Source organism: Polistes dominula, unplaced genomic scaffold, assembly GCF_049000335.1.
Source record: "Polistes dominula isolate Pdom_NZ unplaced genomic scaffold, Pdom_raw_medaka contig_386, whole genome shotgun sequence".
Taxonomy (NCBI): Eukaryota; Metazoa; Arthropoda; class Insecta; order Hymenoptera; family Vespidae; genus Polistes; species Polistes dominula.
Genome location: NW_028300979.1, coordinates 261630 through 333718, shown reverse-complemented (window position 1 = coordinate 333718; position 72089 = coordinate 261630). Strand labels below are relative to the sequence as shown.

At 37.2% G+C, this 72089-nt stretch overlaps 1 protein-coding gene and 1 long non-coding RNA gene across 2 annotated transcripts; both read right to left on the bottom strand.

The window, feature by feature from the left end:
- Nucleotides 1-36765: 36765 nt before the first annotated feature.
- LOC149032310 (uncharacterized) lies at nucleotides 36766-38128 on the bottom strand. Its single transcript, XR_016176853.1, has 3 exons — nucleotides 37957-38128; nucleotides 37460-37606; nucleotides 36766-36982 (listed from the first exon to the last, which is right to left on the bottom strand). It is a non-coding gene; the product is annotated as an uncharacterized LOC149032310 (long non-coding RNA).
- A 2579-nt stretch (nucleotides 38129-40707) lies between these two features.
- Nucleotides 40708-42771, bottom strand: LOC149032309 (cleavage stimulation factor subunit 2-like). Its single transcript, XM_089173372.1, is given in 6 exon segments — nucleotides 40708-40728; nucleotides 40820-40917; nucleotides 40997-41698; nucleotides 41701-41927; nucleotides 42068-42146; nucleotides 42546-42771. Coding segments are annotated over 4 exon segments (732 nt in total). The 5' UTR covers nucleotides 42607-42771; the 3' UTR covers nucleotides 40708-40728; nucleotides 40820-40917; nucleotides 40997-41333.
- Between the last annotated feature and the right edge of the window lie 29318 nt (nucleotides 42772-72089).

The following is a 72089-nucleotide window of genomic DNA, read 5'->3' as shown; positions in this document are numbered from 1 at the left end:
TAGATTTATACTTTTCAGTTTCGTATATGTTAACTCGTCGAAAGACAGAAAGGGTATGAAATACTGCACTGTTTATTTTTGAAAGTGTCTAATGTTTGGCTGTTTTTTTTGTTTTCGCCTATTTTTGTTTGGTTTTCGACTCGATAATTTACTAGAAATCCATGTAGAATTTCACAAATGACTAAAGGGTAAATGTATTGTATTCTTTTTTACTTTCTCTCTCACACTCTTTCTATTGTACATCCTTATATATATAGTATTAAGAATATAGATAGTATTATGTATAGATACCATGAAAAAAGGTGGAAATTAAAAAAAAATATTTTTAAACCTTTCACTTCGGCTGTCCAGTCCGCCGAAGTGTCGTCACCGTACGGAAGCTCTCGCCAGAAATGTGCACAGGGCGCGTGGTTTTTGTATATACGTTTTTTAAGTCTTAAATAATTACTATGCTTAATAAAATAATTGTTGCTCTAATACAGCACGTATTCATCACATTTTTAATATGAAAACACTTATACAAAATTATATTAGTAATAAAATAATCTGATAGATATTTTGGATGTAGTTTTGATGTAACACCAAAGAGTAGGTGTAATATATGATTAATCCAATATGTCAATAAAATCTGTTAAAAAAGGAATAAGAAAGTAATCCACAATTTCATCTAACCTTAATGTAATATTCAAATATGCGCGCCCAAAGAACAATAGTTACTAATAGGTAAGACAAAAGAGGGATAGGAAGTATATCAGGAAATAGTTACTAGACAGTGGAAGAAGATCACTTAAGAAGCGCGGACGTATTATAAGAAAGGTTTTATTATAAAATATAAGTGTTATACAATCTTTAATATTAAAATAAAGTAAGACTGAAGTTTTGCATTTAATATAATATAATATAAAACCTTGCCGAACCCGCTGCAATTTTCCTTAATTCAAAAGGGAAAAATTAACAAAATCAATTCGAAATGTTTTGCTGATAACAAAGAATTTGTCATTGACCACAGATGGTACTTGTATACACATCATATGCATGCTGGATGTATCCGACGCTCGTTCGCACAAGTTATCGCGTTGATGCCGGATATATTCGGCGCACGAAACGAAAGGGTTATAGCATTAGTGATATTTAGTGAGAAGCCAAGAAAAATCAATGATTATATTTTTACAGATATCTTTCAAACTTTTTCATATTTCGTTTTAAAAATACTTATATATAAAAATTTTGCTTATAGCTATCGTTTGATCTAACTTGTGCATATAACTGTTTTAATATAAGTAGAGTGCATTGAAGTATTAAAATAATTGTCAATTATATAATAGAAATGTCTATTATATTCTAGAAGCAACGAGTATGTTATGGCCGAAATTCCTCAACTAAGAGTCCTCTGGCAATTTGTTTATGCTATGAAGTGGAGAATGAAGGGTTAGGTTAAGGTGTAAAATAAAACACGTGATTGAGCCAACCAAAGAAACAATGCCTTTTTTATTGGCTCGTCAGGGAAAAAGCCTTGCGGCATAAAAACCCTGGATGTATACTTGATTATACAATAAGAAGGTACCACGTGGTGTTACCACGAGGGAAAATACCGTCGATGTGAAATATATATATATTGGAAAGATCTCACCTCTCGCACTCCGCGATATAGCGATCACAACCTTAAGGGTTGTGATGTTGAATGGGCTCACTTTCACGAGTCTTGAAGATGAGGATATTCTCTTCGTTGTCCTTTGTGAATTCTTAAAGCCTCTATAATCCCTCAAGATGTGTAGTCGTAGGCGTCCGGTGAAGAATAGAAAGAATGCCCCTTTGTACTGTCCCAGCAGGACGTACGTACTAAGGCTATGAGAAGTGGGGATGCGAGAGGTGGGGGTAGCTAGAGCAACGCTTCGATAGTTACTAATAGTTGATCGATGCTCGCAATGAGTATCGATCTAGAATCCCAATCGATGGAAGTGGACGCGCGCGAATTTCGAATACAGCTAATCACCGTATGATCCTTTTCGGATCGTACAAGTATATGATCTATGATATGTACCATCTTTTTCGAAATCTATCGTTGAACTGAGTCATTGTCCTCTATTAAAGTTATTAAATATTGTTTTTAATACTTCCCAACAGTTGCGCAGGTATATTCCAGGAGTATTATTTGTAAGAATTAGAATTTAAGATTATAACGTTCTGATTTTAACATTATTATCGTTTTAATGTAATTGTTATGACCAAAAGATTCTTCAACGAAAATTCCTCTGATCATTAATTGTATGCTATGAAGTGGAGAATAAAGGATTAGGTTAAGGTGTAAAATAAAACACGTGATTGAGCCAAACAAAGAAACAATGCCTTTTTTTATTGGCTCGTCAGGGAAAAGCCTTTCGGCATAAAAACCCTGGATGTGATTTAATTATAAAAATGAGAATCCACTATGTGGTATTACCACGCGGGAAAATACCGTCAATATAAAATGTATATAATGGAAAGATCTCACCTCTCGCTCGCTTCGCTTACGTTCCTTAACTAACTTAGCTTAACTCCTTTGATTTCGATATGTATTCACAGGCTTCCTATAATGGACTGTAAGAATGTCCTTTTGTACTGTCCCAGCAGGGCGTACGGACTGGGGTGAGAAGTGGGGAGGCGAGAGGTGGGGGTGACTAGAGGGGCGCTTCGGTAGTTACTAGTAGTTGATCGATGTTCGTAATGAGTATCGATCTAGACCTTTAATCGATGGAGGCGGATGCGCGCGAATTTTGAATACTGCTACTTACCGTACGATCCTTTCGGATCGTACAACAGATCTTTAATTTTTCTTTGGTAGGAGCCATGCAACTCATGACCGTAGATTTAGTTTCGTCGCTTGACCTAATATTTTTTCCAGTGCTTGGATAAATAGCTACTACGTGCCGCTTATTGTCAGTAGAGTTAATATTTTCTTTTGCGACAGCAGGAATTTTCAATCTGTCAGCATAACTAATCGTGGTTTTTTACTTTTTGAGTTATTTTTTAACTGACTAATACTGGTTGTAGCCACATAGATTGCCTCCTCTAATTTTTTAAGCTTATCGTCGATGGAGCCTGTATCTGACCGGTTTTGTTTGAGAGTATCGTTTTCCTCTTTAAGGAAAGTTATCATCCTGAACATTTCGGAGAACTTAATTTTAACTTCCTCAAGATCTTCATTCTTCATCTCCTCTACCTTCATATTTCTCAGATCTCTTTTAAACCGCTTGTAGCTTTTTATCTCCTTCTCTATGTCACTTTAAAGGTGACATCTTTTCTGAGGACCCTGTTACTATACAGTTTTTCTTTTCTTTTTTAACGCATTTCCTCATGAATCTCCTCGTCACTTCTGTCCTTTCTCTTTTTCTACTTTGTCTTCGCTCGGAGTATTGAAATCACATATATCCATTTCTTCCACGGATTTATTTTTTAGCACTGGAAAATCCAAGTCACTAACTGGCCTACTCATTTTCGATGGCACAAGACGCCCAGCGATTGGTGCGTCCAAGGCTTCGTCAAAGTAGTTTAATGCTGCGGCGCAAGGCGGCGCACCACTCGCGCGGGAAAAAACTTCGGCACTACCGCCCGAACACTTTTCCAATATGACTGCTTTCTAGTCTAAGAACACGAAAGAAAGTTTTCGTTTAATGTTTCTTTTATACAGCCTTCACCAATATAAATTTATATATTAGTTTGTTCCAAATTTTCTTCACTTTTCACTAATCACAAATTTATAATTAGAAAAAGCAATATTGCACAAGTTTCCACTGGTAAAACACGGAGCGATTTGGAGACGTCCTACACACTTTCATCCAGGAGGCGCTAGTAGTAGATAGGGACAGTGGGAATCTCGTTAATCCATTCATGCGTTTAACTAATTAGATGACGAGGCATTTGGCTATTTTTTTTTTGTTTAACAGGTAGGGAGAAATGTATTTATGCAGACTTGCTCCTTTAATCGTTCAAAGAAGGAGCAAGTACTTTGGGACTCTGGCTGAAACCAACTACCCACTAAAACTCACTACCCACGGCTTTATTTCGTGCTGCCGATTTAATCGTTCGAAGGGTGCACGTTGCCCAGAATTCAAATTTTCTGAACATAAGTGCTATCCAATGCCAGTCTTGGGAAGGACGCCTCCTGATCTTATACAGATGCCTGTCATCTTGTTCCACCGACTCCAATTCATGTGACTGCCCCGAAGGGCCCTAAGAGTTATAAAACTCAAGAGCCTCCGAGACAGCTCCATTGCCAATAGACAGCTAGCGGAGTTCCACGACCATATCCCGCGCCACGAGATTGTACATGTTCCGAATTTTATGTCTGTTGGTGTGGCATTGTATTTAATGCTGAGCTCAGACTTTAAATCTGAGTTATCGGCATAATAGGAACATTTTTCTCTCGTGAGCGCCGTCTAAGGACGTTGCTCCGCTAACGACCTGCGCATCGACAACGCAGACTTCGCCATTCCTGCTAGCCACTAAGTCAGGCTTTCTAAAGCCTTGACTCGTCCGCAACAATGGTTCCGCTACAACACTCCACCCAATATCTCGCAGGCTGGATTCTAACACTTTGCATATTGCATTGTGCCTTAAGATCCGCCCTCCGTGGGCATCCTTGGATAATGTGGGCCGATGTTTCGGCTGCACTGCTTCCCGCCCGACACGTAGTATCCGCGGATACCCTCCTCACACCACGAGTCGTTCTAATGCGTGTGGGTAGAGAATTGATCCGGACGTGGTTATAATTAATATAATCTCGCCCGGATAAGCCCGTACCCCAATGTACCCAAGAGCTGGACGCTGTCACTTAAGCGCTTTCGCGCACTTCGCCACCATCTACCGAAGAATGAAGAGCCCTAGCCCACCATCTGTCAACATCATCCTTGCTGCGCAGAGCTTCCCCGTTGTTCTTGGTGAGCGCACGGTAAGCCCATTGGATCCGTTTCTGAACCCAAAATTCGTTGTGCGCAGCTCTGGCAGCAGGAGATGTTTATTCGGCCAAGCCTTCGAATCTTGCGATAATCTGGCAAGGCACATTAAGTTCAAAAGATAGTACGCCAAGACTTCCATCTCGGATAGTCGTGTGGTAATAAGCCTTAGGTACATCGGGAGGCAACGGAGCTAGCTGCGGACGGCAGCCCTGATCTGTAGGTCCAAGGATCTAAGTTTACCTAGGGTAGCGCCAGCGAGAACAAGTCGATGGTAGAGTCGAGGTAGAAGGTAAAACCTTACTACCATGAGCTTTTTGTTGTGGCTTCAGAAGCACTCTACTAATCCTCTTAAGCTCCTCTGTCAATGTCCCCCCTGCTTTGCGAGGCCCAATCGGTCTAAAGTCTATCCCCAGGTAACGCCACTCCTGGGAGGGCGTTTGTTGTCTGATATAATTTCCGTCACTTAGTCGGAACTGGGGGTTTGTTAAGAATTTAAACTTTTTGAGCTTCTTAGACGAAACAATTGACAGATCGGAGCACTTCGAGTGATTAGGTGAGAGTCCTACCCCCTTTGCTTTATCTTTGAATGTCTCTACAAGCATACCCATACCTTGGACCGTCACGGATACAAGGATGGCGTCGTCTGCGTATAATATGATGTTAATGCATGTTCTGCCCAAGTCATATACAACATCAGATTGAAGCTGCGCAATGACTTTGGTCAAGGACTAGGCAAATGATAAATGTCGACAGGGAATCGCCTTGGCGAACCTCCTTGGCTACATGTTCCGCTTCAAACCTAAAGCCTCCGACCTGTAGGTGTGTTATGCTACGCGAGTAGGTAGTGTTTGTGTATTTTACCAGCCCTTAAGGCATGGCTTTCTCTTCTGAGGGTTGCAATAATCGCCTCGTGTGCAATGCTGTTAAACGCCTTCGCACAGTCTAGGGAAACTACGTGTAGCTCCCTAAGTCTGCGCTTGGCGTCATCCAGCAGCGAGGCTAATATCGCAACATCTTCCACGCACCTCATCCTTAATACAGCGTTGCTCTGATATCAATCAGGCCAGCACAGCGGAGGCGAGTCGCGAGGATCTTATGCAACTGTCTAACAGCTATGAACGCAACGCTGATCGGTCAAAACTCGCCAGCGCGTTCTACGTCCTTCCTCTTCGGGAGGGAAAATTGTCCTACTCGCTAACATGTCTGCCGGGAAGCCTCCTCTTAATAGGATGGTGTTATATAAGAGAATTCGAATCTGAATTGGTACACTTCGCTATTGTCTGGCCGTGACTTCGTCTATACAAACAGCAGAATTGAGTAAAACCACGATCGTTTCGAGTTCCACCCGTGAGACGGGCCGCCATAGATCCTGAGCAACGCTTCGTTCGATTGTATGCGCGTTTTTGTCAGTAGCTAGAGTATATGGAAGGGATTCGCGGATCATCGTCGCACCCCAGAAATCAAGCATAGCCTGAAGACTAGGGGGACGTGACTCGTTAGCACCATCCAAAACATCTCTGGCTATCCGCCCAGGATTCTTTTTGAACAGGTCATGTGTTCAGGCCTAATCTCTCCGCCTCTTCCGCCATGTTGGCATGTTCTGCGCGACGGAGGGGCGCACTGTCGGCCTACCCATGTTGCTCCGTTTACGTGGTCCTGAAGACACGCTTTCGAACCTTTTCGCAGGTACTTAAGGCTTTTTTCAATATCTTCGCCGGCTGGACATCTACGAGCTAGTACAACTAGAACATCGACAATGTAGCTGGCTTCTATATTTATGTCTTCGATTAGGTGTTGGATCTCAGATTCTATAGAGTTACCATGGTTATCCGGCGTGTTTTGTAGCGTGATTTGTAGCGGATCATCAGAAGGCCCAGGTTGGCGCTCCGACTCACCTTGACTCGGTGAAGGGTGGGTAGTTGTGCTGCTGCTTGTTAGGTTCTCCTGGGATCGTTCGAGCCGGAGTTCCTCAACAGCAGCAGCGACAAGTTGTTGGTAGTCATTGCAACGCTTTACACCCTTAATCGAGTCGGCGGGTGCGGTCGCGAAATCCTTGGGAAAGGATGAATCTCATTAATGAATCCCACCTTTCTAAGGATGCCTGTTGCCTCCACACGAGCCAGGATTCTGAGCTCCTTATGTGACCACCACTTTTTTATTCGTTCGGCGGAAACAGCGGCATTAGCCGCTTTAACATGGGCGTGCCTAGTGTGCACCCTCAAGCCACGTCTTTGTTGGAAACGCTCTTTAGGCAGTGTTGGCATTGATGCGCAGCATCGTGATTCGATCCCGCCGCAAAGCGACGAGAGTCGAACCGCTGCTTCTGCTGTATTTATTGGTGGAGCTGATGTAGCACCTTGACTGGCATTAGCACTTAGCTCTGAACTGTCTATGGCGCCAGCAATCCGAGACGGGGAGCTACCCCGCTGCTGGCTATAATTATTTCTCCTTGTATTTATACCATAGAAAAATATAAGGACATGCCGGGTGAGCAGCCCAACATGTCCTCAGAGCGAACTCCGTGCCTCTTCCTGATTTTAAACTCGCGACACCCTCAGGCAGGGAAGAGTCAGGGCCGAGGCCCGTGACGAGTTTCACAGAGGTAGCTCTTTGTTTCCTCGAAGAGAAAAATGCTTTACGCACGCCTGCAGATGTTATTGACAGGCAGCGTCGAGCTAACTGGACTACTCCAGCCTTACCGACTAAAAAACCCCATCACACATTATGCCTGAGATGGCAGGCAGCACCAAACAACGATCCGGTGAGTTGCTTGTCCACTAGCCGATCCCCGATCTTGGGAGGCATCCCCTCCGGACAGCGGTTGATCTGCTGAATATGTTATAGCAGTTCATCCCGCCAATTAATACGCGGGATGAAAGAACCTTCAGCTCGGACCTCTTTATTATGTTTGTTCGAAGGAGGTCCTCAGCACTATCGCGCCTCCATAATCCTCTGCAAGATAAGGTGACCGATGTGAAGGCCACCTTCTCCACATTATACCTTGCCTGGATCACCGTCTTTAGATCTTTGTAGTTCCCTACTTTCGAAGCGTGGGCAACTGCAAAGCAGCTCTGTTCCCCTACGATTTGAGCATCAATCACGATTGCTCCGTTACCTTTTGTAGCTATCAGGCCTGGCTTCCTGAGACCCATTGTAGATTGAAGGTGTGGTTCAAGTTCCACATTCTCATATTTTAAAACTAGAGATCTCTTAATATAGTTTACGAGAGCATTATGCCGGGACACTCTAGCCCCGTGCGTTCGATGGCATGTTTGAAGCATGTGATTAAGTGTTTCGGTCTCGTTACAGCCAGCCCGGCAAAACCTACTCTGGGTCCTACCGCGATTGCTTCTCGACATCGTAGACAGGGCATTTATTCTTAGCTTGGCAGAGTTGATGAAGTCTCGACCAGAGAGAAATCGGGACCAATCCATGACCCACTGGTGTTGCTGTGGGACATCATTCGCGCTCGCCAAAGCTTTGCCATCCACAGACGAGTGTAGAAGTAGCGCCCAACGTCGCTCAATCTTGATTTTCGAGTCCAAGATGAAAGGACCGTCTCTCAAACGTCGTTCAACTAAGCCAATTCTCAACTAATCTCACTTGCCTCGATCGGCTTCCAGAGTTCCTCTAGAATAGGACCTCTTCCCTAATATATTCTTCCGCATATTCTGCCTGGCGCTGTTTCCGGTTAGAGACGGTCACCGTAGTGACACCCCCGTGAGGTTTCGATCTTCGAAGAGTTGGCAGGATCTCCCTGATATACAGGGAGATCTCGCCCAGCAGAGAATCTACGTTCAAATTTCCAGCCTGGTAGCAAATCCATCCCAGACGTGCTGCATTATAGCCTGCACTAGGCAAATCATTAATGTTTAAAATTGCGTGGCGAGAAGCCTATCGTTCAGGTCCTCACTGCGTGGCCTGAAGGTCGGGCCTTGGCCACATACGGACATTTCGTTCCGTAGCCTAATTTCCTAAAGCGCTCTCTCTACGCTTTCCTTGTAGCGAGCATACCGTTTATGCCCCTTTATGGCTTCAATCGTTCGATTGGGGTGGACAGCATGCAAAGCCTGATTCATAAACCTCTCCCTAGCAATTATAAGGCGAGCTTCACTTCAAGCAAGTAAGGAAGACTCCTCAGCGGACCACGGAGTTTTAACGTTCAAAATATTGGAACAAAGATGTTGTTCGATCCAATCTTGTGGGCCCGCTGAGTGTGCACACCTCTCCCACGAAAGGTATGAAAGGTTCCTGCTAGCATCTGGGCACCAGACATGGGTACCCAACAGGTTGCCTTGAGGATACAGCCAGAGCACAAGCAGTTTTCGGTGAGTCAGTTGGACTAGCTGGGCCTATGGGCCCGCCAGTATCGTTCAAATTTTTCATCCGAGGCCTATTATTTTCCTTAGTGCCAACTTTACTCGGTCGAGAGGGCCGGCAACCCCTAGGACCGTTGTTCGCAGAGGCAGCTCTTAGTTTCCCCATAGGGTACTCATGGCGGGACCCACGAGAGAAGGGGTCTGCTTGCTAAACTATGATCTCTTAAGCGACTAGTCTCGGATACTAGTCAACAGATACAAGCGACTATTTTTTTTTTTTTTGTTTAACAGGTAGTGAGAAATGCATTTACGCAGACTTGCTCCTTGAATCGTTCAAAAGAAGGAGCAAGTACTGTGGGACTCCGGTCGAGACCAACTACCCACTAAAACTCACTACCCACGGCTTTATTTCGTGCTGCCGATTTCAGATGTAAGGGTGCACGTTGCCCTAAGTGTTCAAAAATAATCACACGCAAACTACCCAATGCCAGTCCTTGGGAGTTGCAAGCTCCTAGATGTTATACCAGTCATCCTGTTCCAACGGCTCCAGTTCATATGGCTGCCCCGGATTGCTCTTAGAGTAATGAAACCCAGGAGCTTCCGGGACAGACCCATTGCCAGCAGGCATTCCGCAGACTTGAACGACCATATTCCGCGCCAAGAGAGGGTACACGTTCCAAACTTAACGTCTGATGGTCGGACGTTATATTTGTTGCCGACTTCAGACCTGACGTCCTGATTGTCGGCATAGTATGAAACCTTCCTCTCATGTGCGCCGTCTAAGGCCGTTGCTCCACTGACAACTTGTGTATCAATTACACAGACTTCGCCATTCCTAGCTGCCACCAAGTCAGGCTTTCGAACTCCTTGACTTGTCCGCAATCTCGGTTCCGCCTCTGTTCTCCACCCAAGATCACGTAGGCCGGATTCTAGCACTTTGCAGATAGCATTGTGTCTCATTATCCGACCGCCGTGGGTTCGGTGGCATCCTTGGATTATGTGGGCCGATGTTTCAGCTGCATTGCAGCCCGCCCGACACGAAGTATCCGCAGATACCCTCCTCACACCACGAGATGTTCGTATGCGTGTGGGTAGAGAATTCACCCGGACGTGGTTATATTGAATATAATCACGCCCGGTGAGAGCCATGCCCCAGTGTACCCAAGAGCTGGACGCCGTTACTCTGGCGCTTTCGCGCACTTCGCGTCCATCCACCGAGGAGTGAAGAGCCCTTGCCCACCATCGGCCGACATCGTCTTTGCTGCGTAGGACCTCCCCGTCACTCATGGTGAGTGCACGGCAGGCCCATTGGATCCGTTTCTGGACCCAACCCTCGTGGTACGCAGCCCTTGCGGCAGGCGATGTCGAGTTGGCCAAGCCCTCTAGTCTACTGACTATTAGGCAAGGCACAGATCGTTCAAATGATGGCAGGCCGAGGCCTCCCTCCTTGATGGTAGTATGGAAATATGCTTTGGGCACATCTGGCGGCAAGCGAAGCCAATTGCGGACGGCGGCACGCACCTGTAGGTCCAACGCTCTAAGCTTGCCTAGAGTCGTACCAGCAAGCACGAGTCGATGGTAGAGCCGAGGCAGGAGATAGTATCTCGCTATGAAAAGCCGTTGTTGTGGCTTCAGGGGCGCTCTCGTAATCCTCCGGATCTCATCTGTCAATGTACCGCCTGCTTTGCGAGGCCCAATAGGTCTAAAGTCGACCCCTAAATAACGCCACTCTTGCGAGGGCGTTAGCTGTTTAATTTGTTCACCGTTTGCAAAACGGAATTGGGGCTGCGTGATGACTTTAGACTTCTTGAGTCTGCCAGACGGGACAATTGACAGTGCAGAACACTTGGAGTGATTAAGCGAGAGTCCAACACCCTGCGCTCTACCTTCGAACGCACTCACCAGCATATTCATTCCTTGGACCGTCGAGGCTACTAAGATGGCATCGTCTGCGTACAGCAAGGTGTTCAAGCGTGTGCCGCCCAAGTCATAACCAACATCAGATGGAAATTGAGCGATGACTTTGTCAAGAACCAGGCAGAAGATAAAAGTCGAAAGGGGGTCGCCTTGGCGAACTCCCCTGGCGACCTGCACCGGTCCAGATCGTAAGCTCCCGACCTCTAGGTAGGTTATGCTCCGCGAGTAGGTGGTACCAATGTACTTAACCAAGCCTTGCGGCAAGGCTTTCTCCCTGAGGGTCCCGATAATAGCCTCGTGTGCAACGCTGTCGAACGCCTTTGCGCAGTCCAGGGAGACTATGTGCAATTCCCTGAGCCTGCGCTTGGCGTCCTCCAGCAGCGAAGCTAATATCGAGACATCCTCCACGCACCCGTCCTCCATGCAGCGCTGCCTGACGTCAATCAGACAGGCACTGCGGAGGCGGATCGCGAGGATCTTGTGTAGCTGCCTTACTACAACTGACGCAACGCTCATTGGACGGAAATCGCCAGCGTCTTCTGCGTCTTTCCTCTTCGGGAGAAATATCGTCCTACTCGCTAACATGTCTGCCGGGAAGCCTCCTCTCGCTAAGATGACATTGTACAAGAGGGCACGTATCTGAACTGGTACACTACGCCATTGCCTGGCCGTGACTCCGTCTATACCAACAGCGGAATTGAGCGGAACATGAATTGCTTCAAGTTCCGCCCGTGAGACAGGCCGCCACAGATCCTGGGTCGTTACCATGTCACTATTGATGGGCATAGTCGTGTTACTTGGGCCCAGAGTATACGGATCGGATTCACGTGTCAGCGTCGGTCCCCAGAAGTCAAACATAGCCTGAAGACTGGGGGGACGTGACACGCTAGGCCCATCCAGCACATCTCTGGCCACTCGCCCAGGATTCTTTTTGAACAGGTCTTGTGTTCGGGCGTAATCTCTCCGCCTCTTCCGCCAATGTGGTACGTTCTGCGCGACGGGGGTGTCCGCTATCGATCGCGCACATCTAGTCCGTTGAGGAGGTGGTGGAAACACGCTTTTGAACCACGCACTTATTGCCTCGTCGATGTCATCGCCAGCCAAACATCGCCGTCCTAGGTTAACTAGGTCCGCGACATTATAGCCAGCTTCGAGGTCAATAGTGTTGATCAGATGGTCGATCTCTTGTTCGATAGTGCGTGTATTCTCTGGCGTGTTGTTGTCGTTAAGCGAGTCGCCGGGAGGCTCAGACCGGCGCTCCGACTCACCTTGACTCGGTGGAGCTCTGGTATTGCCACTACTACTGGGCAGGTTCTCCCGGCTTTTAAGGGCCTGGAGTTCCCGCACAGCAGCAGCGACGAGATCTTTGTAATCGGAACGACGCCTCACACCCTTGATAGAATCAAGGGTGCGGTCGCCGAACCCCTGGGAAAGGATGTATTCATTTATGAATTTTTCCTTTCCCAGGATGCCTTGGGCCTCCACCCGAGCCAAAAGCCTGAGCTCTTCTGGTGACCACCGCTTCTTCGTTCGATCAACGGATATCGCGGCGTTAGCCGCTTCTAGATGTGCAGATCGTGTGTGCACACCCAAGCCACGTTTTGTTGGAAATGCTCTTGGGCAATTTTGGCATTGATACACAGTTTCAATGTTCTGCACAGATATGCCTGCAGATCTTAGGTTCCTTGGAACAGGTGCTGTTTCGTGACTGGCATTAGCTTGCGTGTGAGTAGAATCCGTGGGGCCAGCAATCCGAGACGGGTTTCCCCGTTGCTGGCTATTATTTTTTCTTTTATCGATCTGTGCCCACAGAATAAAAGACTGTGCCGGGATGGCAGCCCAACACAGTCTCGGAGCAGTGCTCCGTGCCTCTCCCTGATCTTTGACTCGCCACACCCTCAGGCAGGGAAGAGGCTGGGCCGCAGCCCGTGGCGAGCCCCACAGAGGCAGCTCTTAGTTTCCCCCGAAGGGTAATTATAGCGGGACCCACGAAAAGGGGGCTGCTTGCTAACTATGCTCTCTTAAGTAAACACTAATAACTTTTTCGTGATGGTCGTGAACTCTCTCGCCTTAAGAGAGTCATAGTTACTCCCGCCGTTTACCCGCGCTTGCTTGAATTTCTTCACGTTGACATTCAGAGCACTGGGCAGAAATCACATTGCGTCAACACCCGTGAGGGCCATCGCAATGCTTTGTTTTAATTAGACAGTCGGATTCCCCTAGTCCGTGCCAGTTCTGAGCTGAGCGTTGAATGGCGGCCGAAGAGGACGACCGTAACGGATAAACCGAAGAGGGAAGCCTCGCAGCAAGGAAGATCCGCGGGAGGCCAAGGCACGGGACCGAGCTCGGATCCCAGTACCGTTGCCGGAACTGTTCACCTCGCCCAGGCCCGGCACGTCAGCCAGACCCGCTTCCCTACCAAGCCCGACACGCCCCGCTCCTCAGAGCCAATCCTTATTCCGAAGTTACGGATCCAATTTGCCGACTTCCCTTACCTACATTAGTCTATCGACTAGAGGCTCTTTACCTTGGAGACCTGCTGCGGATATGGGTACGAACCGGCGCGACACCTCCACGTGGCCCTCTCCTGGATTTTCAAGGTCCGAGGGGAAGATCCGGACACCGCCGCAACTGCGGTGCTCTTCGCGTTCCAAACCCTATCTCCCTGCTAGAGGTTTCCAGGGAACTCGAACGCTTATACAGAAAAGAAAACTCTTCCCGGATCTCCCGACGGCGTCTCCAGGTCATTTTGGGTTACCCCGACGAACTCTCTTACGAGGGCCAGAATTGCAAGCGGTTCCGCTGCCGGGTTCCGGAATAGGAACCGGATTCCCTTTCGCCCGACGGGTGTGTGTCATTACTAATATATATGTATGTTTGGGCTAGTCCAAACTATAGCGCGACACGTCAGAGGTCGTTCCTGCTCGACACTCATACCAAGCGAGATACGCGGCCGTTCGCACTCGTCAGTCGTAACTGCGTGATAACAGCAGTAACCACGTTGAGATACGTGGGAGATTCATGGTGTCTGTCGCCAAGCAATATTATCAATTTCAATTTATAGTAATTGTAAATTTAATAATTAGTTATTAATTAGGTATTAATAATTATAATCAAGTAAAGCTGTACTTGTTGTTAATTCAGAAATATTTTACTTTTTTTAATTTAAAAAAAAAAAAGTAAAATTAGTCATTATTAATTTAAATTCAATTAATTAGAAACCCTGCGTACAATCTTGTATTATAATTATTCTAATCGCTTTTTGAATATGTATATAGTGTAAATATATTTCAGTTATTACTAGCATCAACCGCAGTACAATTTATTGGTGACGTTGTTTCCAATTTTCGTAAGACAAAGGAATTTGTCTTATAAATCAGCAACAACAAAATGGCTGTCGTTCGAGCAAAATTCTGCTTTGTCTCTGAGGCATGGGACGTAAAATCCACCATTTTAAGAGTCCGCACTATTCAATTAGAAGGAGAGAACACGATTTATAAATTTCCGGAACACTTTTTAACAAAGGAGAATCATCAAAATCTTTTTAAAACTAAGATTGTTAAGGAATATGGTCAAGAATTTAATAACACGTGGAAAATTCCGGAAGGTCTGGATTTCTCTAGTTGATAAACTTAAGGGACAATACTTGGATGAAGAGGGGAACGTATGTTACGACGGTATGTATTTGGATGAGTGTCGGGCATATGTTGATCCTAGTCCTGTTCCCACCCAAAACCTTGAAACAGTTTCGCATGAAAAAAAATTCGTCGCGAGTAAAGAACATGATTTTAGATAAATTTTCGGGAAAAAACTAGAACGCGACTATATTTATGGATCTTTTTGTGAGCGAATGCACCCGTTTAGGATGTAAGGAAGCAAATTACGCGGAAACGTTGAGATTTTTTTTTGAGGGTCCTGCTCTTGACTGGTTTAAAAGTTTCCTAAAAGTAAATAAGATCACACGACCTTGGGAACATTGGAAAAATTCGTTTATAGATACCTTTGCTGTAATAGGGTAGCCAGAAATAAAGTATGGGTGTGAATTTCTTTATTTAAATGGGTCGCTTTTAGAGTACGCGCTAAAAAAGAGAGATCTGCTTTTAGACATAGATCCTAATATTTTAGAAAATACACAAATAAATTTAATTGTTTTGGGTTTACCAGCAAAAATTCAATTACAAATAAATAGGAAAGATATAAATACAGTTGATAGTTTAATGACACTTATAAATCAGTTAGAAGGTTTCATAGAAAGAGAAAAGAAAATTATCTCAAAAACGAAAATCTCTGAAGAAAGTAGATTAGAGAGAAAACCGTGCTGCCTCGGTAATAAAAAAGGGATTTCCAAACAGATATCATTCGGAAAATATGTGCAGGTCAAAACTCCCTGATAAAAAGAAAACAAGAAACGATAAAATAAAAATAATAAATAACACAAAGATCGAAGAAAGTGTAGCGTTTTCGGATGAATCAAAAAAACGGATTGCAACCCCACTTATTAGATTAAGAATAAATATCGAGGATATGCCAATCGTTGCGGTATATGACTCGGTAGCGAACGTATCAATAATAAATTATGATACAATAGTAAAATTAAAACTAAACAAAAAAATAAGTCGGGAAAATAAACTAAATACATTTGCGGGCACTACGAATACGTTAGGTTTCAAAAATTTAAAAACAAAGATCTTTAATATTACAAGTACAATATGTTTTTATATTGTAAAAAGTGACTCTTTCTATGATGCATTTTGTTAAGTTTAGATGCAATAAAAGAATTTAAACTTTGTCAGGATGAGAATTTGAAAATTTTTCCAAATGATACAAAGAAATACCACGTACAGGAAAATTTGAACACAGGGTATATATCAACGAATACGGTTTTAAACAGTGAAAGTTCTTGGGAACGTGTGTGGAATAAACACAAAGAGTTATTTACAGAAGACAAATTCGAAGTAGGCAGAGTAAAAGGTTACAAAGCGACAATAAAGCTTATTGAAAATAAATACATTGCGCGTAAACCGTACAAATGTTCTATAGCGGATAACGAAGAAATAAATTCGCAAATAAAATCGTTAGTGAGAGTAGGTCTAGTTGAACGCTCCACTAGTCCTTTCGCATCCCCGGTAACTCTTGTTTTGAAGAAGGAAGAAGGGAGAAAGTCACGGTTATGTGTAGACTACAGCGAACTAAATAAAATAATAATACCAGAATGCCATCCTTTTCCGATTATTAATGATCTATTAACTAGAGTACGGGATTGCAAAATTTTTTCGAAATTGGATATAAACTCGGCCTTCTGGTCAATCTCGATTAGAGAAAAAGATAGATTTAAAACCGCGTTTATAACCCAAAACGGGCATTGGACAATGGAAACGTTTGCCTTTTGGATTAAAATCGTCTCCAGCTATTTTTTAGAGAATTCTGAGTGACATAGTAGCGAAAAATAATCTCGAAACTCTCGCGATTAATTACATCGATGATATTTTGATTTTTTCAAAAAATTACACAGATCATACGGCATATTAATGAAGTTCTCATAGCCATTAAAAAAGCGGGTTTTAAATTAAATAAGGAAAAAATGCATATTTGCACAAAAAAATCGGTTATATATTTAGGACATGAAATTAAAGAAAATGAGGTAAAACCCTAAATGATAATTTGATCGCAATTAAAAATTTTCCTACACCGCAAAATCAATAAAATGTGAGGCAACTTTTGGGCAAAATAAATTTCTATTTAAAATATATACCACAAGCTTCGATCGAGTTAGAACCACTACATAATTTACTTAGGAAAAATGTAAAATTTGAATGGACACAAGAATGTGAAAACAGCTTCAAAAAAATAAAAAAACTATCTCAGTTCTGAGCCGATAGTGGCAATTTTTTGACCCAAAAACTTCCCATATACATTTTCACTGATGCATCTAAAAAAGGAGTAGCGGCAGTTTTTAAACAACTTTAGAAAGATAACACTATTAAACCAGTTTATTTTTTTCTCAAAAAAATTAACGAAAGTCACCAAGAAAATAAACGCGCTATTTTCTTGGAAGTCCTGGCAATAAAAGGAGTGTATTTTATATTGGCAATATAAACTAATAGGAAATAAATTCACGATATTTACAGACCACAAACCGCTGGAAAAATTTTAATGTGAAAAAGAGCAAAGATCCTGAATTATTGGCTTTATTAAACTACATTTCTAATTTTGATTTTGAAATCAAGTATAACCCGGGCAAAAACCATTCAGAAGCGAGATAGCTTTTCGCGAAACCCGGTACTAGATGAAAGCATAAGCAGTGAAACGGCTATCAAAATAGTAAATTTTTTATCAATGGAAGAATTAATAAGCGATCAAAAACAATTAAATATAAAAAAAGAAGACAAAATAGTAAAAAGAAATAACATTTGTTATAAAATTCTAAACAACAAAGAAAAAGTATGGATTTCGGAAAGTTTAGGAATTCGATTGATAAAAAAGATTCACAATGAAAGTCATATTGGAGTAAAGCAGTTAACTCTGACTTTAAATCCAAAATACTATTTTGGAAATATGCATAAACATATAAAACTTATTTGCCGAGCATGCAATACATGTATAAGAAATAAATCGAGGTTCGGAAACTTTATGCAACCCCTTTCACAATTAGGCCCAGCGTCGGAGCCCTTTCAAATAATATCCTTGGATACAATAGGAGGGTTCAGCGGAAACAAGTCACCAAAAAAATTTTTACATTTAGTCGTAGATCATTTCACGAAGTACGCTTTTGTAGTGACCTCAAAAACGCAGTCGGCAAAAGATTTCATAAATTTAATAAAAAAAGTTCAAAAAAAGGGGGGAAAATTAAATTTCTACTAACTGATCAATATGCTGGAATAAACTCAAAAGAATTTAAAAGAATTTCTAAAAGCAGAAAACATAACAAACATTTTCACCGCGGTAGATTGCTCTTTTTCAAACGGGCAAAACGAACGAACAAATCAAACATTAGTAAATGCAATTAGGTGTAAAATTTTTGAAAATAAAGATAGGCCGTGGTCAGTCATAGCGGAAAAATGTGTAGAGAACTACTATAATACGATACACAGCACAACAAAAATTTACTCCAAATTATCTGCTAAACGGAATTGATAAATCTTTTTTCCCCTTCAGAACTAAACGAAAACAATTTGGAAAAAAATCTAGATAAAAATAGAAAGATTGCATTTTTAAATGCACAAAAAATTCATGAACAAAAAAAAGTTTATTATGATAAACATAAGCGTAAAATAACATACAAAGTCGGTGATCTGGTTTATATTCAGAACGGAAATCGTTTAAATAGGAAAAAACTGGACCCGGTCAGAGTGGGCCCGTTTAAAATAAAACATAAAATTTCGGATTTATTGTATGTTATTGACTCGGGATTTAAAACACCGGAGTCAAACGTGTATCATGCGAGTAAAATGATTCCCTATTTCCAAACTCCTGACTCCTGTAACGTGTGTCAAAGGAGGGGGATGTAAGTTTGGGCTAGTCCAAACTATAGCGCGACACGTCAGAGGTCGTTCCTGCTCGACACTCATGCCAAGCGAGATACGCGGCCGTTTGCACTCGTCAGTCGTAACTGCGTGATAACAGCAGAAACCACGTTGAGATACGTGGGAGATTCATGGTGTCTATCGCCAAGCAATATTATAATTTTCAATTGTAAATTTAATAATTAATTAATATTTATATATTAATAATTATAATCAAGTAAAGCTGTACTTGTTGTTGATTCAGGTAATCCTGCGTAAAATCTTGTATTATAATTATTCTAATCGCTTTTTGTAAATGTATATAGTGTAAATATATTTCAGTTATTACTAGCATCAACCGCAGTACAATTAATTGGTGACGTTGTTTCCAAATTTCGTAAGACAAAGGAAATTGTCCTATATATATCTAATATATAAAATTCTCGTGTCACAGTTTTCGTTCCCATACTCCTCCGAAACGGCTTGACCGATTTTAATGAAATTTTTTGTGCTTATCCGGTATCTATGAGAATCCGGCCAACATCTATTTTTCATACCCCTAAATATTAGGGGTAGTCCACCCCTAAACTTTTTTTTTCATTTTTTAGAGAAAATTTTTAATTTCTATTTTTTTATGATACAACATACAAAAATACATACAATCCTCAATTTTCACCTTTCTACGATCAACCCTCATTTTTTAATAGCCATTTCAGTAATTTAATCATTTTTCCTCTCCGGTCGAAAACTGATCAATCGTCATTTAATTAGTTATTATCCCCGCCAGATGTCTACAGGTGTCACTTCTGACCCAGTAAACAGCACGGAGTAGGGATGAGAACGAAGCCGGTCTCCTTTTCTTTCTCACTCCCTACACAGTTGTCGGCCATCATTATTGTTTATGCATCAAGTGTAGTAGTAACGTTGACAATTATTATTTTGCTATCTCAGTGTAACTCTCATATTAACTTTTAATCATTCCTATTTTATCAATAATAATTAAATTATCAATTTTGAGTGTATTTTGCACGATTAGTTAATCAAGTGATTTTATAACCTCAAAAGTACTCAACACGTGACACGAGCTTCCAATAACAACGGATTTTGTGTTGTAAGTATACTTTTTTTTATTTATATCGAAAATGTTGTTGATCTTATAAAAATGTAATTTTAATTTAATATTATTAAAAAAATGTAATTGAACAATTAAGATTTTCATAGTTTCCAAAAAAATCAATCATTATGAATCTTTATTTTGAAATGTCAATGGAAATATTGGTTGTATGAAAAAATTATAAGAGACAATGTTTTCATAAAATTTAATTTTTTACTTTTGTTTGAAAAATTTTTCCATAAAACTTATATTTTTGTTATAATTTCATAAATTAAAACTAATCATTTCAAAACTGCGGCAAAAATCCTTGCCCTAATTATACTTTTTAACATTTTTCATTATTAAATAATTTCATTAATTCTATTTATGTATGTTTTTACAGTGAGCAATGCCAAGAAAACGCAAAGGGGCTGATTTGAGCCGCAGTACAAGTAAAGCTCGAAAGTTGCGAAATAGCAGATCCGAATCGAATCGAAAGAACAGAAGAACAAATCCAGCAACAAAATACTGATGCACGTGTCAGAATGGCGCAATTGCATCAAGAAGAGCTAGAAGATACACGAGCTGAACGCAATGAAGTCAGAAGATTAGAACAACGACAATCACGCCGTTTCACAGTCAATAGACGAAGAACAAATGACCAACAACGACAACAGGTACATCGAGCATTTATATCTGATTCATTCCTGCGTCTAGCATTCCAGTATGAGCCCGATATTGAATATTATGCTCATTCAAAAGTGGTAATTGGTGCTATGGACAAGGAATGTCCGCATTGTCATGCTCTGAAATTAAAAAATGAGCCAGCTGGGATGTGTTGCGCGTCAGGAAAAGTGCAACTACCTGAAATTGAAACACCACCTGAACCATTGAACGGCTTACTTATCGACACGGATCCAGATTCTAACGTGTTCCTGAAGTCAATTCGAAGATTCAATTCATGCTTTCAAATGACATCGTTCGGAGCAACAGAAATAGTTCGAAATACTAATGCAAATGGTCAACAATTCAATTCTACATTCAAAATCAGAGGCATATCATAAAATGGGCTCACTGCTGCCAATGCCAAACGAACCACATAAATTCTTACAAATCTACTTTATGGGCGGCGAGGATTCCGAAAGCGCACTTGCCAATCGCGTGAATGCACGTTGTGAGTGTGAATTCAGTTTCCGATTAGATTAGCATTTGCAATGACTATCAACAAATCCCAAGGTCAAACGATGTCTGTTTGTGGATTAGATTTGAGAACACCATGTTTTTCACACGGACAATTATACGTGGCATGCTCTCGAGTAGGTAAACCATCCAGTTTGTTTGTGTTAGCTAAAGATGGACTAACAAAAAATATTGTTCACGCTATAGCATTAAGAGATTGATATTGTTTAATAGTGTTACTGTCGTAATTGTTTAATTAATGATATATAATTTTAAGGAATAAATTATAATAACTTAAAAATAATGTTTGCCTTTTGTTATTTTTATATTCCCTCATCGCTCACAGCGCTCCATGCTTATTTCACGCATATACCACATTCTTACATACATACAATATACACATTCTAACATACATACATACTTACAATAAGTAAGCTATTTTTTGTCTACACTAGAAATTACTAGGAAATTATTTATATGGCAAAACAACGTTTGCCGGGTCACCTAGTATATGTATATATATGTAGCGGTGCGCGCTCAGCAGCGTCGCGGTCGTCCGAGACTGGCACCGCGCCGGGGGCCCGATCCCCCCGGGCCGAAGTTTGCCGAACGACGTTCAGTTCGAATCCGACTTAGAAAGCGACTAAACGAAAGAAATTAACTGACTGTAGAAAGAAACAATAAAAACTTATATTTGACCTGGCATACCTAAACAGCTTACTCTTGATTTACGATACTGATCTACGCTCTGTTGGAGACCTCACCTTATCCTCTCCAAAGTGGTGACCCCGACGTGATCTACGTGATTTACGTGATATACGTGGTTAGTGTCGTCTTTGTGTTTGCTCTTAGTGCTTTGTGTCTTAGTGTCGACCGTCGTTTACGGCCAGTTCCGTGCAGTACCCGCCACGGGTACCGGACTCAGCGAGACACCGCTGACCAACCAAGACCGCGGGACTCGCGGCCTCCAGCCTCCAGCAGAATTCCTGGAGTATAGAGAATAGAGCGTCAGGATTTCCTTTGTTCATTTCCTTTGTTCTCTTTGTCTTTCCTTGCTTTGTTTGTACCGGTTCCTCTTTCCTTTTCCACCCCTCCCTACAGCAACGTCTTTTTCAAACCAGAGACGTTACGTCCTCTTCGTCTTTGTCCGCCTGACTCTCACCGCGCTTGCGCCGCGACGCCGAACCGAACCGACGTCCCGACAGCCGCCGGAGAGGACCGAATACCCGACCGCCGCGCGCACTTGTCGACTCGGTAGTTGACGCGCTGTCTCTCTCTCTCTCTCTCTCTCGGTAACCGACTTGGCCCGAGGCGTGCCGACTACACAGCGGCCCCATGCACCGCGCGTCGCTGCATCTCACCCGCATCTCCGGCCGACGCCGAGGCCGGCGCTCCTCCGAGAGATTTGACACACGATGCAGAGACCAAGCTCGCATCAGGTGCGCCAGGCGTCTCGAGTCCGCCGTAGACACTCGCTATGGTGGGATCCGTCGAGCGTTGCGTGCTCCCCGCCTACTGGAGTATCAACCCGAGGCTCTGATTCGCGCAGGTCGAGGCCACGTTCGAGTCCAACAGGATTCTTTCAGATCGCAACCGGTACAACCTGCTGACAGCAAGCCTACCGCCGGAGGTCGCTCAGGAGGTCTCGGACATTATCCTGTGCCTGCCAATGTCCCACTGTTACATGGCGCTCAAAGAGGCGGTTCTGAAGCGGTTAGCGGCTTCAGAAGACAGGCAGCTTCGTCAAGTGCTGAACAAAGCGCGCCTAGAAGACCGGACGCCTTCGCAGCTCCAGCGCCACATGAAGCAGCTGGCGAACAACGCCATCCTGGACGAGGCCCTGAAGATAAAATGGCTGGACCTCCTTCCACCCCAGACCAGCCGGTTGTGTCGTGCGCTCCAGACGCGGACGAGTTCCCTGGAAGATCTGGCGCAGCTAGCGGACCAGCTCATGGGCCCAGACCTGGCAATCCACGCAGTCTACCCGCGTTCCGTTTCGCTCTGTTGGAGACCTCACCTCATCCTCTCCAAATATATATATAGATATTTTTTATTCTTGAATTTACCATTTTTTTCATGGTCGAGGAGCAATACAATTTTTTATTAAATTATTCGTAAAATGTAAAAATGTTACATTAACAAAATATTGTAATGTCACGAAAGTAACATGATACAAGCAAAATTTTGTTCCTATGCGTTCAGATACATTGAATATATTATTTCACATTAAAAATATCAAACTTATAAAAATGTAATTTTTAAATATTTTATATATATAAACGATTTTGGAACTTTTTACATATATTTAAAATCAATAATAACATTGGTCTCCTACAATTTCAAATATCTGAATATTTTATTTCGGGTTGATATAAAATATATGGTACCAGAATATAAAAATCTATCAACTAAGATTGACATAAACGATAAATGGTTAACATAATGATATAGAATAATTATAAACATAATAATTTCAAAACTATTAAAAACAAATAACTATGGCTACGGAAATACTTAAAAAAAATATATAAATAAATATTTATTTCGAAATGTTTGATATAAATAATAGAAAAAAAAAGAAAAAAAATGTTTGTATGCATCATGAACAAAGTTGGTAAAAATTGTTCATAAAATATTAATAATATCGTTGAAACATTTACACTTTGTAACGTGATGGATGATAGTGCCCATAATTATGAAAGTGGTCTACGTCAAAATTTAAAATAAATGAGTGGATTAGTTATTACGCACCATGTTATTTTAAACTAAATAAATTCAATGTGATTTTCACGATATTGTCAAAAATGAATAGTTAGATAATGTTTGTTTTTTCAATATTACATAGAATTCATATAACGTTCAAATAGAAATCTTTAAATATCTCGAAACAAAAGATACATGACTTAGAGCACTTTCATAATTGTGAACACATGTGTTGAAGAAAATTTGAAAACAATACTGAATATATTACATCATTATTAAATGAAAAAGAATCTAAGATTATTCTTCTGTTTATATTCATGGGCCTTATTTCTGTGTGAATTTATTTAAAATTAAATAAAATAAATATTTACAATTATCATAAAATAATATTGATTTACTATTTGTTCTTACCTATATCACTATCTGATGTTAATATGAAGTTATACATTTTAAGAAAAAAAGTAGAATAAGTACGATACATCTTAAACATTCTGTTAAGAAATAACATAACAAGTGACTAAGAGTTTACGAAATTCGACAAAGAAAGCTAAGTACCGCGCACTATCATTTATTTTTATTAAAAATAAGACTTATCGTTGCATTTGCATGCAGGCGAAGTAAAAGTAAGGTAAGCTACGTGTCCTATTTTTGCTTGGACGACATTATATTTGTAATTTATAAACCAGAGTTTTTTAGGAAGAGAATTTTGAGCAGTTAACATTATATTTGATGGCATAATGTTGAGCAATAAGATCACTGATGACATTTTTTTGGGATCAATTTCAAAATTAAACTCATAAAAAAGATGACTGTGACACCTATATTATCATCTGATATTAAAAGTAGTAATTAAAAGTGGTGACATCTTTTGATCAACGTATAAACCTATGAACGCAGCAAACTTTACCTGTCTGATTTCGATTAATTAGAAAATCATCGAGGATATTATTGCTCAACATTATGTCACCAAATAAAATTTTATGATTTTTGTAAGAACAAAATTTTTTTTTAATAAAATTCAAAAGTTTATATTTTTGAAAAAGCAGAAAACACATATTCAAAAATTTTAGGATCTCTTAAGAATAATACAAGTTAGTGTAGAAAATAATTTGAGCTAAAAATTTTCTGTTGTTAATCAGTTTTAAAAACTTTAAAAATTTTAAAATTTCATAAACTCAAGATTTTTCAAAATTTTTTGTCGAAAATTTTTTTTCTTTATAGCCACAAGTATCCTCCTTAAAACAAGCCATAAGTTTTTTTTTTAATTGCAATATACTTCGAGATATTTAAAACATAAGTTTAAAAAGCAGGAAAAGTAGTGAAATTTTAAATTTTGCATAACTTTTGGCAAAAATTTGTTAATTTATTTTCCTTCTGCAAAACTTCGTAATAGGATAAAAGAAAACTTTTGACCAAATTTTGTCCAACTCGAAAGGGGTCGATTCCAACTATTGGTCGATTTGACGTGGAATGACCCATTTTTATGTACTTTCGAAATTTCTATTTACAATAACACGTTTCGCCCAGAAACAAACGAAACTTTTAAAATAATATATATTAGAAGAGTTATTTATACTTTAAAATTTAATTGATTATTTAATTTTATACTTTATTAAAAATATACTCTTTATATATGTTGATATTAAATTTTTTCTATAGTAAAAAAATAAAAATTACGTTAGGACAATCAAATTTGTCTGTTTTACCAATATTTAAATTGCTTAAAAGATTATTTTTCTTATCAAAGAAACTTTGATTCTCGAAGTGGGCAGGAAATATAATTGTTCTTATAATATATCAATTTACATAATATATATATATATATATATATATATATATATGTAGGGATAATTTATTTAGGGTGAGAGGTGCGAGGTAAACATACACCCAGTTTAACCCTACTAATAAGATTTATTTAAAACAGGTATTAAAAAAAGTACAATATTAGTTTCACAATCTTACAGTTACAACTTAGATGAGAACTACATGGCTTCTCTGATGCATCGCCATTCGCAACCGCAGCCGTTGTGTATCTTGTTGTCAACTCACCGTTCACTGGCGCCAAAGTCTCACTCATTTGTTCAAGAACAAAGGTTTCTCCTCTCAAGCGGCTAACCATCCCGAGGTTAGAACTCTTAGCAGCGCTGCTACTTTCCACGCTCATAAATCATGTTTACGCTACTTTAAACATAAATATAACCCATGTACATTTGTGGACGGACACTCAAGTGACATTTACATAAATCAAGGCTCATTCATTAAGATGAAAGGATTACGTACGCAACCGCGTAATCAAAATTCAGGAACTAACCAAGAATGCTCATGGGAGGTATATGCCAGGAACTTCAAACCAAGCTGACTGTGCATCGCGTAGGATATCAACAGATTAGCTTGAAAACCACACTCTATGGTGACAAGACCACCATGAATCGCTCAACCAATGGCCTCATGGCCGGCTAAGGTCGATGAAGCTGTTAATTTTTTCCCTTTTTAAATTAAGGAAAATTGCAGCGGATTCGGCAAGGTTTTTTTATATTATATTATAATAAATACAATGTTCCAATATTACTTTATTTTTACTCTACAAATGATATAATATTTATACCTAATAATGGAACTTTCTCTCAATACGTCCGCGCTCATCGATTGATCTTTTTCGACTAAAAACTATTTCCCGGATACGCTTCATATCCCTCTTTTGTCCTTACCTATTAGTCCTCCTTATTCTTTGGGCGCGCATATTTGAATCTTACATTAAGGGTAGATGAAATTGTGGATTACTTTCTATTCCTTTTTTAACAGAAGCTCCTGATGACTCATGTGCACAAGAAGCTCGTGCTAGTGTCTCACTTCACGCGGTACGGTTTTCTCCGGGTTATCAGTGGGATCTTATTCAGAGGTTCTCAACACTCACAAGGTTGCTTCGAGTCACAGCTCTCTGCAGTAAATTTATTAAGAGGCTTTCAAGAGAGCTCTACTCAGCACTAACAGCTTCTATCTCAGCTAGTGGGATGAAAGACTCACGACTCTTCTGGATCGACACGCGGTTTACACTTAACTCAAATAAATCTGACTATTTTTGCAAGTGCTCGGCGTCCAGCTCATTCTAGCCCACTCATTCCCAAACGCAAACAGTCTAATAAAACCTACAAAGTGAGGTATTCGAGTTTATACGCTTGCAGATTCAAATATCTGCTTATTTGTGGTATTCTGCTGTATTATGGATCTCTAACAACAGAAACTTTGATAAGACTCAGTCTACCGGTATCAACTCGAATACCGCTGCATCTATACAAAATGATACTGGATAAAATTCCCGGTGCTCAGGGACACCACATGTTTACAGACCGCTATTATACTAGTTACATATAGGCAGCAGAAAATTTATAAACAAATAATTAAAAAAGTGTCACTTTACTGAGACGATCCTGACAAATAAGAATCACCTGCTATGTGAAAAATGAAAGCTAAAATTTGAGAATCGATCAACAGTTGCACATCGCAAAGGTAATACTTTGGTTCTTGCGTGGAAGTACAAGAGAATGGTTACGGTTTTAACGACTTAGATTAATGTAGGTGTAACTCCCGTAAAAACTCCTCAATTCTCAGAAATAAGTAAAAGTGACAGGTAATATGCAAAATGCAAACTTGTAACGAACAAGCAGGAGTGCCAATACTGCTTGGTGAATAGAGACATATAATCAACTGTAGACCTTTTGTTTAGTGAAAATTTAATGAAATTATTCGTAACTGAAACGAATCTATATCACGAGCAGCAACAAATTTATATCAAAGAAAGTAACGATAGAAAGTGAACGGATACAGAAGCTGAGGAGATGAAAAAATTTCTCGCTTTAATAATTCTGATGAGATTAGTAAAAATGTCAGAAATAGATAAATACTGGTCAACAAGTCCATTAATCTGCACACCAATTTTTGGAAGAGTCATTCTAAGAAATAGATTTCGCCACATTTGGAGATACTAGCATTTCAACGATAACGAAAAATGTCAAGGCCGATTGGACAAGATTAAACCCATCACAAGTCATTTCCAACATATATTTCAAACCGACCCTAAAGCAACAAAAGAATTAAAATTAGATAAAGCCGTAATACCATAGCGCGAATGGCTTTTTCCACACTTATAATCCTGACTAGATTGTTAAGTACTAAATATTAGTACGCATGTTGTACGAAGCACGTTCTGGTTACATTTGCAACTGTGATATATATTGTACTCGGGGAATAAAACTAAAAGAAATTATATTGTCGGTACATGATCTCCCATACATGATATACCATATGTCGGTCATGATATTTATATGGATAATTACTACAATAGTGTAGCAATCATAAAAGAGTTACTACAAAAACAAACAAATAGGTGCAGAACATTACGAACGAATAGAGGAGTACCACATTGTTTGAAAAATATAAATTGAAAGGAGTTCGTCAAAGACTTTTGCAGGAAAGATAATATCTGTGGCGGCTCGCGCCAAGCAGCATCCGAGTCGGATTATTACTAGGCGACAAGCTAGCAATCTTCCGGCTGGCGCTTAGTGGCTGCCGCCGTGAAGTGGCATGCTGAGAAAGAAGCGTATGTACTGCTATTCAGAATACGACCTTCGTTCCGAGTAGTTGTCTTTGCGCGTAGAGCTTAATGAATTAGACAATGATTCCTTATTTCTAGACCGAGGATTACTTTTGGGGTTATCCTACTCTCCTCGCGGAACTATCTCTAATATCAAGAAGACCCATTTTTAAGTTTTTCAAAGTGGTGATCCCGACTACACACGTGCCTTCTCAGCGGTTTTTCGTTAACCGCCATTATCGACACCACGCGGTACGATGTTCATCTTCAGCGAGCCGTAGCTCTTTACGCCTGCCGAACCTTCTTCAGTTTTTGGCGGCCAGCTCGTCTTTTCCGCTACGGTTCTTTCAGAGCAACAGAATTTGCTTTTTTTCTTTTCTTCTTTTTACCTTTGACCTTAGGTCAAACTTTGACCGCCACGTCATACCTGTTGCTCGCCGCTGACGCTTACACCGCGCTGCGCTGCGCCGCGGAGATCCAATGCACCGACCACCACGTGCATTTCGCCGGCTCAAATACCGGCACGCTCCTAAACAGAGGTCGCAATCAGCCGTCCTTCGGCAGTACTCTTTGCGTATAACACGCCGTGTAAGCTTCTCTCGACTCCTTGCCGAACACTATCCCGCTCTCCGTCTACGGCATGATACACTCTCCGCACCATTCGGCGCCTCATCAAGCCGATTTACGACAGAAAGATTCCAAGGCTAGTGCCTCCGCATCAAAACAAGTATGCCGAAAAATTATTATATTATTTGTAGACGATAAAATTAACATCTACATCTTTTTTATGTAGACGATAAAAATAATATCAAAATCTTTCCTATAACAATTGAAAAAACCGTTGGCGGATGTTAGGGAGATAACCATCAACAGATATTTATTAAAAACCGGTAATGGTTATCATGGAGAGGACCGTTGACGGTAACAATTAGAAACTGTTTCAGCATTTACGTGAATGTTGTGGTGCGTGACTTAATTTTTTTGCATTTGTACAGCATTATATTACGTGTCTCGTTCTCGATGATAGTAAAATGTAGTCATGTTTATCATGCTTTAATCCACAACGTTCAACGCTTAAACTCAAATTATATTGGCGCCCTCCGCCATCTTATCTTGACATACGCCCTTTTTATTCATATTGTTTCATTGTGCTGAAGAATAAACACGTTTTTTTGCAACTGTTAAATAAATAATTAAAATAATAAATTGATTAATAAAAGTTTTTAATTTAAATTCGACATGGAAAAAAAGCGCTCAAAAATCACGATCTCGATCAAAGTCTCGATCACAAGATTCGAAGCGCAGGAAAGACGACAAACTGGACAAACTGAGTTCTCGCGTGGATAACCTCACAAAAATTGTTGAAGCGTTAGTGGAAATTCAAGAGGAACAATTTTCCTAAAAATTCTAAAATCCTAACTTTCTACACGGAAGTTGAGAGGTGTTTGCCCACACGGCATCACCAGATCCATACGACCATGCTAATTTGTGATTAATGGGACACGTAACCTTTGAGTGTAAAAAGTTTTTTTAAAAAAGTAGTTTTTAATTTTTTTTCCCCACTTACCGGGGGTTGTGAACTTTTTTACTTTGCCCACAGTTTTGTACGCATTTATTTGATTATTTCCATATATTTTCAGCCGTCTTTTTGACTGGACTAGACGAGAGTATTTAGAAAGATAAGTTTGTTGTCTACAGAATAAAGACGAGATATGTTATTATATAATAAGGGTTTCGAAGTGTGGCAGGCTATAGAGTGGAAAAAACATTTCTAGACAATATCTTTATTAGATCTCTCATAGCATTTTACCAGAACCTTCGTTCAGTCCAGCAGTATTTTCCATGTTTTTCGTAACGTTTTATTTCGTCTATCCTAAAATGTTTGTTAGCAGCGCAAGAATGTAGATGAAAACAGGAAATAAAAAACCATACTAGCAGAAAAAAATTGTAAACCTAAGTTTCTAAAAAAGGATTATTTATATTTACTTAATTTCTGACGAATTATATTTTCTTTGATAAACATCTTACCATTTTAGTGTCTATTTATAACTATTGCATTCAGCATTATATTTTTATTGCTTGAATTTAGAAAAGTGTACTTTTTATCAGCTCTTCCATCCAGAGACCATACCGGTGACCTTTATTATATATGGTAATAATATTAAAATAAATAAATCCTACAATTATCTTACTCTTGAAATTTTGCATTCGTCTCATTCTCTCGAAACTTAGATTTTTAAAGGTTTCAATTCTTACACGTGTGATCTGCACATGTTTTTTTATCTAATTATAAAAGAAAAAAGAAAACTCCTATTAATATTTACATAACATCTTATTAATATTTATATATTTACATTACGTAGTTACATTATTAACGACCATAGCCGTGCAAAGAACTCAAGATCTTGTTCGATCATTGACGTAAAGTAGCACTCGGCACGGTTAGTACTTGGATGCGTGACCCGCTTGGGAACACCGTGCGCCGTTAACTAACAATAATCCGCCAGCATATGATCACTGGGTGGATTGAGTTTAGTAGTAGCTCAGTTTAGTTATGTTGCTGGTCCCCAAGCCCGAATAAAGTATAAGGGTTGTTGTTAAAAGGTTTTAATTTTTGGCCTCCTTTCTGACGTAAAAATATTAGAAAACAGGCTAAAAAGAATTCCGATGACTTGCCTGGTGAGTCGCGATGAGAAAAAGTAATTGTGCCTATTTTATTTAAGTTGCATTTTTAATAATTTATTTGCACATTTTTCAAAATCTAGTGATAAATTTAAAGTTAAATAAATGACTTTTTTAAGAGCAGTTAAGTTTAACAAGGACGCAAATATCACAAGTGCACAAAAAGTGCCTTTCGTTATTTTTATTTCGTAATTTTTAGATGCTAGGAATAATAAAGAAAATGATCCTGATATCGGAAATACCATGAAGGACACGTCAAAGGCTGAACAGGTCAAGAGTTGTGAAAAAGATCAAGCGGGGCAAGAACCAGCTAAAGATATCATCTTGAAGGTCCTAGGAATGGATCCTGACGATTATACTTTTAAAGACGTAAAATATCATCCACAAATAAAAAATACCTGGTTGAAGTGGAAAACTGAGCGTCTCCCAGAGAATAATAGTTTTCTCGAAATGAGAACGAAGTATGCTGGGTTTTCTCGAGATCAAATTTGAAAAGCACGATCGCGTTGCTTGGGACTTAAAAGGTTCAAATGAAGATGTAAAAGATGAGGTTAAGCCAATAGTGGCGACGTAGAGCAGTTGATTTTTTTTGCAAACAATGCAAACGCATCTTCTCTAAATAAGAACGAAGTATGCAAAGAATAATAAGAAAGAGATATTGGAAGCATACAAAAGAAAGGGTGATTTTTATACGGAATCTCCCAAATTAAACTTGGAGATAGTACCGTTGCTTATCGACATATCAAGAAAGCGAAATCAGTATTTTACTGAGACTCAGAATTGTGTATGTACAGCTATAGCTGCTCTAGGTGCCGCTTTCTCCATGTTGTTAGAGCAACCAGAATAAGGAGCTGAGGAGGATTTCCTTACCGACTACATAAGTCATATCGGTCAGAAACTTATAGACGTTTTTTACCAACAGTCTGTAGCGAAAAAGTCGTTCATCACTCCGCAATTAAACAAAAACATCAAGCCGATGGTCAACTCGATGTTATCGAATGAATGGTTATACGGGGACGACCTCAAGGAAAAAGTCAAGGATATTAAGGAGATAGAAAAAAGCATGCGCGGATATTAAAGAAAGGCCTGCAGCCAAAATATCTTCTAAATTACGATACCAGGAAAACGGGAAACGCCCACTTGCGGATTATCGTCAGGTGGGCTAGAGCCAGAGGTATCGGTCTTGGAAGTTAAAACCTAGACTTATCAGCGTCAGTCTAAGTCAAAATCCCGGACCACGAGCCAGTCGTCATCGAGAAAGTAAAGAAGGTAAATAAAATAAAAGGTCGTCTGCGATTATTTGAGGATAAGTGGAAAGAGATTACCACTGACAAATTTGTCTTAAGTTACATAAGTGGATACAAGATTCCGCTTACTCAGGTATTAGTTCAAAAATTTCCTGCGGAGGAAAAGATTTTTTCTGTCAAAGAGACGGAAAAAATTCAAATAGAAATAAGTAAACTATTAAATAAAGGCCCTATCGAAGTATGTGAAGAGTGTGAGGGGCAATTTGTTTCTCTTTATTTTCTAGTTCCGAAACCAGATGGTTCAAATCGTCTCATATTTAATCTAAAGGAGTTAAATAAATTTATCGATCCTCCGCATTTTAAACTAAAAGATATTAGGTCAGCTTTGGGCCTAGTGTCTCCGGGAGATTTTCTGGGGACTATGGATCTCCAAGATGCATATCTGTTAGTATCGATCCATTTAGATTATAGAAAATTCTTGAGGTTTAGATTTAAAGGAAAGCTATACCAATTTTTATGTCTTCCGTTTAAGTTATGCACTGGCCCGTACGTGTTTACAAAAATCACAAAACCGATAGTTTATATTCTTCGATCTATGGGGATGTTGCTAGTTCTGTATCTAGATGATTTTATAATTATACATAGATCGAAAGATGCATGTGAGAAAAATATGAAAAAGGCAAAAGACTTTTTGGAAAGCCTGAGTTTTATTATAAACCATCAAAAAAGCTCACTCACTGCGTGTCAGAGGTGTAAATACCTAGGCTTCATCATCGACTCGACTAAATTCTCGCTAGATTTAACAGATAAGAAAAAAAAATAATATTGTAAAATCAATAAATAAGTTTAAGGTTAAAATTAAAAAATTTTTCGAGTTTCTGGGAGTATTGACGTCGGCTTGTCCAGCAGTAGCCTATGATCTCATCCATTGCCAACAGTTAGAGAGGCAGAAATTGTTGGCGTAGAAATTCAATGGTAGCAAATAATGGTTGCAATGAGATCATGGTAAATGATCTGGATTGGTGGAGAGTAAATACAACAATTGGATCAAATCCGATTAAAACTAATAAGTACGTGATGGAGATTTTTTCAGATTCTTTTTTGACTGGATGGGGCTGCTACTGTGACGAAGTAGAGGCCTTTGGTTTTTGGGATGAGAATGAAAGAAAAAAACACATTAATTACTTTAAATTATTCGCCGCTTTTTTCGCAATCAAATGTTTCTCGTCAAAATCATCAGACTGTAAGATTTTGCTTAGGCTTGATAGCACTACTGCAATTTCTTACATAAATAGAGCAGGTGAAGTAAGATTTTGACATTTAGGAGCATAATCCAAAAAATTTGGAACTGGTGTGAAGAAAGAAGATTGTGGTTAAAAGCATTCTATGCCGCGCGAGCGGATAATACCGAGGCTGATAGGGCGTCGCGCAATGCTAACATAAATTTGAAATAAGAACTAGCTCAGGCTGCCTTTTCAGAAATTGTAAGGAAATTTGGATCTATCTCGGTTGATTTATTTGCGTCCAAATTAAGGCAGAATTCTACTTTGTAATTTTTTTTTTCAAATTTTTTTTTTCGACTATTCTTAAGTAAATATATTTAAGAATACTCTTTGAAAATTTCAAAAAGATCAGAGAATTTTTAAACAAGTGAAGCAAAAAAAAATTCTGATACAGAGAAGAAAAGCCGCTACTGCAAAAAATAAAGTTAAAAAACAGAAGTCGACCGGGGAAAAAGCAACTAAAAATACTGCAGTGAAGAAAGTGGTAAGAAAAAAAAATTCTCGTTGCAAAAAAAAACTGCAGATTTTACAATAAAGTTAATGAAAGAGTTGTCAATAAACTATGAGCTGGTAGTGCAGAGAACCAAAAATTCAATCGAACGGATGCGCAACGAGATCTGGGCCGGCTACTACCACAAGATATCAACTGACTCCCAACCGCAGCATACATACTGTCCTGCCGAAGCAGATTCCTGGTTCAAGTACCGTAAAGCCGAAGCAATCAAAACTTTGCGAATTTTAAGCATCCTCCTGCATTCGCTGAAGACGTACAAAAAGTTTTGAAAATGATATAAGAGGATTTAACAAAACAGAAACTGCTGAAGAGGTGCTTAGGAGGAAACACGCAAAACAGCAACGTGAGTTTCAACTCCACGGTAGGGGCCATGGCACCTATACACATTTTCAATGGAAAAACAATTGTCAAAATTGCATGCCTTACTGCAGCATGCATATTTTATGAAGGTTTTCAAACAATTTAAAAAATTATGGAGGTAATGGGTATTAAAATCGGCGAAACCACTGCTCAGTATGCCAGTAAACGAGACAACAAGCGCGTTGCTAAAGAAAATCGCCGCTCGTCTAAAGCTTCCAAAGAGAGCAGAACAAAAAAAAGACAAACTAGACTGGAAGAACACTATCTCCTGGAGCAGTCAGAAGGCATACCGTATGATACAGGTATTGCTGATTAAGCGTGAGTTAACGTTTTTCGTGAATTTTGTTTATAAAATCTCCAAAACTAGCTATTCGATTCGTCTTAAATTTTTACCACATAATCTATACACATATATCAACTTTTGGTAGCAGATTTATAAAAATCATTTTATTTTTACAATTTTTTTTGGCAAAAAATAAGAAAAAAATGAGATTTTTTGATAATTTTTTTGCAACTGTTTTGCAACCATTTTGTTATTTTTGCTTGTAAATGAAAAAAATCTGCTACCATCGGTGGCTGTAGTCTTAGTGAACATAAAAATATTCGAATTTTTTATTTCAGATAATCCGATCTCAAGATCATATCAACAGCACAAAGGCTACTTTATTTTTCAGCGTTCTGTTTAAGGGCCTTTCCAATGTATATAGAGCATATAAAATAAATAACTAAAATTTTGTAATGTAATCTAGGAGTATATTTATTAAGAACAACAAATCCTACAACAATATCTTTCTATGTTTTCTTATAAAAAATTGACAAAAGTACCATTTTTTTCGAGCGATTAAAGTAGAATCCTGCCTTAAATAAAAAGAGCAAAAAATTTTACTGAAGGTTCCCGGATTCAAAGGCAAGGGCAATGTACGCATTTACGGTATAGTGGAAAAAAAAATTTCTACGCTTTTCCTCCGTTTACGCTAATTACGCCCACGTTAAGAAAAATTATCGTCGAAAAAGCGGTAGGAATAGTCATAGTACCACTATGGTCTACACAGCCCTGGTATCCACTCTTCACATCGTTGTTGATTGAGCCTACTATAGCATTTAAACCAGATATTAATTTATTAAAATCTCCTTACAGATACGAGAGCTACGCCCTAGCGTCCCATCTTTCATTGGTGGCAGGGAAATTATCCGATCAGCATATGTAAGAAAAGGAGTAACAGCAGATGCTGCGGAGGTAATGGTGGGCGATATAGCTTCTGCAACACTGAAACAGTACGAATGTAGCTAAAAAGCTAGTGGAAGTTTGCACACTGCAACGACATTGATATTTATAACGTAAGAACTACATTGTACATAAAGAACATCATTGGTTTTTTGACTCAGAATTTTAAAGAGGGCGCCAAGTATAACACGTTTAACACGGCGCGGTCTACGGTAGCGCTAATATCGGTATATAATATCAATGAAGATAGATTAATCTCACGTTTCTTAAAAGAAGTTTTTAGGCAAAGACCCACGAAAAATAATAATATGCTTTTAAGTCTAGATATATCGACTACAATAAATACGTTAGATATATATTGGAACGCTATGCAGGATACCATAAACTACGTAGTAAAACATAATGGTAACCCATCTAAAATCACTAAACGAAATATACTTTCAGAAATTGTACGAATTTCGAATCCATTAGGCCTGTGTGTTTTTCTTTCTTTTGTCACCTTGTCATAGCGTGAGTACAAATATATGAAAAAGTGTGTGTTCGTGCGCGCGTGTGTGTGCTATAAACCGCAGTGGTTCTTAGCCGATGTTCCGCGACGTTTTATGAAAGCTCTAATGTATATTAAACCTAAATAGTAAATATATTGTTAAAATGTGCAAAAATCAACAAGCTCAGATATAGCACGAAAATTAATGGAATACAATTTTAGAATAGAGTTAAAAGTTAAAGTTTTTACTAATATAATATTTTTTAAAATTATTGTTATATCTTTTTATTTTCTATTTTTATAATTATCTATTACCTTTATAATACCTATAATTAAATGTTAAATATGTTGTATTATATTATGTTATGTATAATTTATAATCTATAATTTCCAATATAAAAAAATTTAAATGTTTACGCATATTTTTTTGTTGGTTTTATTATCTTAATCGTCTTAATGATTTTGGTGTTACGCAAAATTGCCTTCTAATCAAAAATGTTCAGTGACTTCAAAAAGGTTAAGAACCACTGGCATAACCGAAAACAACAAAACGATCATAACATCGAGTGTGAACTTCAAAGAAAAGGAAAGTTAAAAAGAAAGAAGATGAAAAAAATGACAATAGACGATAGAGGGGGTAAAGACGAGGTAGCTGTGGTATCTCTTCTTATTTATACCACGAGATAGAGATATACAAAATGGTTAACGTATAAAGAAAAACTTTATTAATAAAACTCTATCAAATATGTACAATGAGTAGTTGAGATAAGTTTGGGAACACATGGTGAATGCGATGCGTTGTTGCGTTGTGTAGCGTGTAGCGTGTATATTATCATTAGCTATTGTTCTCTTTTGTTTTATGTGTTGTTAGTCTATTTTATCCTCTGAGTATAGTTGTATGAGTGATCTGTAGAGGCGTGACTGCAGATACGCGTCCGCTACATAGCTAAATAAGAATTTAAAATTGAATAATATTGCGTGTATATTCCGTTTAAAATAAATTAATATCGACATTTCGAGAGCGTAAAAATCAGATGGAAAAAATAAAATTATTATAATTATATATATCTACTATATATATATATGTAAAAGAAGTGCACTTTCTTCCATTTGAATTACTCGCGCTTTTATAAGTAAGAAGGAGTAGAAAAGACGTTACTTATATAGATCAGATTGAATATTTAAATAGGACAGATAGATTTAATAGACTAGGAAAGTGAGTGTGAAAAGTGAGGGATAGACATAATTGTCGTTGTTTTTTTAGGTACTATTAAATTGTTCGTTTTTATAAATATTGTATATAGGAAAATAAGGTAATGTAGTAATAAATTCTTTTCAGAACAACTACTCGTGCTATTCTTGAACATTCTTTTTGAAACACTCCTATTTTGGTCTTATATATATAATTTACTATTTGATATACCTGTAGCCCTCCTGTAACACAGTATCCTATAACACAGTTTCCTTTCAAAAAAAAACTTTGCCCAACAATGTACTTCTACAGCTGCGAAGAGGCTTGCCGTCTTAAAGATACAGTATTGCGGAAAGTATTTCTTTTCATCTCTTAGGCCTGAAAACAAAAGTCTCATAGAACACGGTTTCACACAACACGGTATTTTCTAGAAACCTATCAACCGTGTTATAGGAGGGTTACCTACATATATTATATACCTTACCTTATAAAATTTTTTTATTGTTGCTCAGCATTTGGTTATTTCAAAAATCGTATATTATAATTTGTAATGAAAACAGCTTTAAATACTAAATAATACTTTTAACGAAAATGAATTTTATGATTATAGCAATATTCTTCAATTAAGTGTAATATTAATATACACAAAAGAGCACCAAAAAATATGTAGCTTATGAGATAATAAAATGCGATATGCAATTTGTTAAGAATTTTAATAAGATTCTTACCCTTTTTTGTAGTAGCTCTCGTGGATTGGACCTCTAGCACACACACATTTTCAAAAACCAATAATAAAATATTACTAGTCGCGAGTAATATTTAATTTTACTTAAATATATTATCTCAAAATTGATTATTATTAAATTTATACTTTTACATCATTGATCAATCTTGATTAAAAATTTCACAGATATAATACAAAAGAATTACAGACCTACCAACGAATGAAATGGCACGCTTCGTTTTCTGATCTAATTTATAAACCTATGCTTGTCCTCACTCCCTTAACCGGTTACTTTCCTTTAACAACGAATCGTTTTTAGGATATGCGAACTTTGTTCCTTATTGGATACTTATACCAACGCCAACGAAGCTCATTGGCTTAGGAACTAACACAAAGCAAACACTTCCTGATCTTCAAATACGAAACTTTTAAGAATATCAAATAAAAACAGAAAATGAACTGGAACGTTACAATAAAAATAATTTTTCGAGTAAAAAAAAATCCATGTGTATAAAAAGGACCGCTTAAATTAGGTGTATATTACGTGATAAGCTTAACTTCTGGATAAACTGTTAAATATTCACAGATAATCTATATATTACCTACTAGTTACTCGTTAAAGTGAAAAAAAGATTTTTGCTAGAACAACAGCAATGTTTTTGTAATTGTAAAAATAATATAATATTATTTATTTATTTTTCGATATCTAAAAGATTAAGTTTAATACAATCAAAAATTTAATATATAGAATTAATCACTAATTATTTCAAAAACTATATTAAAAAAAATCAAATTATTTAAAATATTGTTACAATTAAAGAAATGACTTTGCAAAACGTTCGATATTATTATGCTTACTTATTAGTGCGATCTAAAAATTATTTTTTTTTTTTTATTAATTAACAAGATGTAAGATAGTAAAATGCAAAAGACTCTTGATTTCGCACTTTAAAAAAGCATATTCATTAATCCACATATTAGATTAGTAATTTGTACATAAACGATTTTTGAGCTTTAGCGGTAACATATATACATGTAACACTTTTGTAATAAAATCATATTTATAAGTGTAAGAGTTCGTCGCTTTAATATACCTATTATTGGTAATCGCTACTTTCTATGTTTTTTATCGAAATCTCCAGACCATTTCGGATAAGATAAAGACTGAATATTTTGATACTTCCTGACCGGAAATATTCGCAGACTCAGGAGCATTCATATTGCACAAAGCAATATTATCTGATGATGTAGTATTTCTAACACGATGAAACGCGCTCGTTTTCTTTAAGTCGCGACGCTATTACATACGCATTCATATTCACATTCAATTGCTGCACGCATCTAATAAAGGCATTACTCAACTCCTATAGATACTTCCAGAAATGTTCCTGCATACACACACAAACACACTCTTTATCTCTCATTTTTCTCTCATCCTTACATATATTGTTGAAAGAGATTCTATCTTAACAGGTTAGATTTCCTAATATTCTCTTTAAACATCTTCAAAAGGGTTATTTTGATGTAAAAGACAAAACAGGGTCTCAGATAGCTAAACAAATTTTACAAATTTAAAATTGCAAAAGTAACTAAATGAAAATTCAATTCAAACTATTTTAGAATTTAGAAGAGTGTTAAGTGTTACTTCAAAGACTATTTTAAAATTCTTTCATGCAATGAGAAAAATTCATAACGAAGAAAAATGACCATCACGCAGGAAATGAATTTAACACTTTAAATATTTGAAAGGAAATTTAAAAGAAAATATAAATGTTTATTTACATATTTTTTAACTTTTATTTAATGTTAATTTAAAAAAATTGGTATAAAAATACATAATAAATAATACAAATAGGTATATTGGTAAATAATATTTTAATAATAGAGACTCATTTCATTTGAAGTAATATTTTTAACTGGCACATATAAATTCAATTGAAATTAAAAAAAAATAAAAAATAATCAATCAAAACTTAGTTTTTTTAAATATCCATGCAACGTCAATTCTGTTTAAACAAAATGTTGACAAAAATATATTTAAAATTAATAATATTTATATTTAAAAAAATTACATACAAATAATAGAAACTAGCTTTTCTTGAATCAGTAAATTCGACTGACTTTGTTCGTATAGTTTCAGTGTTAATAATACTGTAAGCACATTCTCAAAAAATATGAATAGTAAACTACTAACTCTGATTGTGAGCACTTGGTATACTTCTCGCTATTTGATATACATATCTTCTAACAGGATTGTCAGGTGGTTCCCGATTGGTCCACCGATTCTTTATATATCTTGCATAATTGTAGTAGTTCACGATAATTTTCATTCTGGCTTTAAACTTAACGTATATATTTGAGCTATTTGTTAAAAAAAAGCGGTTTGAAATTTTAAATAGATATGTATTCCTTCAGCTATAGTAGTAGTGTAGTAGTCTACAATCAAAGAGAGCACTTTGTCTGTGTGTGTCTCAGAAGCCGCCAATATCTACACATCTTATCTCGACAGAGAAAATTATATTTTTCATTTTCTTCTTTCTTTCTTTTTTCATTATTGTGAAGTAAGCGTTATAAATCTTTTTTTCTTGAGTATTTTATATTAATTTTATAAAGAAAATTACTAGTATACTATAGACTAGTATACTTTTATAAAGGATAATACTAATATAATATATTGTTAACGCTGGCTTTTGGCAATTTGTTCTTTAAATAGTAAAATCTGCTGCTATATGATGGAACGTGCTTGTTATGATTGAAGGTTTTACGGTTACAGGAGCTGTAAAATCATCACATTTATATAAGATAGATATTTATCTATAAAATCTTTTGCATATATTGATTTGCAATATTTATATATAAAAACTTACGAGTAGGTTTAGCGATTATTGGATCAATAGACATACGAGGATTTCTTGAATCTCTTGGATCTCTACCAAATCCATTAACTCTTAGATCACGGTAAAAGCTAAAAAGTCATAAAAGATTAAATTAATATAATTAATGAGAATTATTAGGTAATAATTATTTAAAAACATTAACAATACCTTTCAACTCCTTCTACTACAGGAAGGTTGCTGCAAAAAATAATAAATATTTGAGTATATTGTTTAATTAATACAAATGATAATTGAGTTTTGATAATATAATAACTTATCTGGTAGAGTAAAAGTAGTAGGAGATACCCTAGGGTCAGCAGTAGTAATTCTAATTGGTGGTACGGTAACCGGAGTTGTTTGAGTTTGCGGTGGTCCTCTCGAAGATTGATCTAATCTTGCTAAATGAGGATCGATCTGTGTATCCAATGTTCGAATTTTTACATCTTAGTCTAAAGATATAAATTAATTGTCCTAAATTTTTTTATTCCTAGTTATACTGAATATCTTAATTAATAGTAATAATATCTTCAAAAATAGGTACAGAAGGATTGGCAACTACTAGTGTAGGTCTTGCTTCTGCCGATGGTTCTTCGATACGAAGTTGAATCTCATGTATCACTGGCTTTTCTGAAGGTGTCAAAACGCTTAGGTTTGGATTAGCTTTACGTAGCATACTAACAGCAGTATGAGAATCCACTATTCGCATTACTAACTGTGTTTGTAATACAGCATAGGCAAGTTGTGGATTCTGAAGTAACATCTGTCGTACTTGATTAAGATTATTTTGCACACATATCTTCATGTGTTGCATTATTTCAAACATTTTTTCAGGTGGAAGGGAAGTTACTGCTTTACTAAATGCTTCGGGAGCTTTTCAGCTTGAACTGCCTCTCCATACAGATTCTCAGTTTTCTGTCTCAGTCAAAGACTCCGCATTTCTATACGACTCTTTTCTGTAAACGCAATGCTTACGTATAGCGTTCTTTCACCAATTTTGTAACCATTAAAATTTTCTATCGCACTAAGTGCTGTCTCCTGATCCTTGTATTCGCAGAAACCATAACCTTTAAGCTTCCCTATCTCATGATCAAATACCAATCTACAAATAATTTAAGATTTTAATTATTAGAGACATTTAATTCATATACATAAAAAATTCTTTATTGTTAGATAATGCATCATCAATGAGAGAAAAAAATAACAATTTGTTTTCTAAGAAAAATTAATGAGAAGATTTACTTAAAGGAAAGTACTGGGCCAACTTTGCTGAATATATCTTTTAAGTTTTCCACGGTTGCTTTGCACGAGATATTCCCGACTGTAAAAAAAAAAGTCTTAATAAGGCTTCATATTTTATTTCTATTTAAAACTTTTAAAATTGTCAACTGAACATTAATACACGAATATGTCTTTAACGTTAAATCAAAAAGATGCATGCATATAGAAAATTTTACATAAATTGATGAATCTTTTAATAAGAAATAAAAAATAATGTATTTATTCTTTAATAGAAAAATAAATTAAACCTATGAACACATTAAAAGATTAACAATAGAACTACCAACAATTGTTATATTATTAATTTTACCAAACCAAATGTTAAATAATATTTCAAGACAAAATCTTGTTAACAAATGATACAACCGGTCATTTTGACCAGTCGGTAGTTTTAGTGTTAATATATCAATTGTTCAATAAAAATTGTATAACCTCTTACCGAATACATTCCGCACTGATATAACCATGAGAGATTGATAGGAAATAGTTAAATTACTCATTTGTGTATTATTCTTTTGTCTTTTTTATTAAAAAAAAAATTAAATATTACTACTAATAATAACAATGTCCTAACAATGCACTTATTCAAACTATTCTAATCTCGTCACCATTGAAAAATAATTATTCATTCAGTTCTGCCATCAAAGATCGCCGAAACAAACCACTTTTCGTATAAATCATTTTAGTTAGCACCGGAACCTCTAGTGGGCGATAGTATGTACTAAACGCAAGGGATCCTGTAGGAGAGATGCGCCATGTACGTTGCTGGGGGACCGGAGCTCGATTTTGCGCGCGAATGATTCAAACATTGAAATAATTATGAAATAATGAATTGCATCAAATACAGAAAAAAATGAACTATATTTAATGATATTTAAAAATTTATATTAAAATAGAATAGGTTACACGAAAAATTTATTATAAACTCAAGCGGTCCCCCAATATTTACAGCTAATGGCACATGAGCTGAATATAAATGGCGCATTCCTCCTACAGGATCCCTCTTAAAAGCGATGATGTTGCAAGCTTTTAAAGATGGGTACAATACTATCAAAAAATACAGTATTTTACGTACTATCATCCATTGCTTGTTCCGATGCTAAGATAATTTCTTTACATGAAAAATCGTCTTGAAATGTTCTATATATTTCCATATTCTTCGTTTAAATTATGGAATTTATTTAACTCCCTTATTGATAAGTTAGGAGTTTACCTTACTTAGTAAGCTAACCGGTCGGTAAAAGTAGACATCTGTTTTTACTTACTCAATTACATTTCAATTAATAAAATGAAAATTTAAATATAATAAAAATACGTATGTGTTAATGTAATAACATAATAATGAACACGTAAATTGTATTGATTATTAAAAAAACATATTTTTTCGGAATGTCACGTATCTAATCATAAATTATGTAATAATGCATATTCATTATTACATTTACATCTAAACTAATGCATATATATTTTATATTAAATATTTCTGTTCATACTTTAGATTTCTCTAGGACCTATACACATAAATTATTTTTGATAAGAAACCATTAAAAATTAAAAAGAAATTTTAATGTCCTATCTTTAAACCCTTCATTATCCGACAAAATTGATAAATATTCTAATAAACAAAATGCTTAAAAAAAATATCAATAAAATAGTTAATGTTAATATTTAATTAATAAGGAAGAATCTTAACACAATACGTGCGGTAGCACCACGTTAGTGTCATATGGAAATTATTAAACAAATGTCGATGGGTCGTTTCATTTAAAAGATAAACACTAATATATATAAGTATCCAACCAAATATAAATAAATAGATAAAAATAATTCGATTAGTTGTTTTTCGCGTCTAAAAAATAAAATATATAAAAACTTCGTATTGTAGGGAAGTCAGACAGGTAAAAAAAATCAGAAAATATTTGTTTTTTATTCTGTTGAACGTTTCGTCTTTTTATTAGGACTTCATCAGTAACTCGATCATCAATATTTCGACTCTTTTTATGAATTTCTAAAACATATATTACATAGTTTTAACACATAAACTCGATGTAGTACCAATAAATCATGACTAAGTAACAAATTCGTATGTAACGTCATAAAATTTGATTAAAATTAAAGTCAAATTCAACGTGTTTATTTAAAGTTTTTAGATAAAAATATTATAATATAAATATAACAATTTGAAAAAAATAGAGGGACAAGTATAATGAAATTAATGATTGTTATGGCTGAAATTCCTCAACTAAGAGTCCTCTGGCAATTTGTTTATGCTATGAAGTGGAGAATAAAGGGTTAGGTTAAGGTGTAAAATAAAACACGTGATTGAGCCAACCAAAGAAACAATGCCTTTTTTATTGGCTCGTCAGGGAAAAGCCTTGCGGCATAAAAACCCTGGATGTATATTTGATTATACAATAAGAAGGTACCACGTGGTGTTACCACGAGGGAAAATACCGTCGATGTGAAATATATATATATTGGAAAGATCTCACCTCTCGCACTCCGCGAATATAGCGATCACAACCTTAAGGGTTGTGATGTTGAATGGGCTCACTTTCACGAGTCTTGAAGATGAGGATATTCTCTTCGTTGTCCTTTGTGAATTCTTAAAGCCTCTATAATCCCTCAAGATGTGTAGTCGTAGGCGTCCGGTGAAGAATAGAAAGAATGCCCCTTTGTACTGTCCCAGCAGGACGTACGTACTAGGGCTATGAGAAGTGGGGATGCGAGAGGCGGGGTAGCTAGAGAAGCGCTTTGATAGTTATTGGTGGTGGATCGATGCTCACAGTAAGTATCGATCTAGAATCCTAATCGCTGGAAGCGGATGCGCGCGAGTTTCAAATACCGCTAATCACCGTACGATCCTTTCGGATCGTACAATGATTTTTGTCAAGCATTTTTTTAAAATGATCTGGGATATAGTCAAGCTTCTATAAAAGCAAAAAATGCAGAAATCAACCAAAGTAAAGAAAGAGCACATATTGCGAAATATGCAAGTAAAATGTGTACCGAATTAGTCAGCATGTAGGATTTATGCAAATACGGTGAATCTCAACGAAAGAAATTCGCGGAATTTTATTCTCATAAATACTCAAAAAATTTATTAAATGTTCACGAGTTTGAGGTTGATAAAGTTCGTAAGCATTATGAGACGAATAAAGTTATTTTTAACTTATTGGAAGAGAGAGAGAGAGAGAGAGAGAGAAGCTCTGGACAAAAATGATAAAATAAGAACATCGTGCCAATAACACAGATCGATTGAAAAATCGAAGAGGACAACTGCTAGCGGAAGAAAAAGAACATAAACTTATACAAAGAAAATGACCTAAAATTGAAAGTCAGTAGCATAATTTGGTAGAAGAATATGAAACATGCCACGGGGAAACATTCTGTTTCCTAATGAAAAAATTGATATTCATGAGGAGATAATTCGGATTTACGACGAAAATAAAAATTATATTTTAGAACGTCGTAAAGAGTTCGAATCTTATTTAGACATTAACAAAACAATTGAGATTTGTCGAAAACTATGTCATGAAGATTGCAAAGCGGACGATGACGATGAGATCCAAGATGCTGCAATGAGATTTCCAGTAGCTAATCCATTCCAAGCACTATATGATAATTCAAATTTTGAGTTTAAAAATGATTAATGTTAAACAACGCTAAATAAACTTGGTGCCATTGCTAAACGGAAAGAAAATCTTATGTCTAATGAACTATATTTTGACCTTATGAAAACAGCTAAAAAGAAAACAGAAGGAACTTTTAATGCATGTCATTCATCATCTTTAGTTAGAAAATCCCTCTCTATTACAAATATTTTTAGCGGGCCTTGCCGGATGCGGTAAAACGTTTGTGATTAGATTATTAATAGAAATTTATAATAGATATTCTAATAACGATGACTTCTGCAACTCTTATATCACTTGCGCTTTAACTGGTAAAGCGCATAAAGATGAAATCAGTATGATTGGAGCCGAACTGTTGTCTTAAATCGATTTAAGATTAAGAGGTAAAACCACTATAGAGCCTGAAAAAGAAGCCTTTTTTGCGGAATTTTTTTATGAAAACTAAATGAAAAATAGAATTTCTTTTTTGAGGGTTGGATAATCATATATTGAACTATACAAACAAATATTTTGATTGATTTAAAATAAAAAATTGTGTCGATATTCGTGGCTGAACTCAACCCTGTTTTTACTTTTTTATAAAACGGGTGAACAAAAACCTGGACAACAACAAGACCTAGAATAAAAAATAAAAGAAATTCTTTATCAATGTACTATTATCTTGAGAAGCACATATGGATTTTACTCTAAGTCCGATAGCGCAACTTTGAATAAAAAAATCGACTTTTCGACAAAAAAATATGTAGATAATAGTTTATAAAAAAAAGTTTTTATTTAATTAAAAATTTGATATGTACTTCTGTAGATAATATAACAATCAAAGTATCTTTAAAATTTTAAGTCAATCGGTTTAATAATGGTCGAGTTCTGTTTCCGCCCAGTTTTAAAAATGTAGTTTAGAGAAAAACGCGTTTAAAGTTTTCTTATCATTATTCGAAGTGCTTTGAGTCACTTCGTAAAAATAAAATTTCGCCATTAAAAAAATTATTTTTGGCTTCGCGACCAAGTGCATAATGTTTTTAGATGTCTAAAGTACACTTTAAGCTAAAAAACAAAAAATCGATTTTGGGAAAATTCTATAGTGGTGGTACCCCTTAAAACAAATCACAGGGTATTACAACAGTGAACAACAATTAATTACAACAACCAGTGAAATCCATATTTATTCGTTCAACGATACCAAATTTCGTCGAGGTAAACGATCAATTAAAGGATTTATATGCCTTGACCAAATGTGATTAATTCAAAAGGGATACAGCCTTTAAATTTTTTAAACATTATTTCAAATAAGTCATTCTTTTCAATTACAATAAATTGACCACAAACTAAATTAATATTGACGTGATACTGAATTCGCTAGCTTTATGTCCGATTTTATCAGATCCCAACGATGTTAAAGCACTAACTTCTGCTCAGTTTTTAGTTAGAAGACCACTTACAATGTTGACTGAAGATAACTACGACAGTGTTCTAGCGAATCGGTTATCCTAGATACTTATTACCAAAGTGCAGCAAGAAATTTGGCCAAAATGGCATATCGAATATCTTCGCGAGCTACAAGAACACCAGAAATAGGTCGATTTTAAAGTCAACATTGAAATGAAAGAGGTCGTCACTTTTATTGATAAAAATGAATCTTGTATTAAATGGCAGCTGGGACGAATGGTGGATATTCGCCCTGGAGAAGATAAAATAGTTCGGTCAAAGTCACGTGAATTGTGGTCGTCCGGGATAAAATTTTAGGACAGGTCATCAACCTCAAATATAGTCTAGAAATGCTTAGATTTGTACATTCTCTGTTACGCATTCACATTTTTTTGTTACTCTCCACAAATTTTTTCAAAATTTGCATTGCAGAAATGCAATATAAATGCATATATAAAAAGTATATATATAAACTAAAAAAATTGAAACAAAGTTGATATTACATTAAAAAACGCTTTTTCTTTACGTGTGGAAAAAGCTTCTCATACTTGTCGTCCCTAAAACAGCTAACAAGGATGCTGCGGATACAGTGCTTGACAAGCAGCTAATGAGAAGGCTTTACGCGTATCAGCGGACAAGCAGCCAATAGGAGCGTTTCATACTATCGAGTATTTTTGCTGCAAGTGCTCTCATTTTTCGAAACACGCCTCGTACAAAAGCAAGTATTATTCTCTACGCATATTATAATAATTTTGTTAAATATTCATAAGCTGTATTTTTCGGTATATTCCGTCCTGCATTATTTCCATAGTGATATCAGGATCCCAATACATTGCATTAACGTGATGCTAATAAAAGGTTTGATGTTTATATAAAAACATATTTTTTATCTACGTCTAAAGTACCTTGAGATTATTCGTTATGTAATGCAGAAAAGAGCAAATCTTTGTCGATTTTTTTAATAATTTTGTTTTGCAATGCTTTGTATTTTTGTATTTAGGGTGAATATATTTACCGACGCTAATATTAAACAATAAAAAAACATTAATAATAGAAATAACATTATTGACCAGTACCTCAAAAAACGAAAAGATTTATACACTTTTGGCTACACATTTAATTCTCTTGTTAAGTACTTTTATTTTCACTAAACTTGCATTATAGAAACATAACCTAAAAGACCGCTAGCACTAAAATCTCTTATATTTATATACAATACTTCTTCCTACGCATTCGCTTTTATCGTTAGATACTCTTATGATTACAAATCTTGCTTTGATACCTGAATATATAAACCGCAGACATTTAATACTAGTAGAATAATAAACTTTTAGCTATGTATTTACATTTCTTGCCAGATTCTTTGATTTCCACAAACCGTGCATCTCTGAAAAATAATCTGATATTCTGGTAGCAATAAATGTGCTCAAGTTTTTACATTCTCTGTTGTGCATTTTCATTTCTTGTTACTCTCATTTCACCAAAATTTGCATTGCAGAAAAATAATCTTTATTTACTGCTACCATAAAAACATTTTAGATTTATAAGCTTTTAGCTATGCTTTATCTTTTCTTGTCTAACTCTTTGACTTTGATTTTGAGAATACCCAGACTTTTTTAAAAGCGAACATCTAAGATTCAAAAAATGTGTATACACGTCGGACACACTTAGCTGGTTAACAACTCGACTAGAAGGCGCATTGAGCTGGTAAAGCGCGGCTAATTCAAATTATAAAAAGTATACTTTCTTTATATCTCCCCCCTCTCCGTAAGGTGAGAATTATTAAAGTAATTCTCATTGACATTTTTAATCACTTTTCTTTATCTTTTTCTTTAAGCCACGGAGAAGGTTGGGCGACATTTGGAAGACATTTGAGAATGCTTGCACGATTTTCGCCCACCTCGCTGAGTTAAAGGCGTTTTGTAGGTCTAGTGTGGAATGAAGTACTACTGGGCTGTCTTTGTAGTGTTTAGTCTGTGCTCTGTCGAACGTATCCACTACCCTCTTGATCGCGCCCATTGTCAACTATCCCTTTCTAAAGCTGTATTGTCTGTCGTTAAGTCCCCCATCTGCCTGTACGGCCTGTTGGATCTAAGTATTTCGAGGAATATTTAGTAAGCTTAACGGTCTATAAAAAGACGGCGCTTTAGGGTCCTCTCACTTTCTTTTATCGGTGAGGATCAGTCGGGCCGTCTTCCAGTCTCTGCTCAAAACCTTATCCATCAAGCACGTGTTGTTCTGGTTGAGACGATTTTTCTATAGTCTCTTTGTCTCTAATGACGGGTGGACCGGACCGTCCCAAATTGGGGGTCACGATCTTAAAACTGTTTTTGTTCGGACAAGGAATGCGCATTTTTTTGTCTGCGTTATCCCCCTGATCAATGTCTCTTTGTCAAGAGCGTCAGTCGTTTAAAGTGTTCGTACAATGTCTGAAAACGATTTTCCCTCCTTGGGGATAATTCCGGTCTTCTTTTTTTGTTGACGATGCTTCGGTATCTTCGTGTTAGTGGAAAGGGTTGTTGGTTTTTTATTTTCTTTCTCGTTCCTTCCTCTTCTCGTCACTGTGGCTCAAGTCTTTTCCTGGGACTGTTCCGGGCAGGACCCAGGTCTGACAACTAGGGTCGTCTTGTTTTCCGTGACCGTGATCACTGGGACCCTGCTTGTGGACACTCTTTTCTTACTGGTAGCTATGACTACAGCCTCTGGACTGTCTTTTTGGGTCCTAGTCCTCTTGCTAGTCCTGGGCTGTTTAATCACCTTTCCAGTCTCTTCCTTTGTGTTTTGAAGCTCACGTATGTAGGTCTTAAGGTGTCTCACGCCTTCAGTGTCATTTTTTAAGACCACCTTCAGGAAGCCGGCAACCTCTTCCATTTTGGCGATTTCTCGTAGCATACTCTGCGTCACTGGATCTATCTTAGCGAGTAGTTAAGGCATCGCTTCCATCCTATCTCCAGTAGCGGCAGTCCTTATTGTTTCCTCGGGTCTCACCACCAGATCACTACAGCTGCTAGTGATGCTTTGGTAGCTGGAGGAACTCTCCGTCCTGCTGCGTGGTTGCATCGTATTCATAATATTTGATTGTTTTGTAAAATTAGCCATATTTGTTCTTTGGTATGATTAAGACGGTTCGCCCTTCATGGGAGCCACACCGCAGTGTGGCTACTATCCCCGTCTCAGATAAGCCCTAGTCATGAATACCGAAGTCTAGAAGCGATTTAACAGGTACTTAGTCCTATCGACACTGAATGACTCTAACGAAAAGGTTACGAGATAGACCCGCGCTATATTTAACCTTTTCGCTTCAGGAGTCCAGTCCGCCGAATTGTCGTTACCGTACGAAAGCAAGCGCCAGAAATGTGTACCGTGCGCGTGGTTTTTGTTAAGTTCCGAATACTTTTTTAAAAAACAAATATTTTTTTTTTTAAGTGAAAACTTCTTTAGAATAGGGAGTGATCTGAAAAGTAAATAAACGCGGTCGGTCAGGAAACGGAGCTATAAAACAGAGCTATGAATCGGCTGCTATACTAAATAATGAGAGAAAAAGTGACAAACATATAGGATTGAGCCTGCGAGAGAATGAGACGAAATATAGCTATACAGTTTTCCTATTCTCAGTGTCCTCCCTATGCTATGCTTCGTAGTTATCACTCCTCTTTGTATATGTATGTGTTTGTATGCGACTGCATACTACGAAGCGTGGAAACATATTATTTCGATACTCAAAAAGTTTTGTAGGTAGGAGCGATAGAAGGGTAAAAGAATAAACAGAGATAAGAATAAAAATATGATAATTGGAAAGTTAAAAGAAACTTATTACCATTATAATGTTTATAGTATGCGGTCTTTGGCTGGATCTTACTTGCAATGGAGTATATATCATATAAAAATATGATAAACATTATACTGTAAGTAAAATACCATTGCCCTGGCCTAACCAAGATGAGGTAACCGCTTCTGAAGACCCACGAGGGATGTGCATTCTGAAGACTTTCACATCCGAATAAAATTGAAAAGAGGGAACCCAACTCTTTGGCCCCAACGACGCGTGAATATTACGTAAATGGAAGCTTTTTCCAAGTAGGTATTGTAAACTGAACGGAAGGGTGGGAGTGTTGGAAAAAAATAACAAACTCGGTATATCTATCCGAGCGTATGATATTGCTCTCTCTGTCACTCTTTCTCTCTCTGTTTTTCTCTTTCATCCCCATTTTATTTCTCTCGCGTTGCGTTTACATTACCGTGCTCGAAATAACAAGTACGATGGAATACGACAAGACACACCATATTCTGGATAATCCTACATCATTTGCGTAGCAAACTGTATCCGATAATGAGGCCGAGCTCGTAATATTGCAAATGAAAATGATCGTTTTGAATTCTGGTACTAACAGATGTTTTTAATCGCGAAAATCGTTGCAACGAACACAATTTATGTGATCACTTTATTTTATTAGTATTATTTCACTGTTATTATTCTTCAGTCATTTTTTAAAAATTGTAATTAAGTTTGTACTTTTGTAATTTTATCCTTGAAACTAACGAAACGATGATCAAAACTATAGATTATGTTTCTGACAATAATAGTAATAATTTGAATGATAATTTTAATAGAGATGTGTGATTTTACGTGTATTTAGGAATAGATGAGTTTAGGGATAAGATATCAAAGTTAACGCGTTTTATTAGAAAGATAAGTACCGAGACAAAAGGGGATTTGAAAAGTTTGGTTGCCTGAAGTAAAGTAAGATTTAACGTTGACAGGTACGATCTATAACCAGCTTTACCTGTTCCATAGAAATTTATATAACATTCGACGATTTACCTCATTCTCTTTTACCTTTCTTCTATTCTTTTTTTCTTTTACTTTATTCTTATATTTTTTTCATTTTACAAACGTATTCCAAAATTTTTAAGCTTGGTAAAGTGGTCATTTTTTAGTACAACGTTGCAACGAAATAATTGAAAGTAAACAAAACGATGCAAATATCATTGGTTGCTTTGATTTTTTGTTCATTTGACTTTGATATAAATAATTCTAATATAAAAAAATTCTAATATAATCATAGTATTAATATTAATTCATTTTTGATTTTATATTCACTAAATTTTATTATTTATTCAATTTTTGTTTCATCCAGTATTGATATTTAATTGAAATATTTCGTAAAAAGTTGCGAATTCAAAGCAACAAAAAAAAAAGCAACTTTTCGTTTTACGAAGCCAACTGCGCACTTTGCGCGTATCGCACTTTATATCCAACGACCATTTGATTCTTTTCCATTTGGAAACGCCATTTTGTACGTTTAACGATTTCAACGTAAACGCACGATTTGATCCGATTCGAGAAAAGCTTTACGTAAAATGCAACGATTCGTAACCGCAAACACTTTGCCAAGTTTTCTTTTTTCGACGAAACGTTTTGTGCAAGCGTGCCGGAAGCTGCTCTAACGTATTGTTAAACGTAAAAGCTTATACGAGTGACGAAATAGTAACGTGATCGAGCCAAATTTGAAATAAGTTTTACAATGGAAACTATTACTGAGAAAAATTTCAAACAACTCATGTGTCTTTACATTTTTTTCTTTTTTCCTATTTTCATCCTTCGAGAGCTGAATACTTTTATCTAAAATATTTTTGAAGTGAAAACTTCTTTAGAATAGGGAGTGACGATGCAGCGGTCAAGATACTCAGTAAGAAGAGAAAAAGAAACAAACGTATAGGATTAAGCCTGCGAAAGAATGAGACGGAATATAGCTATACAGTTTTTCCTATTCTCCAGAATTTACCAAGGGGCCCAAATTTGAGACTTGTTGTGTAAACAGTTCGATAAGTTGAGAGAACGATACGATTTAATGCGTTATTTAGATTTTTCGTTATTCAGATCTTTATTTGATGAGAGTATTTAGAGAAGAAAAGTTTGTAGTTCAATGAATAAAGATGAGATATGTTATAAATAATAAGGGTCTAGAAGTGTGGCAGGCTATGAAGTTGAAAAAGCATTTCTCGAAAAGATTTCTATAAGATCTCTCATTGCATTTTACCAGAACCTTCATTCAGTCCAGCAGTATTTTCCATATGTTTTTCGTAACATCTTTATTTCATCATCCTATCATTCCTAAAATGTTTGATAGACAGCGAAAAAATTTAGATAAAAACGAGAAATTTAAAACTATCCTAACAAATAAAATTTTATACCTGAGTTTCACAAAAAGGATATTCTATATTTACTTATTTTACGACGAATTATATTTTTCTCGATAAATATCCTACGATTCTGGTGCTATTTATGGCTATTGCATTCAGCATTCTATTTCTATTGCTTGAATTTAGAAAAGTGTACTTTTTATCAACTATCCAACTCAGAGACCATTGCTATATATGGTAATAATATTATATTAAATAAATCCTACAATTATCATACTCTTGAATCTGTGCATTCGCCTCATTATCTTGAAACTTAGTATTTTGAAAGTTTCACTTCAAACACGTTTGATTTGCATACATGATTTTTTTTTGTATTGATAAAAGTTTATTCAAGTAGTTGCATTAGAAGTGACATAAATTATTATTTTAATAAATTATACATATAAGTTAATATTACATATTGTATATCATTATTACTATATGATTATTATAATTATTAAATGATTAACCCTTTCGGTACGAACCAGGTTATCAGTCAATTTTTGTTTTCGGCAGGAAAACACTGCATCGTCTAAAATTCAGGTAAGTGTTACAGCTACATTTCTGATTTTAAGTCACTATGGTATTTGTTCATTTATAAGAGGATCCATTATTATTAGTTGTATATGATTTTTGTATTGATTTTCCAAACGGAATAATTAAAGATCATGTAATGTTTTTATTATCCTGTCCCATAGTACAAAACAGAAATAGTCCTTTACGCTGTACAGTCAAATCTACATTTAAAATAGAAAAAGAAAAAATAAAGTCAAATATTTATATATACAATGAGTAACAGAATTATTCTGTATATCATTACTGACAAAGTTTATAAACAATAATTGATACACAACGTTTTCAAATTAAAATTCATATCATTTCAATAAACGGAAAATCTCTTTTAAAATTATTTATTCTTTAACGGATAAATCGAGATCTGTTTCATTACTTTCAAAAGAAAATTTATTCTAGAAGAAATATATTATTTTAGATAAATGATAAAAAAAAAGTAATTAGGTATATTATATCATCTGTATCCGGTATGTCAAATTTAAAATGAATTTTATGAAACGAATATTCGTAAATCAATATTATTAGTTATATCTAGTAACGGTTTATGTAATATTATATACTGAAGAAATAAATCATAAATAAACTTTGATAATGATCATAAAAAATTGAAAATATGTTTCAATTTTTCTTTATATTCCGCTGATTTCAAAAAGAAAGTAATATTGTATATATATATTACTATTAGATATAGAACTTTGCTTACGTCTTTTTACTTTTTATTTGTTATATTTTTTCATACTGTTTATGAACGATTCAGCTTTAGATATGCTTATTCCACGTTCTTCTGCTAACTCTTCTGGAGTTATATGCGGGAATTTTTTCCTAATACTCACTAATTCTTCATCTTCCAACTCTGTGCGTAGTGTTCTTAAAGTTCTTTTTCTTTCTAAGTTGAAATTATCTTTTTTAAAGCGTTTATACCACACAACATGTACTTAAGAATATAATATCCTATGTATATATAAAACTGATATATATTATTGATACATATATATCAATTATATATCATTTTTTCAATCAGTAATTTTCATTTTTTGATTTGTACAATATTTAAAAATAAAAAAAAAATAGAAGAAAAATTAATAATTAGATGTAATAATAAATAATAAAGATATATATATATATATATATATATTGTGGCGGTGCGCGCTCAGCAGCGCCGCGGTCGTCCGAGACGGGCACCGCGCCGGAGGCCCGAGCCCCCCGGGCCGAGTTTAGCCGAACGACGATGAGTTCGAATTCGAATGAGATAGCGACTAGAGAATATAAATCAACTTACTGTACAGAGACTCAATAAAGACTGAAATTACGACCTGGCATACCTAACGGCTTACTCTTGATCACCGACACTGACCTACGCTCTATTGGAGACCTCACTATCTCCAAAGTGGTGACCCCGACGTGATTTTTCGTGATTTACGTGATAAACTTAGTTAGTGTCGTCTTTGTGTTTGCTGTTAGTGCTTGGTGTCTTTGTGCCGTCCGTCGTTAACGTCCAGTTCCGCGCTGAACCCGCCACGGGTACCGGACTCAGCGAGACACCGCTGACCAGCTAAAAAAAAAAAAAAAGAAAAAAAAAACCGCGGGACTTTCGGCCTCCAGCCTCCAGCAGAATCCCTGGAGTCGGGAGAAAAGAGCGCCAGGATTTCCTTTGTTCATTTCCTTTGTTCTCTTTGTTTTTCCTCGCTTTGTTTGTTCCGGCACCTCTTACCCCTCCTCCCCTCCCTACAGCCACGTCTTCTTTCAAACCAGGGACGTTACTTCCTCTTTGTCTTTGTCCGCCTGACGCTCACCGCGCGTGCGCCGCGACGCCAAGCCGAACCGACGTCCCGACAGCCGCCGGAACGGACCGAATACTCTCTCTCTCTCGGTAACCGATTCGGCCCGAAGCGTGCCGACTACCACAGCGGCCCCATGCAACGCGCGTCGCCGTATCTCACCCCCACTCCGGTCGACGCCGAGGCAGGCGCGCCTCCGAGAGTTTTGACACACGACGCAGAGACCAGGCTCGCGCCAGGTGCGCGAGGCGTTTCGAGCCCACCGCAGACACTCGATATGGTGGGACCCGTCGAGCGTTGCGTGCTCCCCCGCCTACTGGAGTACCAACCCGAGGCTCTGGTTCGCGCAGGTCGAGGCCACGTTCGAATCCTACGGGATTCTCTCAGATCGCAGCCGGTACAATCTGCTGACAGCAAGCCTACCGCCGGAGGTCGCTCAGGGGGTCTCGGACATCACCCAGCGCCCGCCAGAGTCCAACCGCTACATGGCGCTCAAAGAGGCGGTTCTGAAACGGCTAGCAGTTTCAGAGGACGGGCAGCTACAAGCAAGCATAAGACAGCTCCTTCCAGCCATTCAGCGTCTGACCGCCGCCCTAGAGGACCGCGGCCCCAGACGCGCCAAGGCCCGGAAGCGAACTACGCCCCCGCCCCCGCAAGCAGCGGCGGTCGGCGTAACTCCCGGAAAGCGCTTGCACGTCATCGACCGGACGTCGAAACTCCGTTTCCTCATCGACACGGGCTCAGCGGTCTCTCTGCTACCACGCGCCTTCTTCAAGCGGGACCTTCGGCGAGGAACTCTCACCCTCCAGCGCAGCCAACGCCCCCACCATCAGCACCTACGGCACTCACGTGATGGCTTTGGACCTCAACCTCCCGAAGCCTTTCTCCTGGAGATTCATCGTCGCCGAGGTACACGACCCCATCTTGGGAGCGGACTTCCTCGCCCACTTCGGCCTGGCAGTAGACCTGCAGAACAGGAGGCTCCTCGACGCGGACCTCATCCACCAGTCGGCCGGCACAATCCTCCCGGCCCAGATTCATTCGGTCGCGGTCATTATCCCGCCAACCGTCGCCGAAGGGACTTTCGCGGACCTCCTTCGGGAGTTCCAGGACCTGGCCACTCCGGGGAGTACGACCGTGGCCCTGCCAAATTTGGACGTCTGCCACCACATCACCACCTCCAGGGCCTCCAGCAGCGGCACGTCCCCGCCGCCTCCACGGCGAGCGCCTTCAAGCAGCCCGCGCAGAATTCCGGGCCCTCCTCGACATGGGCATCGTACGGGAATCCAAGAGCTCCTGGGCTAGCCCGCTCCTGTTGGTGGCAAAACCGGACGGCTCCTTCCGCATCACCGGGGACTACCGTCAGCTCAACGACCGCACCGTGCCCGACAAATACCCGCTGCCCATCATAGAGGACATGCTGCTCGAACTCCAGGGAGACACCTTCTCGGTCATCGACCTAAAGAAGGCCTTCTACCAGCTCCCGATCGCCCCGGAGGACGCGCACAAGACTGCGATCACGACGCCGTTCGGCCTGTTCGAATTTACGAGGTCTTCGCTCGGCCTGCGCAACGCCGCCCAGTCGCTCCAGAGAGCCATGGACCACCTGCTCCGAGACCTTCCTTTCGCGCGAGCGTACCTGGACGACATCATCGTCGCCTCCCACGGCGAGGACCAACACCTGGACCACCTCAGGACGCTCCTCTCCACACTGCGGTCGGCCCAGATCAGGATCAACCCGGACAAGTGTGTGCTGGCCAAGAAGGAGGTCATCTACCTCGGCTACGTCGTCTCAGCCGAGGGCTGCCGCCCTCCCGCCAGCAAGATCGAGGCCATTAGGGCATTCCCTCGACCTACGGACTCACGGCAGCTCCGCCGCTTCCTGGGGCTAATCAATTACTACAGGCGCTGCATCCCTGGAGCTGCGCGCCTTCTGGCCCCGCTCAACGACCTCCTTAAGGACCTGCCGCAGTTGAAGAAGCCAGTCCCCCTCACCTGGTCGAGCCTCGCGCAGAGTTCTTTCGACGCATGCAAGCAGGCGCTGGCAGAGGCCACGGCAACATCATTCCTGCGGCGCGACGCCCGCCTCCGTCTACTTCATGACGCATCCGACGTGGCTATCGGAGCCGCCCTGGAGCAATCCGACCCGGACGGGCGTTGGAAGCCCCTCGGATTCTTTTCCAGGAAGCTCTCGGACACCGAACGGCGATACAGCACCTACGATCGGGAACTGTTAGCAGCGTACGCAGCGGTCAAACACTTCGCCGGCATCCTCGAGGGGAACCCTTGCACGCTGCTCACCGACCACAAACCTCTCTCCCTCGCAGCCCACCAGCCTTCGGAGAAAGCCTCCCCTCGCCAAGCCAGGCAGCTCAACTACCTGCTGCAGTTCCCAATCACGCTGGCCTACATCAAGGGCCTGGATAACACCGCAGCAGACGCCCTCTCCAGGGTCGAGGCAATCAAGATGCCTTCCGCCGTAGACGCGGCCACCCTCGCCCGGGAGCAGACCAAGGACCCGGACCTCCCGCACCTCCTCGACAACGCCTCTCTCGCGCTGCAGCCGCTGGACTTCGACGGGACCTCTCTCCTCTGCGCGCGCAATGGCAGTTCCATCCGCCCGTACGTCCCGCGCACCCTGAGGAGACAAGTCTTCGAGGCTCTGCACGGCCTCTCGCACCCCAGCGTCCGCTCAACTACGCGGCTTGTTGCCCAGAGGTACGTTTGGCCCGGAATGAACAAGGACGTCAGCCGTTGGACCAGATCCTGCCTGCCGTGCCAGCGCTCCAAGGTGCACCGCCACAACCAGGCAGCCCTAGGCAATTTTGCAGCCCCAGATGCTCGCTTCGACCATCTCCACCTGGACCTCATCAGGCTGCCCCTGCACGCGGGCTTTCAATACTGCCTCACGGTAGTCGACCGGTTCTCCAGGTGGCCGATCGCAGTTCCCCTGCCCGACCAGCAGGCAGAGACCGTCGCCAGGGCCTTCTACGAGCACTGGGTCAGCTCTTTCGGCACGCCGCTGACCATCACGACCGACCAGGGGCCGCAGTTCGAGGCAAAGCTCTTCGCAGCCCTAGCCAACATCATCGGCGCGGAGAGAATCCACACCACGCCTTATCATCCTCAGGCGAACGGTATGGTGGAGAGGATGCATCGCTCCCTCAAGGCGGCCTTGATGTGCTGCTCTCCCACGCCTTGGCCGCAGGCCCTGCCTACAGTCCTTCTGGGTCTGAGGACAACCGTCAAGGAAGACCTGCAGGCGTCCCCTGCAGAGATGCTTTTCGGCGCCTCCCTCCGCGTTCCCGGAGATCTCCTCGCCGCAGAGAGCCGCACGGACACCGACGCTCCCTCTTTCGTTTCGGGACTCCGCAAGCTGATGAGGAAGCTGCAAGCCGTCCCCGGTTCAAGGCACGTTCCTCCGCACACGCCATTCTTCCACGAGGAGCTACGGTCCTGTCCCTTTGTCTTCAGGAAGGTAGAGACGGTCCGATCGACCTTAAACCAGCCCTATACGGGCCCCCACCGAGTCCTTCGTCGCCTCAGCGAGCAGGCGTACCTCGTCGAGGTTGACGGAGTGCCTAGGACCCTCTCGACCGCCTCACTGAAACCGGCCTACCTGGAGTCCGCCGACCAGCCTCAAGACGGCACCCCTTCAGCACCATCCGCGGGAGCTCCGCGCCCTTCAAGCTCTCCAGCGCAACACCCCGCGCAAGGACCACCCCGGTCAATCTTGAATTCGGCCAATCCTCCCTCCCCCTACCGTCAAACTCAACAAAAAAGTAACGTTCCGCACGCCAGTGGCGTCCAGCACTGGTGGGGGAGTAGCTGTGGCGGTGCGCGCTCAGCAGCGCCGCGGTCGTCCGAGACGGGCACCGCGCCGGAGGCCCGAGCCCCCCGGGCCGAGTTTAGCCGAACGACGATGAGTTCGAATTCGAATGAGATAGCGACTAGAGAATATAAATCAACTTACTGTACAGAGACTCAATAAAGACTGAAATTACGACCTGGCATACCTAACGGCTTACTCTTGATCACCGACACTGACCTACGCTCTATTGGAGACCTCACTATCTCCAAATATATATATATATATACATATATACATTATATAAATATATATACATATATATATACATTATATTATAGTAATATTTAATATATTATATTACTTTTAGGTATAGAACTTGGCTCCAGCCCTTTTTCTTTTAATTTGTTTTGTATTTTTTGAGTGTTTACGCTTTTTGAAGCTGTAGGTAGGTTCATTTCCAATTGCTTTGCTAACTCATCTTGACTCATACGAGGGTTTTCAGGAATCAAACGAACCAATTTTTCATCTTCCAATTTTCTATGTTGTCTGTATAAAGTAGTTCGTTCTGAGTAAAAATAACCCGACTTGTAGCGTTTATACTACACACAACATGTACTTAAGAATATAATATCCTATGTATATATAAAAATGATATATAATTAATATATATATATATATATTACCAAGAGGTATAGAACTTTGCTCCTGCTCTTTTTCTTTTAATTTGTTTTGAAATTCCTGACTGTTTACGCGTCAGTGAACTGTACCTCTGCTCACTCCCACTTTTGGTGCCATCTTTTTTAGAGTAATAAGCGGGTCTTTAAGCTTCAAACGCACTAATTCTTCAAGTTGCTGTTCTATATTTAGTTTTGTATAAGTTTGTCTTTTTAAGTTGAAATCACCTTTCTCGAAGCTTTTATACCAATTGTAACATGTTTTATATGATATAAAACCCAGGCCATAAGCGTCTATGAGCATTCGGTAAGCTTCAGCGGCGAATTGTCTACTATTAAAATAATACAGTACCACCGCATGCAAATGACGTTTAGTCGGTTTATAATTTGACATTTCCAAATACAAATAACTATATGATATAAACACAAGTCAATTACTAATACTATCAAGCTATGCTCACAAAATATTTAAGAGTATTCCAAGCTGTCTTATATATATATATATATATATATATATATATATATTGTGTAGGGGGAGTTCACGTAACGTCTAACATCACCTAGCGCAGGCCACTAATATATAAACAGTTTCTGTTCAAAATGGTGTTAATCCACTTTCTCTTTTTTTGAAGAAATTAAAGTTTCTTATATTTGCTAATAAAAAAATTGAGGCTAACTATATGAAGTCTGCTAATATTTCTACAAATTTATCAATATTTCGTTTAATTATATAAATTTGTTTTAGGCGAATTTGACTAAACTAATATATATTTACAGGCTGCATTATACATACACCACTTTCTAAACGCAACAATTGTAAAAATTGTTTAGTTTTAATTTTGAGAAATTAAATATCACATTTAAAATATCTTTTATATTATTCCAATTTTGTCTACAAATAATGACAAGATTTAAAATTGAAGTAGTATTTTTTATTTGAGACATTAATTACATTGTTAAAATTTCAAGATATTATTAGTATTTACTTATACTCTGCATATGGCAGTGTTTGGAAAAATTTATGATGCGCAGGAGGTATTTAAGATTATAACTACTTGATATGATTATATTTTTTATAAATTATAGGTCTGTCATCTTGGTACAAGGCCGTCAAGGCTATTTTTTCAAACTTCAGCAATTATTTAGGACATGTAGATAATTTACAGTGTACGATCCGAAAGGATCATACGGTAATTAGCAGTATCAAAATTCGCGCGCATCCACCTCCATCGATTAAAACTCTAGATCGATACTCATCGTGAGCATCGATCAACTACTCGTAACTACGGAAGCGCCCCTCTAGTTACCCCCACCTCTCGCCTCCCCACTTCTCACTTCCAGTCGGTACACCCTGCGGGGCCAGTAAAAAGAACATTCTTACAGTCCATTATCGGAAGCCTGTGAATATACATCGAAATCAAAGGAGTTAAGTAAAATTAGTTAAGGAACGTAAGCGAAGCGAGCGAGAGCATACAATCAATGATCAGAGGAATTTTCATTGAAGAGTCCTTTAGTCATAACATACAGTTTTAAATTCTTTGTTTTTAATCTATGTTTTAAATAAAATAGTGTATGGTACAATTTTAATAAACCTCATCCAAGATATTGGCAAGCAATTAACCTTTTCTTCATTAGTTTCTTCTTATTTGCTTTTTGATTGCGTTATGAAGATTTTTTGTTGAGATGAAATTCTATCGTTTTATTTCATGTAAAATGAATTTATTATGTTTTCTATATTGTTTTTATAAATCATAATAATCCTCTGGTTTATATAGAAAATCCTTCTTTCCTTTTTTTTTTAATATAAAACTTTCGTAATCAATGATTATGCATTTCTTTTACCAAAAATCTAAAAATTGTACAAAGCATAGGCATTTTTTAGGAAATTAAATACTAACTAGTTATTCATACAAAGTTTACATTAAACTAAGCATAAATTACGTGATATATTATTCTTTTTAAAAATGAACTTTTTAAAAAATTAAACAACCTTTAAAATAAACGGTCCATATATTAAAAAAAAAATGAAATACGGATTAAAAGTGTAGTACAGGATCATACGATCCAGTTTTTCAGTGACGCTCAAGGCAATATCAGGAGCAGTCGATTTCTGTTTTCAGCAGGAAAACACTGCATCGTCTAAAATTAAGGTATGTGTTACAGCCACATTTCTGTGTTTGGGTCCTTAAGGTATTTGTTTGTTTTTAAAATTACCATTATTATTTGTTGTATATGAATCATTTTCTTGATTTTCAACACGGATAAGATATTAATCACGTAATGATTTTATTATGTTGTCCCTTAGTATCAATCAGAGCTAGTCCTTTTACGCTTTAAACTCAAATCTACATTCAAAATAGCAAGAGAAAAAAATAAGTAAAATATTTATACACACAATGAGTCATAGAATTATTCTATATATCATTAGGACAAAGTTTATAAACATTAGTTGATAAACAGTATTTTTAAATTCATATACACAGTTAATCTATATTAAAATTAATTATTAGTTTAATGTATAAATTGATATCAATTTTAATGCTTTCTTAAGAATATTTTATTCTAAAAAATTATATTATTTCAGATAAATGATAAGAATAAAAAAATTAGGTTTATTATATCACTCGTATCCAGTACGTAAAATATAAAATAAATTATATCAGAAACGAAAACTCGTAAATCAATATGATTTGTAGTGTCTAGTAACGGTTAAATAATATTATGTACTGCAGTAAAAAATTCATAAATAAACTTTGACAATATTGATAAAAGTTTCGAAAAATGTTTTAAACAAACAGACAAACAAATAAAACTTTTCTTTAAATTCCTCTTATTTTAAACGGACTGATATTTTAAAGTTTTTAATAAAAAAAAAAAAACCTTTTTATTATATACGTATATATAAAAATGAAATATCATTTTTTGAATCGTTAAATTTGGTTTCTTGAATTTTACAATTTTTTTCCGAAAAATAAATAGAAGAAAAAAATATATATATTATATTATATTAGTATTTAATATATATATATATATTACCAAGAGGTAGAGAACTTTGCTCCTGCTCTTTTTCTTTTAATTTGTTTTAATATTCCTGACTTCTTACGCGTATTCGAACTGTTTCTTTACTCACTCCAACTTTTGCTGCCATCTTTGCATTAGTAATACGCGGGTTTTCAAGCTTTAAACGCACTAATTCTTCAAGTTGCTGTTCTCTATTTAGTTCTGTTAAGATACTACTTTTTATGTTGAAATCACCTTTCTCGAAGCTTTTATACCAATTGTAACATGTTTTATATGATATAATACCGTTGCCATAAGCGTATATGAGCATTCGGTGAGCGTCAGTAGCTAGTTGATTACTATTAAAATAATACAGTACCACCTCCTGCAAATGACGTTTAGTCGGTATATAATTTGACATTTCTAATTACAAATAACTATATAATGTAAACACAAGTCAACTACTAATACTATCAAGAGTTATGCTCACAAAATATTTAAGAGTATTCCAAGCTGTCTTATATATATATATATATATTCGACGTCTACGAATGCCATCTACAGAAAAACTATGTATATATAGGTTCATACAAAATATGTTACTATTACAATTATTTAATGTGTAAGGGTAGTTAACGTAACGTCTAACATCACCTAGCGCCGGCCACTAATATATAAACCGTTTCTTTGCAAAATGATGTTAATCCACTTTCTCTTTTTTTGAAAAAATTAAAGTTTCGTATATTTGCTAATGAAAAAATTTAGGCTAATTATATGAAATCTGGCAATATTTCTACTGATTTATCAATGTGTCATCTAGTTATATAAATTTGTTTTATTCGAATTTTACTAATGTAATGTATATTTACGGGCTGTAAATTGACTTACACGACTTTCTAAATAAACTGTTCATATCTTTGAAGTTATACAAACATAAATTTTGAAATAAACAAAATATGATTAAGTGATCTTTTAGTTCAATTAAATTTTGATTTGTATTTAATTTTCTGATCGTGATTACTCAAATGGTAAATATATATTTTTATTAAAAATGTTCAACAAACGATATTTGACAAACGACATATTTCGCAATAAGAAAACGACGTTTATCCGGAGGAAATAAACTTGCAAGCAAAGCTATAAAATCATAAAATGATCTATAACAGATTTTAAGTTTGTAGCAGTTCGACGACGAGTGAAATAATTCATTCTATTTCTTGGTACTTTTAACATTTACCGATTACCGAATTTATGATTCTGCATATTCTAATTAGTTATGAAATTTTTGGCAAAGCCAGAGAAAACTTACTCGCTCATTCATTCGTCATTATTGTTGGTTCTTGATAAACGCTTACGTGAGATTTTATCGTTCGTTTGGTCAATTTCTATTTTCCTTTCTCATTTGACAATATAATTAGACGTGTTAAACTATTTACGAATCGATCAGGTTAAAATAATCCTCCAAAAAAAAAGGATTAATCTCTTAAACGTAATTCTACAAGTATTTTTGTTTTGTTTTTATCATTTATCTTCGTTTGAATGAATAAAGAGCTTTTACAGGCAGAGAGAGCCTTATAGAAAATTCGATTAAATTCATTTCTTCGTCTAGCACGTTCCAACGCTTCGAAAACGCAGAAAACCTCAAGCGAATTTAACGAGTTTTCGTTGCCAATAGCTATCCTTTATTCTTTTATTTTTTTTCCTTCTATCCAGTCATTGCATCAATTGGTATAAACTGGATACGTTTGTATATCTCAAATAGATTATCAAAACAAGGTAAAAGATTTCTCGTTCAGTAAAAAAATGAAAAAAAAGAAAACAAAATCCTCAATCGATGGTAAACGTAACTTTAGATTTAAAAGTATTTTTTTTTTCAATTCCTTTTTTTCGATTATTTACATTGAATAGAACTTCAAACTAAAAGAGATACAAATTTCATTTTACATTATCTCGAATGTTTTATTTGAGATAAGAAGAATTTCATGTAATTTCATTCGATCGATAATTTTCATTGAAACTCTAACGATTTGGAAACGTAATTAGAGCTAGTCGACTAAACAAGAATAACTTTAGATTTACATAAGACACGGTATAGAACGAAGGAACTAACGAAGGAAGCAATTAGAACGCTTTCATAATGTCTTAAGCGATCGGAAGTCGAGTTTAACATGCATTACGTACTACCAAGTTTATGTTATAGATTATGTTATATTAGCATCGATAATTTCACATTGTATGGTTTTAATTATACCATGAGAATTAATGTTCTGATTGATATATGTGAAACAAACTTACTTTGGATAAGCATTCTTGGAAAAGAATTGGGTCAGTGGGCCCCTGGATAGCCTAATGGATAGCAGTCAGGTTCGAGTCTAGTCTTTTTTACATATCTTACATTTGTGGGCTCATCCAGAATGGAGGTTTGTTTCGTAAAATGTTCTATAATCTTACAACAACACAAGGAGAAAAAATTAAAATAAAGATGTAAAAAAAGAGGTTAAGCCGATAGTAGCGACGTGGGACGGTTAGTCCACAGAACTAGGCAAGATAGCTGCAGTCCAGTTTTTTTTTTTCACGAATCTTACAAGTATTTCCATTTTTTTTTTTTAATTAGAAATATAAAATTAAATAATATTTTTATGAAATATATTTTGATGTTCATTAATTATCCTTTAATAAATTTAATAAGGCCCTATTTGTATACAAGAAATTTAAAAATAAAAACTAGTCAGTGACACATCGTTTATCTTTTAAAATCTTTAGAAAAACAAACTACAATATGAATTATTTATAGAAAGTAGCGAAAGAAATAAATTGTTTCGTGTATTTCCCCGTTGGGAACGTAAACTCATCACTCGGTACCGTACATACGTTCATCATCGATAAAAACTCTTAACAGGACTTTTATATCTCGTGTGAAAACAAAACCACACAATAAACGTTTTGCTTTTTGCCTGAAGCCTTTTACATTTCCTTTCCTTTACCAAATTTTTCGTTTTAAAGACAGAAAGAGAGAAACGGGGAAGGGGAGTGGTGGGATGGAGATTAAGAGAAATTGGCCATTGGATTTCTTTCGTGAAAGATAGGAATTCTGAGATTCTAAGCACTTTGCCATCGTGAAGACCTAGTTTCAAGGGAACATTGACAAGGACCAACGGTAAATGCTAGATAAGGTAAAAACTGGTGGCTTGCAAGAGGCACTTCTTTATAGAAGGCAACCTCTGTGATTTACTGGCTCACTGCTCCATATTCCATATCCTGACGCCTGCGTTTATCGGTTCTGCACTTTTTTTTCATATTACCTTTCGAAAACTAAAAAAACTCACAGTAGTAACTATAAAAACCGACAGTGAAGAAAAGAAGGAAAGAACAAAATAAAAAAATGAGATAAATCAAAATTACGAATAAAACGAGGAAACCTATACTGAACTAATAATAAGATATACAATACAATGTATAATTTTCATGAATAACTCCTAAAAAAAAATACTTATGTACTTGTCAATTATTTATTTAAATAATGACTTAGAATATTCAAGAAGACCTATCCTGAACTAATAAAACATACATACAATGAAATATACAGTTTCATGAGCCATTCCTAAAAAGGAATAATCCTTTTTAATCCTAAATCTAACAAGTCTATCAATTTTTATACTGTCACTAGTAATAAAAAATTTCCTATGATTTTAAATTGATTATTATAACGTTAGTAATAAAATTATTGAATAATTTAACGTATATTAGCTGTTGCCGATGATAACGTGTCGAAAGACGGGGAAGAGGTGATTGAGATACGTTACTATTTATCCTTGAGAGTGTTGAACATTCGAAAGCCTTTGTTTTGTTTCCGACTTCGGGTACACTTTGGTATTATACATATACGTACATAGTTACGTATAGGTCGAACGGTTGGTACTAATAGGTCGAATGTTCTTATATTCTTATTCATTATTCCTTACTTTCTCTCTCTCTCTCTTACACAAACACTCTTCCTATCCCACTTCTTTAAGTTTTTAAACAAGAGACACATTTATGTGGGACGAACGCCTCCATGCCAAACTTGTTAAGCATTCGTGGAAGGGAACTGGTCGGGTGGCCCTGGATAGCTCAATTGGTTAAAAGCAGTCGCCGGAAAGCGAAAGATCCGTGGTTTCGAGTCCCGGTCCAGTAAGTCCAGCGGTCCAGTTTTTTTCACGAATCTTACATTTACCTCAACAGATATAAAAAATAGATAAAATAATAAACTTAATTATAAAATTAGGTACGCATATTTGTGATGTATTCTCTCTTAATGGGGGTTGCAAATTTGAATAAATAAAACATATCATTGCATTATTATAATATAATGTATAATGCAAATTATATACACATACACGTATGTATATATGAATTTTGTAAATCGTAGAATAATTTTGTTAATTTATTATTATTTATTTTAATTATTTATTTAATAAGTAATGGAAATGTTTTTTGTTTACGAAACCAAATTAGTATAGAGACAGTTATCGAAAAAAAAAATAAATTAATAAAATATAAAAATAATTATCTATTTAATGTATGTTAAAAGCTATGGAATTTTTAAACTAATGTATATGCTTTGAAACAATTTAAAATATAATTAAAGTGTTCAAGTTTTTAAACGAAAATTTTTACATAACAAGTTATCACTGCGCATGAACAATAAATTAATTACAATTAAATAAAAATAATGTAAAAACCCAAACGTCATAATCTTGAATTTTCTCTTTATTAGAATCATTATTACCGTTGCAGACTTGTGCAGTGTTCGAAAAGTCATTTAGTACAACATGCAATAAAAGGGAATTTTGACAGATGACAACGTGCCAGTCTGAAGGTGAATTTCGAAGAGGACGGTACTCCCATTATATAATTTGAGCTCTTAGACATAAATACAAATTTCCATTGATTAATTAACAATTACTTTAATATTCTAATACACTTTTCTTATATTACAGCATAATTTAACCCTTGAAGTAATCACTGCGCAGGTGTAATAAGAAATTACATTAGAATAAAAAATACTAAAATTAGAATATTATAATGTTAAATACCTCCGTTTTAAAATTAATATTTTTTATCGGTGCATATATGTGCTGTGTTTGAGAAAGTCATATAAGCAATATTTAATATAAGAATTTCGGTAGAGGACAACGTGCAAGTCTGAAAGTGAATCTCGAGGGCAGACGGTGCACCTAACATATACACAGTGCTTCTAAATTATAATACGCATTCTTTTTGATTAGTTAACAGTAACTTAATTATTTTAATACACTTTAATTATTTTTCAGATTATTTCAACGCATGTACATTGGTTTAAATGATACATACTTTTTAATGTACTTTGAATAGAAAATAATTTTTTTTCTTTATTTGTAGATTCCATAGAACAACGCATAAGTGTGTATCAATTTTTAATTATTATTCTTAATTTTATGTAGATTTAAAAGTAATTATATACATAAATGTATATAGAATCTGTATAAATCATGTGTGCATGTATTAAAATTATTCCAGGGTGTGTTAGTTTTAAGTAACATCGACGATTCTGTTGAAATAATATTCAGGTTGTACTCCTCATTTATCATTATGTTATTTTTTTTGGTATTCAAACTTTTCTCTGAATTCTCGATAATAACTGTAAGAATTTTTTGAATGGTACTCTTATGGGTACTCTTTATGGGGCCAAAGGGTTAGGTTCCTTCATTTCAATTTTATTCGGATGTGAAAGTCTTCAGAATGCACATCCCTCGTGGGTCTTCAGAAACGGTTACCTCATCTTGGTAAGACCAGGGCAATGGTATTTTACTTGCAGTATAATGTTTATCATATTTTTATATGATATATATTCCATTGCAGAGTAAAATCCAGCCAAAGACTGCATACTATAAACATTATAATGGTAATTAGTTTCTTTTAACTTTCCAATTATCATATTTTTATTCTTTTCCTTGGTTCCTTCTATATATTTCCTTTATAGAAACTAAATGCATTATAATTTTTTAAAATAATTTTTATGTTTTTTTTCTTATATATTTCGTTCTTCTTAACTTTATTTTAAAGGTTTATTTATTTATAATTCATCCCTTATGCAGCAATCTTCCCATGGTGAGATGCAGTCAAGTATTTGACTTATTTGGCAATTTTAATTACACGAAATAAAGGAAGAACTTAAGAGAAGAATCAATTAAGGCAATGCATGCTTTTATTGGGTTAAAAAATTACTCAGCTTGCGGTTGCTGTCTGGGCGCTTAAAAATCAGGATATATAGGACAATTATACTATCGGTAGTCCTTTACAGTACCGAAACGTGGTCACTTACGTTACAGGACGAAAACACCATAACGTAGAAGTACACCGACTGTACAACAAACTGGACATCATTAACTTCTTAAAAACTTGCTGATTAAGATGGAGGTCACGTGGCGTACATAGGGGAGAGTCGAACGTCCCATAAAATACTGATCGGTATACCAACGGAAAAAGGCCACTGGATAAACCAAGCCGTACATGGGAGGACAATATTTTTTCTGAGATCTTAAAAAAGTAGGTTACGAAGACTGTGAATGATTGGGTCAAGCTCAGGGAGGAGAACACTGGCAAGGATTTAGTATTTACGTGAATGAACTTTCGAGTTCCTAATGCCAATTATTAATAAAGATAATTTTGAACGCTTTGACTGCTACACTGAAGTCATATGGTTTGTCCAGAATGCTACGGCCCTATTTTTATTATTTCAATAATATGATGGAAAAGTAATAATAAATTGATGTTAATAAATAGTTGTAATTGTTCAATAGGGCACTTTTTATTTCTAAGTTGTCTCTACCATACTCCTTTGACTAGTTTCCCCTTTACCTAAATTCTTCCTTTGGCTTTCTCGTCCTTAGCTTGTTGCTTGTACTTTTCATTTGCTATTTTTAATGCAGTTTTTACTGTTCGACGTTAAGGGACTATTTTTGCTTGGTACTATTAGACAGGATAATAACAACATTACGTGATCTATACCTAATCTGTTTTGAAAATCAACAAAAAAATTCATGTATAACGAATAATAATGGAAACCTTAATAAATTAGTAAATACCATAAAGACTTAAATACAGAAGTTGACCTCTCCTGATGATGCCTTAAGCGTCACCGATAAACTGGATCGTAAGTCCCTGCACCCCTTCTACACGTTTTTGATTATTATTTTTTTGAGATACATTAGTGGCTAGCACTAAGTGCGATCTCACGTTACGTGAACTCCCCTATACAGGGTGGGGCAATAACTATTGTACCACAGATATCTTCGAAACTATAGGGTTCACAGAAATATTTGCTGCAATAAAATTGCACAGTACGAAGGAGACCATCCGATAGCGATAATAGTTTTTTTGCAGGTAGAGGTACTTGGACATTTGAAGGTCACCTCAATTTTTTCAAATGGATCGGTATGTTTTTGTTTCTGTATCACTTGATAAGGAGCTTCAAAAAAACGGACCTATCACATAAGGTCATTGAAGGTCATAGAAATTACATAAAAGTGATAATTATTTTATCAATGGAAATTTGAATAGAAACATCTACGCTAATTTTATCAAGGATACATTGGGTCTTCTGCTAGAGGAGTTACCTTTACTTACACGACAAACCATGTGGTATCAACATGATGGATGTCCAGCACATTATTCATTGATTGCACGAAGAGAACTCGATGATAAATTTCGAAATCGTTTGCGATAATACTTACAGTTTTGGCAGTAAGTAAAATTATACGTTTAGTAGGTGTTCGAAATGATGACCATCAGTATCAATGCAACATTGGATTCTTTTTACGATTGATTGACTTGCAAGTCTTACAGTGTCAGAACTTATTGATGTACAGGCTGCAATAATTCTTTGTTGCATGTCGTAGAGTGTAGTTGATACTTCTTTAGTACACTTCATCTTTTCAGTGTTCCCCATAGAAAGAAATCTAGAGGGGTTAAGTCTGGGGAACGAGCTGGCCACGATATTGGACCGCCGCGTCCAATCATAAGATTTCGAAATTTTTCATCGAGTTCTCTTCGTGCAATCAATGAATAATGTGCTGGACATCCATCATGCTGATACCACATGGTTTGTCGTGTAAGTAAAGGTAACTCCTCTAGCAGAAGACCCAATGTATCCTTGATAAAATTAGCGTAGATGTTGCTATTCAAATTTCCATTGATAAAATAATTATCAGTTTTATGTACTTTCTATGAACTTCAATGACCTTATGTGATAGGTCGTTAAACTCGTTTTAAGCTCCTCTATCATGATACAGAAACAAAAACATACCGATCCATTTGAAAAAATTGAGGTGACCTTTAAATGTCCAAAGTACCTCTACCTGCAAAAAAACTATTATCGCTTATCGGATGGCCCCCTTCGTACTGTACAATTTTATTGCAGCAAATATTTCTGTGAACCTTATAGTTTCGAAGATATCTGTGGTGCTAATAGTTATTGCCCCACCCTGTATACTAAATATAGTAATAATATGTATTACGTATAGACATATATATATTGCTTTTCTGTAGATGGTATTTGCGACAAGTAGACGTCGAATACATACATATAAGACAGCTTGATATATTCTTTAACATTTTGTGAACGTAACTTGACAGCATCAGTAGTTGACTTGTGTTTACATCTTATACTTATTTCCAATTAGAAATGTCAGATTATAAGCCGACTATTCGTCATTTGCGGGAGGTGTTACTTTATTACTTTAATAGTAAAAAATCCGCCTCTGAGGCTTACCGAATACTCTCATACGCTTATGGAGCGGGTTTTACATCCTTAAGAACATGTCACAGGTGGTATACATACTTCAGGAGTGGCGATTTCAGCTTAGAAAGACCTATTAAAAAAAGAAA